General features: G+C 39.6%; 4 protein-coding genes and 3 long non-coding RNA genes across 23 annotated transcripts in view; 3 read left to right on the plus strand and 4 right to left on the minus strand.

Annotated features, from left to right (window-relative positions):
- Positions 1-15,027: 15,027 nt before the first annotated feature.
- LOC112173432 lies at positions 15,028-15,320 on the plus strand. Its single transcript, XR_002925565.2, has 2 exons — positions 15,028-15,086; positions 15,203-15,320. It is a non-coding gene; the product is annotated as an uncharacterized LOC112173432 (long non-coding RNA).
- A 1,593-nt stretch (positions 15,321-16,913) lies between these two features.
- LOC112173431 (squalene monooxygenase SE1) lies at positions 16,914-20,254 on the minus strand. The gene is made up of 8 exons (XM_024311051.2): positions 19,859-20,254; positions 19,177-19,288; positions 18,853-19,030; positions 18,548-18,716; positions 18,225-18,443; positions 17,842-18,117; positions 17,441-17,719; positions 16,914-17,331 (listed from the first exon to the last, which is right to left on the minus strand). Exons 1-8 carry the CDS (start codon positions 20,096-20,098, stop codon positions 17,227-17,229), a joined length of 1,578 nt encoding a protein of 525 aa, XP_024166819.1. The 5' UTR covers positions 20,099-20,254; the 3' UTR covers positions 16,914-17,226.
- Positions 20,255-21,394: 1,140 nt separating this feature from the next.
- On the plus strand, positions 21,395-41,714 carry LOC112172390 (squalene monooxygenase SE1). 3 transcript variants are annotated; one of them, XM_040508177.1, is made up of 4 exons: positions 21,395-21,849; positions 22,090-22,201; positions 22,341-22,824; positions 40,989-41,714. In XM_040508177.1, the coding sequence occupies exons 1-3, from the start codon at positions 21,610-21,612 to the stop codon at positions 22,499-22,501; spliced, it is 513 nt and encodes a 170-aa protein (XP_040364111.1). In that variant the 5' UTR covers positions 21,395-21,609; the 3' UTR covers positions 22,502-22,824; positions 40,989-41,714. The 3 variants fall into 3 exon arrangements, with proteins under 3 accessions (XP_040364111.1, XP_040364110.1, XP_024165483.1); XM_040508176.1 differs by lacking the exon at positions 40,989-41,714 and adding an exon at positions 33,310-33,434; XM_024309715.2 differs by lacking the exon at positions 40,989-41,714 and adding an exon at positions 33,021-33,228.
- LOC112172391 lies at positions 35,497-36,802 on the minus strand. The gene is made up of 3 exons (XR_002925279.2): positions 36,352-36,802; positions 36,151-36,265; positions 35,497-35,826 (listed from the first exon to the last, which is right to left on the minus strand). It is a non-coding gene; the product is annotated as an uncharacterized LOC112172391 (long non-coding RNA).
- Positions 41,715-47,225: 5,511 nt separating the features above from the next.
- LOC112172388 lies at positions 47,226-50,818 on the minus strand. 11 transcript variants are annotated; one of them, XR_002925274.2, is made up of 6 exons: positions 50,601-50,818; positions 49,983-50,047; positions 49,844-49,905; positions 49,056-49,729; positions 47,814-48,950; positions 47,226-47,737 (listed from the first exon to the last, which is right to left on the minus strand). XR_002925274.2 is itself a non-coding variant. In XM_024309713.2 (4 exons), the coding sequence occupies exons 1-4, from the start codon at positions 50,749-50,751 to the stop codon at positions 49,375-49,377; spliced, it is 633 nt and encodes a 210-aa protein (XP_024165481.2). In that variant the 5' UTR covers positions 50,752-50,818; the 3' UTR covers positions 47,762-49,374. The 11 variants fall into 11 exon arrangements, 1 of the variants encoding a protein (XP_024165481.2); XR_005801500.1 differs by having other exon boundaries at positions 47,226-47,560; positions 47,690-47,737; positions 48,140-49,729; XR_005801499.1 differs by having other exon boundaries at positions 47,814-47,928; positions 48,140-49,729.
- Positions 50,819-56,088: 5,270 nt separating this feature from the next.
- On the minus strand, positions 56,089-59,592 carry LOC112172392. 3 transcript variants are annotated; one of them, XR_005801502.1, is made up of 7 exons: positions 59,308-59,592; positions 58,700-58,744; positions 58,462-58,525; positions 57,479-58,295; positions 56,668-57,100; positions 56,376-56,416; positions 56,089-56,279 (listed from the first exon to the last, which is right to left on the minus strand). It is a non-coding gene; the product is annotated as an uncharacterized LOC112172392 (long non-coding RNA). The 3 variants fall into 3 exon arrangements; XR_002925281.2 differs by having other exon boundaries at positions 56,668-56,787; positions 57,040-58,295; XR_002925280.2 differs by having other exon boundaries at positions 56,668-58,295.
- Positions 59,593-68,570: 8,978 nt separating this feature from the next.
- Positions 68,571-71,037, plus strand: part of LOC112172386 (TMV resistance protein N) — a 7,858-nt gene continuing 5,391 nt past the window's right edge. Inside the window, exons 1-4 of one of the 3 annotated variants that reach the window (XM_024309709.2) lie at positions 68,571-68,760; positions 69,094-69,415; positions 69,731-70,229; positions 70,436-71,037. The exon at positions 70,436-71,037 is cut by the window's right edge and continues 488 nt beyond it. In XM_024309709.2, the coding sequence (XP_024165477.1) occupies positions 69,754-70,229; positions 70,436-71,037 (1,078 nt within the window). In that variant the 5' untranslated portion in view covers positions 68,571-68,760; positions 69,094-69,415; positions 69,731-69,753. The remainder of the gene's footprint in view (positions 68,761-69,093; positions 69,416-69,730; positions 70,230-70,435) is intronic. The other 2 variants (XM_024309708.2, XM_040508175.1) reach the window with 2 other exon arrangements.

The raw sequence follows: 71,037 nt of genomic DNA on the forward strand, positions 1-71,037 counted from the left end.
TGATTTGAGGAAGTAGCAACAAGGGTCTGTTTTGTAGACCTCCAAGATATCGCAGTGCTTCCCATGGTAAAGACATAACCTGTTTGGGAGCGACCTTTATGAGGGTTAGAGAGGTACCCTGCATCAGCAAAACCCATCAAAACATCATTGTCGTTTTGAAGGAGGGGGATAGGGTGAGGCCGGCCACCCTTGGTGGTGGTGGCGGCGTTGGCGGCAATATGGCCGGCCACTTTATCATGGTGAACGGTGGCTCTATGCTTAATGGGGTCCGATCCCATTCTTCCGTCATTACTCTTCTCTCTGTAGGGATAAAATAGGCCCATATCAATCGTACCTCTTAGGTATCGAAAGATTGTCTTTACACCAATCCAATGGCGTCGTGTTGGCGCAGAGCTATGTCTAGCTAACAAGTTCACTGCGAATGAGATATCCGGTCTTGTGCATTGAGCTAAGTACAATAATGCGCCTATTGCACTTAAATAGGGCACTTCGGCCTCTAACGATTCTTCGTCCTCATTCTTTGGACGAAACAGATCTTTTCCAGGCTCAAGACTACTACCAATCATGGGAGTACTCACAGGCTTTGCTTTATCTTCATTTAAGCGCCTTAGGATTTTCTGAGTGTATGCAGACTGATGGATCGAAATTCCATTACTACGGTGCTCGAGTTCTAAACCGAGACAAAACTATGTCTTCCCAAGATCTTTCATCTCAAATTCGGATTTCAAGTATTTAGTAGTTTCCTTTAACTAATCTAGAGTTCCAATTAGGTTCATGTCATCGACATAAATTGCTACGATTGCAAATCCGGAACTTGTTCTTTTAATGAACACGCATGGGCATATTTCATTATTAATATATCCCTTCCCAATCAAGTAGTCACTTAGACGGTTATACCACATCCGTCCGGATTGTTTTAATCCATATAGTGAGCGTTTTAATCTTATTGAAAACGCGCTCCGTGGTTTAGAGCCACTTGATTTGGGTAATTGAAGTCCATCTGGAACCTTCATATATATCTTTGAATCTAGATCCCCATAGAGATATGCTGTAACCACATCCATAAGCTGCATGTCAAGTTTTCAGAAACTACCAAACTGACAAGGTAGCGGAACGTTATAACGTCCATTACGGGAGAATATGTCTCCTCGTAGTCGATTCCAGGGCGTTGTGAAACCTTGCGCCACGAGGCGGGCTTTATATCTAACCACCTCATTTTTCTCATTACGCTTTCTAACAAAGACCCATTTATGGCCAACAGGTTTTACATCTGGGGGTGTCTGCGTTATAGGCCCAAATACCTGTCTCTTTGTTAGTGAATCCAATTCAGCCTGGATCGCATCTTTCCATTTAGGCCAATCCGCTCTTCGTTAACATTCTTCGACAGAGCGAGGTTCGATATCATCATATTCTATGATTCCTTTTGCAACATAATATGCAAATGCATCATCAATTGCCATAGAATTTCTATCCATCATCTCATGTACACTAGTGTAATTCATGGAGATCTCTCTATTCTCTGGAATTGGTTCTGACATTGGAGCATCCCCCAATGATGTCTCTTGGACATAACCATAATCCGGAATATTCTCATGAGATGGATTATTTACATCGATGATTAATGGATTATTTTGTGCCAAACTAGCTTTCTTTCTTGGGAGAGAATCCATCGAACCTATGGGCCTCCCGCGCTTCCTGGCAGGAGCCATGGGCCTAGCCACAACGCCACCAAGGGTAGGGACGTTGGCGCCATACTCATGTACTCTTGCGGTGGCGTCATGTCCTCTAATTCTAGGGACATCAATCCTTGCAGGAACATTTGCAGTAGGTATATGTGATCTTGTCACTTTAGCGATATCATAAAACGCATCAGGCATCGATTCTGCTAAGTTCTGAAGATCGAGAATTCTCCGCACTTCAATTTCAGACTATGCGGTTCGGGGATCAAGATGAGACAGAGTGGGGACAGACCACGACAATTCTTGTCGTTCCTGTTGAACATTGATGTTCTTATCTCCCTCTAACGACGGGAAGACTGTCTATCGAAGTGACAATCCGCAAATCTAGCGGTAAAGAGATCGCCTGTCAAGGGTTCTATATAGCGGATAATCGTTGGAGAATCATATCCAACATAAATGCCTAATCGTCGTTGAGGACCCATTTTGGTGCGCTGTGGCGGCGCAATAGGCACATAAACTGCACACCCAAATATGCGTAAGTGTGAGACATTAGGCTCATACCTAGTCACCATCTGAGACGCAGAGAAGGGTTCAGTGGCAGTGGATCTCAGACGAATAAGCACAGCTGCATGCAATATTGCATAGCCCCAAGCAAAAATAGGGAGATTGGTGTGCATTACCAATGCCCTAGCGACCATTTGTAGTCGTTTAATGGCTGCTTCTGCGAGACCATTTTGGGTGTGAACATGAGGAACTGGATGTTCAACTTCAATCCCAATGGACATGCAATAATCATCAAAAGTTTTTGATGTAAACTCGCCAGCATTGTCTAACCTTATAGACTTAATAGGATGATCAGGGTGGTGAGCCCTTAGCTTAATAATTTGGGCTAGGAGTTTAGCAAATGCAGCGTTCCTAGTGGACAATAGCATGACATGTGACCAGCGTGTCGATGCATCAACCAACACCATAAAATATCGAAATGGTCCGCATGGTGGTTGAATAGGTCCACAAATATCACCTTGGATTCGTTGCAAGAATGGTATATTTTCTTTAGTGTCCTTTGCATAGGATGGTCTCGATCCTAATTTTGCTAAAGATCAGGCTTTGCAGAACGAATGATGGGCTTTAGAAACAACCAATGAGGATTTTGGTTGAGCCACGAAGTCACAATTGACTTTAGAAGCAAAATTTGGAGTAGAAAGAGCATTGGTGGCGTCAATGCCACCCTGAGGCCGCAGGGGGACGGCGGCGCCGGCCAAGGATTTTGGGGGTGAATTGCTCCGTGAGGCGCAGGGGCTCTTTCTGTGTCCAAAAACAGATTTTTACTTCTTTTCGTCCTGAAAAATGGATGTCCGTGTGAAGTCTTTAATATACGGATCATCATATCACGACCTGAGTGTCCCAGATGGTCATGCCAAAGCCTATATGTGTCAGAATCCCATAAATCATCTCTCATGACATGATTGGATTCAATTACTTGAATAGTGGTTGCGTACAACCCACTAGATCGACACATAAGTTTCTCTAATACTCGTGTATGTCTGTAGTCATTAGAGGTGATGCAAAGGAACTCCTGTCCATTCTCACAATGTGTTTCCACATGAAAATCATTGGCTCTTATATCTTTGATGCTCAAAAGGGTTCTTTCAGCCCTAGGAGCGTAGAGAGCTTCAGTGACATTAATGATTGTGCCATGTGGCAACAAGAATTGAGCTGGTCCTCGACCATGAATCAATTTAGATGACCCTGCCATCGTAGTCACTGAAGATTGAGTAGGCGTCTTCTAAAGAAATAACTGCCTATTTCGAAGTATGGTGTGCGTCGTAGCACTATCCACGAGGCATTCTAGCTCTCTAGGAAACATACTTGAATGAATAAAGTTCGAATCAAAATCGACACTTTATTTCAATGAAAGACAATGACTACGTCAAAGTTTCTAAATTTAATCCAAAAAGGATAATCAAGCATAGACAAGTAGTAGTGACTCAATCTGTTTGGTAATTCCAATTTGGTTGTGACCAGGTAAGGTAAGGCGAGATTTTGGTGGAGCATTGCTCACTTTTGAACCGTTCTCTCAGTTCAAACCTTTCTTAGACATCACAATTACTCTTGAGTACGCCTAGTGAGAAAGAGTTATAACCACTGTCTTTGTTGATAGTTTCCAAATTTTTTGGATTTGGATTGAAACCAATGACGTTTATATGGTCAAATTTTTATGCTTACGAACGCTCTTAGTCCGTAGCCTACGAACGTTCTTAGTTAGTAAAAATCGATGCTCACGGACGCTTTTAGTCCGAAGATCACGAACGCTCTTAGTTCGTATATAGCGTGAATCCCCATGATTCTGCTTTTAGCAAATCGAACCCACGTTACAGAAAGGTGGGATGTAGAAGAAAGGATTTTGTAAGTCCCCGGAAAAATAAAATAAATTTAAATTTCAAAAATGGGAACAACTTACTAGTGAAAACTTACTCATGAATTTCAGAATTTGAAATTCTCATACACGCGCGTGTTGATGCAGGCGTGTAGGACTGCAGATGTGCTATCGATCCTGGGTCGGGATTGCATATGCTGCTTCAATCCTAAGCTAGGATTGAAGTGGATGTTCGATCTTAACCTGGGATTGTAACTTGTTTACAATCATGGTTGTGGCTAATTGACAGGACCCGCTCCGGATTTCACCCTGAAATCCAAGGTGGCCCTGTGGGGCCCACCTTAGAGATAACTCTACCGAGAATTGGCCGAGTCACCCCTAAAGTGGACTACCCAAAACATTAACTCACAACATATCAGAGCCAAACGAAGAAGTGCGGAAGCTATTCATCAGCTATGCCTCGAACCACGTACGCCCGACCTCAACTAATAACGCCTGCACACTGGGCATTAGAAACCGAAGGGCCCAGGGGAAAGTAGACGAAAAACGTTAGCGTGAGTGGACAAAAATAAACAATTTAAAGAACAAATGATTTCATACTTTCCCACATTTATTTCATTAAAAACTGATGCATGCAACAATTAGAAAACACATTTAGATTTAAATCCAAGAATTCTCAAACGATAAACCGACTAGCCTCGCTAGTCACAACATTCGAAAAATATATATAGATCGTAAAACCGAAATCTCTCAAAAAGATAAGACCAGCCCCGCTGGTTACAGTGGAAATCGGACTTAGCCCCGCTAGTCAAGCAATGATAAGATATGGGGAAGAGGTATCACCATACGAAAGAAGGGAGCCTCCCAGGCTCGGGTCGGAGTGTCCCACACTCTGGAGCATCCCATGCTCTGCTCTTACTCACCCACGAACACATAGTAAGCAGGGAGGAGTACTAATAGGCTAGCTAGCAATAAATATGACGACCCAGGTATGGTGGGTTAAAATCATACGAAAATCGAAAATCAGTAAGGCTTCCCCATAAGTCCCGCGAATAAAGAAAGCACGGGTACGATTCCCAACCGTACCCGGAAGTTCTCGTAAAACGTAACATAAATTAACAGCGTGTCCCACACGCTAAAAGAATGATTAGATCATCAACAATGCATTCCTAATGACAAAACTGAAAGTCGATAAATAAATAGGAAAATAACTTCATCGAAATCTCATTTCGAAAATCTTTCCAAAAAACTCAAACCCACGAACAGAAATATACTTAATTCCGGAAATCACCTCGGAAGAAATAAATAATTCGTCAAATAATATTATAAGTCACTAATTCATTTCCCAAGGCAAATCCAGCATAATTTCCCAAAAGTAAAATATAATAACATAAGTTAAATAAATAAATAATTAATTCGGGAAAAACATTTGCATGCATCCATATTTAAAAGCAAAGGTCCACTCACAGTACTATTGGGCGACCACGCACACGAGTTCCTTCATCTAGCCGTAGCTCGCAACATCGTCCTGTACACAAGTACATTTCCATAAACGAGAATTCGAATAAATAATTACTAACCTAAACAAAACCCGGAAATCCCCATCTCCATTACTTCTCGGATTCAACCCAAATCTCTCCCACAACACCAATTCCTCAATTTACATATTCCACAACGAAAACGAGGGAAATCCGACGGCCGGATTTCCCCACAATTCAATCACACAACTCCGAACTTCGGAAATTCACAAACAATTCCAAATTCCTCCAAACTTCACATACAAGCTCAACAACATTTATACAATTTAATGGGCTAAAAACTGGAATTAAAACACTGCCCTACACGCCTCCACGCGCACCAACAGTGGCAGCGCGTGGGCCCCACGCGCCGGCAGCCACCACCTCTGATGGCCACCCAATTTTGGCAGCACCACCTACTCAACAGACCCAACATTTTTCACAACTACAACAAGTTTCAATTTTACCTTGAAGGGCTCCAATTTGGCCGGTGAAATTTTTCCAGAAAAACCAAGAACCCTAGAAATTGCAAATCGTTAATTCGACCTCCACACTGCAAATTGAAATGAAAGACCTTAGGGGAAATGATCATTGACAAAAACCGAACCTTCGACGCCGGTTTGGTGGCCGGAGACGGCCGGAATCGCCGGAAATCAATGAAAACTCCAAACTGCTACAGTAACCTTCACAGCTCAAAATCGAGCTCTTCCGGCCAAATCGCTGCAAAACACCAACACAGACGTGACCAGGGTGAAGAGGCGAGCCAGTTGATGTCAGGATTCCATCGTGGGGTGGCCGGAGGAGGAAGAAATCGGAGGGAGAAGAAATCGGGCCGAAGAAGAGAAAGGGTCGGGGGAGAGGAGAGAGAAAAAGCCGGAAGGTTTCCAAAAATGGAAACTTACCACAGTAACTTGGCTATTTATAGAAACTTACCACATGAACAGTAACTTTAGTATTTCGCTTATAACTTTCGCATACGAACTCCAATTTTTATGTACCACATATCCACGCGCTCGGTCTAACGTCCTCTACAACTTTCATGAAGAACATTTTCTCAAATTTTGACCCGAACAAAAAGTCAACTTTTATGGCCACTAAAAGTGCTGAAATGACAATAAAAGTGAAAATAAAGATCGTTTACCGTCCAAATGACTAGTAAACCGGTAACTTCAGGTTCGGGACGTTACACTAATGGCTTGGTGGTGCTAGGCTTGTGCACTAATGGGATGAGGCCGAGAGTCTGGCCGGTAGGTTGCGTTGCTGGCCGACGGGGCTACAATCCGGAGTTAGGATTACAGTAGCAGTTCAATCCTAAGTTAGGATTGCAACCAGTTTGCAATCCTAATCATGGTAGATGGCTGGAAGAGGGCTGCAGGGGCAGTAGACTTATGGCAAAGTTGCATGAACGCTGTAGGGGCAGCGCGGAGTAGGCACACGGGCGCGGGGCTGCAGGGCAGCGGGCTGGGCGCGGGAGCGCGCTGGCAGGCGGGCGCGCATGCCAGGAGGTATGCTAGCCGAGAGAGCTGCAGGAGCAGGTGGGCTAGCAAGGGTCTAGGGGCTGCGGTGGTGAAAAAGGATTTCCGGGTTATTGGTTTTTGGCTATTGTGGTTAGAGTCGTGCTGATAATGTATTTAAGTAAAATAGATTCGAGAGAGAATTGATGAGAGAATTGTGTGTCATATTATTGAGAATAGGAGCCCTATATATAGGGATTACAAATACATATTCTAATGTTACAAGGAATACTAATCCATCTATGATTAGGAATTCTAGAACCTTCTCTCCTATTGCTACTCCTAGTTTGATATAGTTGATTTTCCTTCAACACTGAGTACGTTGTACATTTTTTGATGTCTTCCCATCTTGGGAATCAAATTATCTATCAGACTTGGAATTTAGCTAATTTTCTTCTGTACTTAATAACTTTTGGTGGAACATGCATGTCGTTAAGCTCCTATACCTTGTATGTGTTTCCATAAAGTCAATAATTATTCTGCCAGTCCAATTATTCCAGTTTTAGGAACCAAAGCCTTCATGGTCAAAAGCTTCTTCGTTACAACATCCTTCACATTTAGCTTGGCAGTCATAAATATTGACAGCAAATCACTTATCATGCAACTCAAAAAGCAACTATTCGATCCTTATGTAACATAATAAGTTAGATTATTTAATACAATAAAAAATATACACGGATCATGTACGCACCTAAAATCTAAAAGAAAGACCATCAACATGACCTCAAATCTTTACTCAATCTATAATTCAAAATCCCAACTAATATGCCCCCAATGCAATCTTCGCTAAATCTATCAACTAACAAGATTCTTGTCTTCAAAATCCCCTCTTGCGTAAAAGAAAATCAAACCACTAATTGAAAAACAAAACTGAACATAATGATGATGATGATGATGATTGTCTGTACTCGAGACCATAGTTACATAACACTCCCACAATCGCTGACGTCGATCGCCCTTCAAGTATCAACTGACCCTACTTTCGTCTTTCTATCCCATGACCCCCCATCCCACTCGACATAGGCTCAACCACATACTAACACAACCTATTTCACAACTATTTGAAGACTGTGGTGGCTCCTTACGTATGCATCTATAGTTTGCTTGGCTTGATTAGTCTACACTTAATAAACATCCGAACTGGACTAATATGATGACTACATTGTATTCCAGGTTCCCCCACAGCTCTACAATGCTTTTATGGTTGCAGTAGAGAAAGGAAACATTAGACCCATGCAAAACAAAAGCATGGCTGCTAATCCTGTTCCCACTCCTGGTGCAATTTTGTTGGGGGATTCATTCAACATGAGGCATCCTTTAACAGGAGGAGGAATGACTGTGGCTCTTTCAGACATAGTTCTTCTCCGCGATCTTCTTAGACCCCTACATGATCTTAATGATGCACCTGCTTTGTGCAATTACCATGAATCATTTTATACATTGCGTAAGGTAAAGCCCCTAGTCAGAAAACTCATTGCTTAAACTTTTTTCTTTTATCAAGAGAACTCCACCCAATGTGGCATTCTTAAAGGTTTTTGCTTTGCTTGTTTAAGTAAAATAGATTTTGAGAGAGATTGTAGAGAGAATTGTCCAACATATTATTGGGAATAGGAACCCTATATATAGGGATTACAAAGTACATATTCTAATGTTACAAGGAATACTAATCCATCTATGATTAGGAATTCTAGAACCTTCTCTCCTATTACTACTGCTAGTTTGATAAGGCACACTAAGTCAATTTTCCTTCAACACTCCCCCTTGTGCCGCTTCAAACTTGGTGGTGACGCTTCATTCGTTGCCTCGTTAAAAACCTTGCCAGGTAACAAAAACCCTGTGGGACAAAAATAACCCTGGTCGAAGGACAAAAAGAGCACAACACGTCCTTCACTCTTCGAGATCGAACATGTAGACATCATAACTCCCCCTGATGTCGATATCTCCCCCTGATTGCTACAATCGTGGGAGTTCGGATAACTTTCTCAATCCGATGCTCTTCACATGTTTCTCGAATGTGGATTTAGGTAACGACTTAGTGAATAAGTCCGCTACATTATCCTCTGATCGGATTTGATTCACTTCAATCTTTAGAAGTGTTTGTTGTTGCTGATTATAAAAGAACTTAGGCGATATGTGCTTGGTGTTGTCGCCCTTGATGAAACCTAACTTCATTTGCTCAATACAAGCTGCATTATCCTCATAAATACATGTTGGTTCATCAGTGGTAGACTTCAAACCACAACTTCCTTGAATATGTCTTATTATAGACCTTAGCCATATACATTCTCTTACGGCTTCATGTAGAGCAATAATCTCTGCATGATTTGAGGAAGTAGCAATAAGGGTCTGCTTTGTAGACCTCCAAGATATCGCAGTGCTTCCCATGGTAAAGACATAACCCGTTTGGGAGCGACCTTTGTGAGAGTCAGAGAGGTACCCTGCATCAGCAAAACCCATCAAAACATCATTGTCGTTTTGATTGAGGGCGATAGGGTGAGGCCGGCCACCCTTGATGGTGGTGGAGGCGTTGGCGGCAACATGGCCGGCCACTATGTTATGATGGACGGTGGCTCCATGCCTAATGGGGTCCGATCCCATTCTTCCATCATTCCTCTTCTCTCTGTAGGGATAAAATAGGCCCATATCAATCGTACCTCTTAGGTATCGAAAGATTGTCTTTACACCAATCCAATGGCGGCATGTTGGCGCAGAGCTATGTAGAGCTAACAAGTTCACTGCAAAAGAGATGTCTGGTCTTGTGCATTGAGCTAAGTACAATAATGCGCCTATTGCACTTAAATAGGGCACTTGGCCTCTAATGGTTCTTCGTCCTCATCCTTTGGACGAAAAAGATCTTTTCCTGGCTCAAGACTACGACCAATCATGGGAGTACTCACAGGCTTTGCTTTATCTTCATTAAAGCGCCTTAGGATTTTCTGAGTATATGCAGACTGATGGATCAAAATCCCATCACTACGGTGCTCGAGTTCTAAACCGAGACAAAATCGTGTTTTCCCAAGATCTTTCATCTCAAATTCGGATTTCAAATATTTAGCAGTTTCCTTCAACTCATCTAGAGTTCCAATTAGGTTCATGTCATCGACATAAACTGCTACGATTGCAAATCCGGAACTTGTTCTTTTAATGAACACGCATGGGCATATTTCATTATTAATATATCCCTTCCCAATCAGGTAGTCACTTAGACGGTTATACCACATCCGTCCTGATTGTTTTAATCCATATAGTGAGCGTTTTAATCTTATTGAAAACGCGCTCCGTGGTTTACAGCCACTTGATTTGGGTAATTGAAGTCCATCTAGAACCTTCATATATATCTCTGAATCTAGATCCCCATAGAGATATGCTGTAACCACATCCATAAGCTGCATGTCAAGTTTTTCGGAAACTACCAAACTGACATGGTAGCGGAACGTTATAACGTCCATTACGGGAGAATATGTCTCCTCGTAGTCGATTCCAGGGCGTTGTGAGAAACCTTGCGCCACGAGGCGGGCTTTATATCTAACCACCTCATTTTTCTCATTACGCTTTCTAACAAAGACCCATTTATGGCCAACAGGCTTTATATTTGGGGGTGTCTGCGTTACAGGCCCAAATACCTGTCTCTTTGTTAGTGAATCTAATTCAACCTGGATCGCATCTTTCCATTTAGGCCAATCCGCTCTTCGTTGACATTCTTCAACAGAGCAAGGTTCGATATCATCATATTCTATAATTCCTTTTGCAATATGATATGCAAATGCATCATTAATCGCCATAGAATTTCTATCCATCATCTCATGTACACTAGTGTAATTTATAGAGATCTCTCTATTCTCTGGAGTTGGTTCTGACATTGGAGCGTCCTCCAATGATGTCTCTTGGACATAAGCATAATCCGGAATATTCTCATGAGATGGATTATTCACATCGATGATTAATGGATTATTCTGTGCCAAACTTGCTTTCTTTCTTGGGCGAGAATCCATGGAACCTATGGGCCTCCCGCGCTTCCTGGCAGGAGCTGTAGGCCTAGCCACAACGTCACCAAGGGTGGGAACGTTGGCGCCATACTCATGTACTCTTGAGTTGGCGTCATGTCCTCTAGTTTTAGGGACATTAATCCTTGCAGGCACGTTTGCAGCAGGTATGTGTGATCACGTCACTTTAGCGATATCAGAAAACGCATCAGGCATCGATTCTGCTACGTTCTGAAGATCGAGTATTCTCCGCACTTCAATTTCGGACTGTGCGGTTCGGGGATCAAGATGAGACAGAGTGGGGACAGACCACGACAATTCCTGTCGTTCTTGTTGAACATTGATGTTCTTATCTCCCCCTAACGACGGGAAGACTGTCTCATTGAAGTGACAATCCGCAAATCTAGTTGTAAAGAGATTGCCTGTCAAGGGTTCTATGTAGCGGATAATCGTTGGAGAATCATATCCAACATAAAGGCCTAATCGTCTTTGAGGACCCATTTTGGTGCGCTGTGGCAGCGCAATAGGTACATATACTGCACACCCAAATATGCGTAAGTGTGAGACATTAGGCTCATACCCAGTCACCATCTGGGATGTAGAAAAGGGTTGAGTGGCAGTGGGCCTCTGACGAATAAGCACAGCTGCATGCAATATTGCATAGCCCCAAGCAGAAATAGGGAGATTGGTGCGCATTACCAATGCCCTAGCGACCATTTGTAGTCGTTTAATGGCGGCTTCTGCGAGACCATTTTGGGTGTGAACATGAGGAACTGGATGTTCAACTTCAATCCCAATGGACATGCAATAATCATCAAAAGTCTTTGATGTAAACTCCCCAGCATTGTCTAACCTTATAGACTTAATAGGATGATCAGGGTGGTGAGCCCTTAACTTAATAATTTGTGCTAGGAGTTTAGCAAATGCAGCGTTCCTAGTGGAAAATAGCATGACATGTGACCAGCATGTCGATGCATCAACCAACACCATAAAATATCGAAATGGTCCGCATGGTGGTTGAATAGGTCCACAAATATCACCTTGAATTCTTTGCAAGAATGGTATATTTTCTTTAGTGTCCTTTGCATAGGATGGTCTCGATCCTAATTTTGCTAAAGAGCAGGCTTTGCAGAACAAATGATGGGCTTTAGAGACAACCAATGAGGATTTTGGTTTAGCCATGAAGTCACAATTGACTTTAGAAGTAGAAGGAGGAGTCAAACAATGATCCATGGCATCAATGCCATACTGTTGCCGTAGGGGGTAGACGGTGCCGACCCTAAGTGGCCGGTCTTGCACAGTCTTGGCGCCGTGAGGCGCAGGTGCATCTCCTCGAAACAATTTTTGGTTTTTACTTCTCTTCGTTCTGAAGAATGGATGTTCGTGTGAAGTCTTTAATATACGGATCATCATATCACGACCTGGGTGTCCCAGACGGTCATGCCAAAGCCTATATGTGTCAGAATCCCATAAATCATCTCTCATAATATGATTGGATTCAATTATGCGAATAGTGGTTGCATACAACCCACTAGATCGACACATAAGTTTCTCTAAGACTCTTTTATGTCCGTAGTCATTAGAGGTGATGCAAAGGAACTCTTGTCCATTCTCACAATGCGTTTCCGCATGAAAACCATTGGCTCTTATATATTTGAAGTAATAAAGTTCAAAAAATATGTCCACGACATGAGATAAAATAAATCGATACTTTATTAATAATAGCCAATGATTACATCAAAGTTTCGTGACCATAATCTAATCCAAAGAAAAATCAAACATTAGACAAATTGTAGTCACTCAATTCGTTCGGTAATTCCAATTAAATATGACCAGGAAAGTAGAGAGAGATGTCGGTGGAGCAAAACTCTCTTAAGTACCACTAATCTCAATTACTTTCCTAGACATCATACTTAATTGAGTACGCCTAGAGGAAAAGAGATAATCCAATAAGTCATTTTATTGATTAAGGCATAATTGCCATTACATAATTCTTGGAAATTAAAAGACTATTATAAATAAAAATCTGCGGCATTCTATCTTCATCGCCAGATTTAAAGTCTTTTATAGCTCGATATATTACCATTGATCAGGTACTCCATAAAATATCATGAAGAGGATGCTCTCTTGATTGAGGTGTATTGACACAATACATATGGTCCCTAGAACCAATGGCGTTGGAATAGTGCAATCATGGCCAAAAATGGCGCCATGGTGTCCAACCCTGTACCCTCAACGTCATGACTCCTATGGTCATGTTAGGGTTTTCTCAATCAATTTGTTATTTTGTGTTTTTCCACAAGCATGCATAAATAATATGATGCAGAGAGCCTCCGAACAATATTTCATAACTCTTTCAAAGTTATAGTGAAGCAGATATTATTCCATCGTGCTTCTATGTTCGGAAAGTTGTGAATGTTACTAAAACGTTCACTAGGGGCAACCCAAAGGTTGTTAGCGTTATCCTCATTCATGTACTCAAACTGGAGGGCCATCTTCATGTGGCGCTTCATCAGGGTAAATGCCCTGGAATTTTCTATCTCAGTTTGTGAGTCTTGAGCGGTTCCTTTAGAACAGGGCTCTTGGATTGTAGGCAAATAAATATCCCGTGCCCGTAGAATCCAATGGAGTAAAATCGAGCTCGTTCAAGTCTTACATCCTGAAAGGAAAGCAAGAACGTATTAGTTTCGGAGTCAATGCTTCCACGAAAACTAATATAAGATTTCTGAGCCTTAATGCTACCAAGAAATCGATTTCCAAGAATATTTGGATTAGACCGAAACAATGATGTTTAAATGGTCAAATTCTATGCTCACGAACGCTCTTAGTCCGTAGCTTACGAACGCTCTTAGTTCTTCAAATCGATGCTTACGGACGCTCTTAGTCCGAAGTCTTACGAATGCTCTTAGTTCGTTAATTGCGTGAATCCCCACGATTCCACTTTCTCAAGAATCGAACCCACGTTATAAGAAAGGTGGGATGTAGAAGAAGGGAGGTTGCAAGTCCCCGAAGAAAAAGAAGGAGGAAATTAAATTTCAAAAGCGGCAACTTTAACTTAGAACTTACTTGATGAAATTCGGAACAGATTCTCTTCTGAACAGCTTTCACTTCGATTAGTGTACCGGTCTCAAAACAACTCCGATAAGGCTGAAATTCGGAGGTCAGATGGAAGAGACAGAGACGAACAACTTTGATGAAGAAAGGATTTTGATCTGATGTTCCGAACTAGATGTTTCGAGGCTTGCAAGAAGACGGATGTGCACAGGAACGGGAAAAAGATGCAGTGGGTGTGCGTTGGCTTGTTTGCGCAGCAGTGATGCTTCGATGGCAGCAGGCTGGAACGCAGGGCTGCAGGGAGGGGCCAGCAGGGGCTGCTGTGCAAGGTTGCAAGCGCACGGGCACGCGGGCTGCAGCGAAGGCTCGGCTAGCTCGGGCTAGGGGCTGCTTTGTGAATGAGTTTTGGTTTTCTGTTTTGTGGTTAGAGTCGTGCTGATAACGTGTTTAAGTAAAATAGATTTTGAGAGAGATTGTAGAGAGAATTGTCCAACATATTATTGAGAATAGGAGCCCTATATATAGGGATTACAAAGTACATATTCTAATGTTACAAGGAATACTAATCCATCTATGATTAGGAATTCTAGAACCTTCTCTCCTATTATTACTCCTAGTTTGATAAGGCACACTAAGTCAATTTTCCTTCAACATTCTGATGTTGTGCTCCATTTTCATTGCAGCCTGTGTCATCTACCATAAACACATTGGCAGGTGCTTTGTACAAGGTGTTTTGTGCGTCGCCTGATCCAGCAAGACAGGAAATGCGTGAAGCATGTTTTGGCTATTTGAGCCTTGGAGGAATCTGTTCATATGGACCAGTATCTCTGCTCTCTGGCCTTAACTCTCATCCGTTACACTTGTTCCTCCATTTATTTGCTGTTGCTATCTATGGTGTTGGGCGCTTAATGTTTCCATTCCCTTCACTTCAGCGCATCTGGCTTGGGTTTAGATTGATCTTGGTATGTTAACCAACAATCCACACTACTTTGTCATCAACATGCTCATCAATTACAAGTTCCCGTATACACCTAATTGTCTAGCTACTTATTAAATGTTTCTGGTTTTTATTTTTCAGAGTGCATCAGGCATCATATTCCCCATTATAAAGGGAGAAGGAGTTAGACAGATGTTCTTTCCAGCAACGGTGCCAGCATATTATAGATCACCACCTGTTCATTGAAGAAATGACACAAGAATATTTGGACACAGTCATTTGGTACCCAGATTTTTTATAGATGATAAACCAATTTGTATCAGTATCAGCAGTCCTAGTTCCCCTTACAGAAATTAGAGATCAAGATGGGGGAGAATGCTAAATTTAGGAGATAGCAAATCATGTTCTTAATTCTTTTAGAGTTGTTGTTCGGCAATAGGTACGAGCTACATTTACCATTTAATCAAACTTGTACAAAGCTATAGCAGTGATAAATATTCTGTCTTATGGTCATTGGCTTATCTATATCTCAAATGCCTACGAGTAAACTAACTTGACAATTCATTCTGTAATTGTTCACAGTTCCGAATACGCTTACGATGTTCAGTCCACAACACATTGTGACTACAAACTTACAAAGCACAGAAAATGAAAAGAATACCATTCTAGAACTGCAAAAAATGGTAAGCCAAAGCAGTGGTTGCCTTGAGGTGGATTCCATGTTCCAGTCCCTATATAAGTAAAACTAATTGATACGAACAATTTCATCATGTCACTCCCAAATACAAGGAACCAAACTTGGAAGAAAGCTAAGAACTAGATAGAGCATGGAATCCCCCTTAAGAAGACATGGTTCCATTCATGAAGCCAAATTAGATGTCATCCCCATAACTTAGCTAGGAATGTCTAAATTAACAAATTAAGAGAAAAATGCCCACCGCCAAAACCAAATGATCCCTGAAGAAATGGAAACAGCTAGCATGACCAGAAACCTTTCATGGTGTCATCTTTTATTTGTCTTAACATGCCAAAGGAGAATGCCATGAACCTTAACAATGCATTGGTTGATCGTTACTGACTCCAAGACTCTACAACCGGAACCAAGTTCTCAGAGAGTGCTCTGTTCTGACCATCCCAAAAGAGGTCAATGTATGACTGATCTTCTGTTGCTTCATCGCTACTATAAAGTAGGATATTGTAACAGTTGGGGTGAATGTTAGATTTCATACTAGTAGACAACCAAGTCCAGTGGATGGACCATTACATGTCTAACTTTCTATAGGGAAGAAAAGAAAAAAACATGGACCATTAAAAGTGCATGATTAAATATCCTACTCCTACATGTAATGAAACTTTCTTCATATATTCCTTAATTTTCCTCGTTATTATTATTATTTTTTATTAAAATGAATGTGGTCTTATTTTGATTTATACAAATATAGGAAATCGTATATATTAGAATTGTTCGGATAAATGATCTTACAAATGGCTTGGCTTTCCTATCTTTCTTTCATAATCTCTTCTGTTGATGATTGTCATTTTACAGGCCCTTCTGAGCACAAGGTCTGCAGAAGCATTCCCTGTTTTATCAAGTTTAGGAGACCTTGTGCTCCTTCAGACATTCCTGGCTCGGTTGTAGTTGAATGAATGGTGATGTCAAAGTCATCGAGCTTACTTGAGAAGCATGTCGCCTTTGAGGTGCATTCCCTCCTATAGTTCTTCACTTCATTTTCTCTTCGAGTTTGGTTAGTTGGTATTTGAGAGGGATATTGGGATTTTAAGTTGTAACAGATTCTTTGGCTAACTTTTTTCTTCTTTAATACTTTGGTAGTGTGAATAACGACTACCAGTATAAAATGTCAAATTAGTTTACTTGTTTGCACTTGAACCAACCAAATGACTGAAAAACAACGTGGATTGTTTACCACTGCTATAGCTTTGTACAAGTTTAGGTTCATTGTTCTAACTTGTTTCCATGGCCGAACAACTAATCTGAAAAGAATTAAGAACATAATTGGTTCTGTCCTACTTTTAGCACTGACCCCCGTCTGTACTTTTTGGGTGGAACAATTGCTGCTCCTTTGATACAAATTGGGTTATCATAACACAAAAACAAAATAATCTGGTTAACTATGTCCATCTCCAAATATGCTTGTCTCCATTTTTCAGTAAACAGGTGCAGATCTGTAATATGCTGGCACTGTTGCAGGAAAGAACATCTGTCTAACTCCTTCACCCTTTATAATCGGGAATATGATGCCTGATGCACTCTGAAAATATAAAACCAGAAAGATTTGTATAAGAACTCATGTGCAGATGCAGATTTGTAATTGACAAAAGTTTTCATACGACAGTTGTGGAAGAATCTTGTTAACATACCAAGATCAATCTAGCCCCAAGCCACATGCGTTTAGGTGAAGGGAATGGAAACATCAAGCGCCCTACGCCATAAATAGCAACAGCAAAGAAATGGAGAAACAAGTGCAGTGGACGTGGGTTAAGACCAGAGAGAAGAGATACTGGTCCATATGAACAGATACCTCCAAGGCTCAAATAGCCGAAACATGCTTCACGCATTTCCTGTCTTGCTGGATCACGTGATGCACAAAAAACCTTGTACAAAGCACCTGCCAAAGTGTTTATGGTAGATGACACAGGCTGCAATGAATACAAAGCACAATGTCAGCAAAACAAGAACCTCAAAAGAATAAGTCTCTAGGACATAAATCGGCATAAATAAAGAAGGTTTTAGTTAAGAGTTATCAAATTGCTGGCTTTACCTTCCGAAGTGTGTAGAATGATTCAAGGTAATTGCACAAGGCCGGTGCATCATTGAGATCACGCAGGGGTCTAAGAAGATCGCGGAGAAGAACAATGTCTGAAAGAGCCACGGTCATTCCTCCTCCTGTTAAAGGATGCCTCATGTTGAATGAATCCCCTAACAAAATTGCACCAGGAGTGGGAACAGGATTAGCAGCCATGCTTTTGTTTTGCATGGATCTAATGTTTCCTTTCTCTACTGCAACCATAAAAGCATTGTACAGCTGTGGGGGAACCTGAAAAACAAAGTAGTTCTCAGGTTAGTTCAATTCAATCATATCAGTATGTATATCAAGTGTAAACTAATCGAGTCAAAAAAATTATTCAAAGGAATGAAAGATACCTGAGGAGCCACCACAGTTTTCAAATAGCTAGCCATTTCACCACTAGCTACTGAAGGTACTTTTGTTCCAGGTACATCGACCAAACAGCGAATCTCGGTGCTACTGATAGGATAAAACAGGATGGGTGAAGGGTCTCCCAAAATGACATGTCCATGATTTGCGTGTGGAAGGTCACAGTCTTCCAAGATCAAACCAACAAAACAAGAGGGACTTTCAACCTGGAGCAATAAATAACACTATTGGTCTCACGAAAGAATAAAACTCCTGTAATAAAATCAAGTTCAAATTGTTGATTTTATCAAGTGTGGCACTTCATTATTACCTTTGGTGTACTGAGTGATTTGCGCAGATTTGAAAAGCAGCCATCACACACGATTGTTAGTGGAGCATATGTTCTCATCTCCTCTCCAGCCTTGTTTTTGTAAATCACCCCTTTGACAATACCTTTTTCCTCAATCAGTGTTGTCACTGATCCTTGTTCTAATTTCACACTGCAATGAAGTTCCAGGGAAAAGAACATGAGTAACAGATTGAAACTTGAAACAGATTCCACCAAAGTAATATATCACATATAAGAATCCGTAGAAGAAAAATTTTGTAATAGACTTAAAGGGATATGAAGATTACTTTGAAAGAGTTACAGCTTTTTCACGCATTCTTTGGATAAAACGCCCATTGTGGAAACTTCTCCCAGCCACATCTGAACTGTATTTTTCCAAGGGATAAGTCAGTTTTGTATCCTTTCCATCTTTGTAAAGAGCATATCCAAAGACCTTCTGAGCATCAATGGACTCATTTGCACATTCTGCAGCCACAAGTAGATATTAATGATTAAAAACTTTTAATCCATTGTCTGCCAACCTAGTACGAAACATTCAATAAGCACAGAAACCATGGCAAAATAATACAAGAACAACAAAAGATGTCTGTATTGGCTAGGAGATTGCTCACCCTCAAGACCCAACTCAATCAACTTGAGATAACCCCCAGGCTGCAATAGCTCACCAACAATTCTGTCTGGCTCCGTCAAGTCTCTTTCAATGACATGGACACGACGTCCTTCCTGTAACATGAAACAAACATATGCTTAACTCAAACCCCAAATTAATTAAATATGGAACCAAAAGCTCGGCCACTACAGCAAAATCTGAAATCTAAATGTGTCCACTTTTAGCCAATGCTTAAGTAATTCACATACTTTCCCCTTAAGCCTTCTCAAATATTATGTACAATATGGTAGCAATGTTAGCAAGAACTAAAATACTCTATTTCTGTCTTTCTACTGATTGTCAAGTATGAAACTTCAGATGAAAGTTCAAGTGAATGTTGGACCGTACTAATCAAATTATTACCCAACAGAAACAAATCGAAATAGCTAATAGAAATTAACTTTGATCAATATCATATCCTGCCCTCATCTGTGCCAAAAATATGTTGATTAATGCAAAAGTACTAGGAGTCAAATTAAGCCGGCTTGAAGTTTTGAGCACTGACGTGGGTTAAAAAAGCAAACACAAAAGCAGCACAACAACACTGACCAAGTCTTCCACTAATCAAACAATGAAACAAAATATCTTGCTTTCTTAGTTAACAGATTTCTTATCAAATGCTAAAAGAGATGAAAGAATCTGACCTTGGCAAGAGTGTAAGCAAGAGCTGCACCAGCAACTCCGGCACCGACAATGACGACGTCGGTACTTTTCTCCTCCTCCATTTCCGGCTGAAACGCACCGTTTCCAAACCCATTGCTCTTTGCTCCACTTAAAGGCCTGACCTTTTTGTTTCCACCAAGAGTAGTACTGATGATCATGAAAAAAACAGAGCCCAGCAATGAAGCTAAGAACCCACCCAGAATATACTCGTAAGAAACCATCTTTAATAAAACTGATTAGGAATGAAGAATGGGAATCTGGTTCGTGGGATTTGTTTGGGAAGTGAAGAACTTATGGTGATGGAGAGTTAGGGAACTTGAATGTGTTTATATAGAGAGAGCTGTGGGAACTTGGAACTTAGAAGCAGAGATGTGGTTTCTTCTTTAAAATAAAATATGAAGGCGCCTGCCAATGGGGTGTGTACGAGTCTAAAATGGAAGAGACAAATAAATATAGGGTCACATCACAATGGGGACGATTTGCCAATCAAGGACTTGCTATGGAGATTTGCCCATGACCGAAGAGAGAAGAGTCAGAAGAACTATGGTGGAATTAGTTTACCTTTTTATTTTTTAATCAAAGGAAACTCTGGGGGTTTAAGAACGTTTTTTAATTGATAGCTTGAATAATGTTTTGAACGTTTCATGAGGAAATTATTACCCAACATTCTTTTTTAATAATATATTTTTATATATGTATAATAGAGAACTCGATCGGAAGAGATTATTTGAAAAATAAATCGTTTGAAAAAAATAAATTGCACTTAGGTATTGTTTAATGAGATGCAATATTTCATTCATTATGTTATAAACTCATTTTAACCCTAATTTCATGAAGCGGATCGTTCCCAAAGTTCGTTTATTCAATATTCACCATCTTTGTTTTCGTTGGTCTCTAATTTCACTTTTCTTAACGAATAAGTCATATGTAGTTGAATAAATCTCATTGAATTGGTCGGACTTGATAATCCGATTTCATAATCTCTTATTTCACATAAGTAGAAGACAACATTCCTCTATAGGTAGATACAAAAGCGGTAGGTGGGTGTACAAATTGGGTGACCTACTGATGAATTTAGTAATAATGCTTCACTCGTCAAATTTATTTATAAAATTATGTGATGTTGTTTTTTGCCATCACATTGGCTAGTTTGTGACATTAACTTAATATTTATTTAAGAAAAAAAATTATAATAATTTGCCAAGTCTTGCAACTTTTGATGAGCGATGAAATCATAAAACACATGGGAAATTTCGTCAAGGAGTGGCACTGTCACCAGTGAGAAGTTAGCTAGAAAGAGCGAAAGACCTAGTTCAGCTCTCCAATTGAGACCAAATCTGGTCAAAGAAATCTTTGGTTCGTACGTGTGGCTTCCACTCCAAGCAAGCAACTTCATTTTATTTATATATTTTCGTCACCTTCTTGTTAAACAATTATACAAAAATGCAAATACGTGGTCAAATTAATCGTATTATAAGTTTGCTACTGGCATGCTTGGACTTGGGAGTGAACGAGACTGTGAACGCATCGTGGAAGTTGGGTCATTTTAATGTGATCATATTTTCGTCTGTAACATAAATGGCGCCAAATACAAGAAGAACCCTACACACCTGTATCTTATATAAACCCTACTCAACTTCCATTACTGTCCATAACCACAAGAACTAAATCACAGAGTCACATAGACGTACAAAACTAGATTCCCATTCTTGGATCACCAAAGTTGTTGAAGATGGTTTCGTACGAATATGTTTTGGCTGGGGTGTTGGTTTTTTTGCTGGGCTCTATTTTCTTCATGATCATCAGCTCTACTTTGGGGGGAAAGAAACAATTCAAGGTTTTAGAGTTAGTAAAGAGTGATGGGTTCGGAAACGCTAAGTCTCTGCCCGAAATGGAGGAGGAGAAAAGTACCGATGTCGTCATTGTCGGCGCCAGAGTTGCTGGTGCAGCTCTTGCATACACTCTTGCCAAGGTCAGATTATGATTTCTTTCTTAGTATTTGATGCAATTCTGTTCTATTTACTTAAAGTTCCATTCTTTACAATCAGTAGCAAGATAGAACCAGCAAAGAATGTTACATATAAGAAAACTTCAAGAGGAGAGTAGTCATAGGCATCACCTTAATTTTATTACATTCAGGTTTAGGAAGTCTTGCTCTAGTGCCCTCTAATTTGGGCTTCTGAGTTAAGCATCTGTTTGCTTCTTGTTACAGGAAGGACGACGTGTACATGTAATTGAAAGAGACTCGAGTGAGCCAGACAGAATTGTTGGGGAGCTGTTGCAGCCTGGGGGATATCTCAAATTGATTGAGTTGGGTCTTGAATGTAAGCAATCACCTAATCTGGAATTGTGTGCCTTTTAAAGTTGTCTACTTTAAATTCATACTTCTGCTGAAGTAAAATGATTATTACTAAAATGGCATCTAAATTTTGATGAACATTGAGCAATTATTCATGACCACAGATAGTGCAAATGAGTCGATTGATGCCCAGAAAGTGTTTGGTTATGCTCTTTACAAAGATGGGAAGGATATAACACTCTCTTATCCCTTGGAAAGTTACCGTTCAGATGTACGTGGTCGGGAGGAGTTTCCACAATGGGCGTTTCATTCAAAGAATGCGTGAAAAAGCTACCATGCACTCTTTCAAAGTAATGCACATTTCCCTTCCAGTATATTACAATATTTGTATTCTACGGATTCTTTATGTGATTACTGAGGTGGATTCTGTTTCAAGTTTGAATCTTTTACTCATGTCCCATGGAATTCCATTGCAATGTGAAAATGGAACAAGGATCGGTGACAACACTAATATTAGAGGAAAAGGGCATTGTCAAAGGGGTGATTTACAAGAACAAGGCTGGAGAGGAGATGAGAACATATGCTCCACTAACAATCGTGTGCGATGGCTGCTTTTCAAATTTGCGAAAATCTCTTAGTGCTCCAAAGGTAACAATGGGGTACCTAATGTTATTATTGACAGGAAAGTGGTATTTGTTCTTTCATGAGACCAACATAATTATTTGGGTCTTTTCCCGTATATCCGAAAAGCCTTGGTATTTTTCCCAACTGCCCAACATTTTAGTATTACACTGTTGTTGATAGAAAAAGACTAACAGGGATGGTTTAAACAAACAAATGCCTTTTGTATCCTATGTTGACCTTTGGACTCTTCTACAGTGCTATTCAACAAAAGAAATCAATAATTAAAACGTCAAAACAAAAACAAGACTAGCCTTCAACATACCACATTTCGCCTAACGACATCCTGTCTAATCGGCTACTCACAGGGCGGAATCATGCTGCTTGTCCTAATTTTTTCTGTTTTTAAAACTGACTCTCTCAGATGAACAGTAAAGTTTTAGAACCTTGAATTTCCATGGGATGCATGCATTTTAAATAGTAAACATGCATAGTAGACTATGAATGACAATTATCATGATAGATATGAACTTTGATAAAAACAAATGAAACTAATAAATACAATATTGGTTTAAAGAAGTGGGTGAACAACCATCTGAATTTATTCAAATATACATATAGTTAAAACATTAAGAGCCTCATTCTCAGGTAAACAGCAAAAGCTGTTTAGCTATCCATAAGAATGAGAATAGTTACTTACTTGCACTGAAAGCACACTACTTCACACCTAGACAGGAAAGGAAGTACACTGCTACTATGGCTTTCTTTGTTTGAGAGAATATTTTTCGTCTCAAGTTTCGAATCTAGAATTGATATCGAAAGTTTCGAATGCCTTCTAAGAGAAGCTAAAGCTCCTTATATAGGGAGCGGAACTCAAACTAGAATTCAAAATACAAAAATGTACAGAACAACTCCGTGACTCCTGCTTTTCTGAGTGCTCCTGCTAGTGGAGGTCGGTCAGGGAAAAGCAAAAGTGGTTAGGGTGAAATGTTTTTCACTTTTTCTTTTTGAAAAAGCAAAAGTATCTTTTGAAAAAGAAAACAGTTGCCTTTTGTCTTGATGCTTTCTTCTTTCACCCGTGAAGCTACATATTTTCATCTGTTTCAGACTGGTGGCCAAAGACAAAGGAGTTGTTGTCTGTCTGGGCCAGGCGAGTTGTTGTAGCATTGTCCTCGACGTCTGTATCGACATACATCTTGTGGTGGTTGTCATTTTCAAGCTTTTCCACCCAGCGCATGCACGCCATTGTTGAGTCTATCTCTTTTCTGGTTAGAGATAGGAATAAGTCACTGCTGACTACGTCAGGATGATCGTAAGCAGTGATGATTGTCTTTTCTCCTGCTGCCAGGAAGGTATTGTTGACATCTTCAGAGATGATCTTTTTGATGTAGTCAAGAGCCATGGCTTTCATCCACGGGATACTGGAATTTGGTTGGCCGTTGTATGCTACACAGGCTGGTTGAAGATATCTTCTTTGAATAATTCTCACATAATGATATGGAGGAATATATTCAACCTCACCGTTTGCCTTCTGGATCCATTCTGGGGGAGTGGATCTGAACTTCAGACGAAGCATACAGTCATTTTTCCTGATATTCTTGACTGTGTTGACAATGACTGGCGGCAAACCTTTCAGATCATCATTAGTTTTAGTCCACAGATTATGGACAAAACCATTTTCAACAAGCCAAAGCTTGTGTTCTTGGGGATGTTCACTCTGAACATTTACCAGGTATCTTCCAACATATGGTCCTGCGACAATAAAGAGAGTTGGAGGAACTAGGTTCTCTGGATTATGCCTTCCGATCAGACTATGGAATTCATGCCAGTCTGATTCATTTAGTGCCATGATAGGGACCTTAGCACTCTCTGGACTTTCAAGGAAGGAAAATTTTTCTTTTCTGACAGCACTCTGCTGCGTAGGAAGCTCTTCACCTTGTAGCCTACCATTTGCGTAAAGCTCTTCAGCTAATGCAAAGAGGGCTGGAAACATCAGACCACTACTTCTTTCTTGAAAGGCAAATAAGAGATTATCTAGCATTGCCTTCTGGTGATAAGCTAGTCTCCTGCCAGTTCTGAACACAGGAGTATCAAAAGTTCTTAATTCATAATTAAAAACATTTATAACTCCACTAGGAGTTGGTCTGCTTTTTGGCAAAGCAGCAGCCGTCAACGGTCTTGATGTGCCTTTACCGTCTGCCGTTTGAGACGGGCTAGCCAATCCTTTACCCTGAGATTGATCAGTTGAAGCCAAGCCTTTTGAGCTTAGTAGAAACCTTTTAAGGATTTTCTCCTTGGTTTCTTTTGGATCCTCTTCAGGTTCCTGTTCTTTCCCAGTCCTTCTGCTTCTGGGATTACGACTTTCGTCGTCTTCTCTTTGGCTGAACATTGCCAATTCTCTGGTCAATGCGTCTGGAAGATAGTTCTTGTTTCCTGCAATTAATTCAACAATATAATCATATTGGTTAAGAAACAATTGCCAGTTTGCTAATCTTCCTCTATCAGCAGCTTTGTCAAGTTTAAAATTTTTAAAATTCTTTACTCTGGCACAATCGGTGCGGACAGTAAAGGTTTTTCCAAGATATGCTGGAGAATTTAAAATGTTTTCTTGACAGCTAAAATTTCTTTTTCCCCTGTGGGATAAGTCAATTCTGCAGGGCTGAACTTGCCACTACAAAATTTGCAGATCTTTTCAATGTTAGTTCAAGGCGCTCTCGCCAGAACCATACCGGACCAGTAATTATCACTCGCATCTGTCTGGAGGATAATTTCATCATTCTCTTCTGGTTGTTGAAGAGGAGGGAGGTTTTTACAGAGATTTTTTATCTGTTTCACGATCTTTTCATCATCTTCTGTGAAGCTCCATTTTCTTTTGGAACTTGTCTTAGGAGATAACATTGCTGTTAACCCTGAGATTTTGGGGATGAAATCTCTCCCGTAATTTATGACACCAAGGAATCTCTCTAGACTCTTAGCATCAGGAATTCTGTCTAGGAACTTCCAGATCTTTTCAAGGATATGTGGTTGGAGCTTTATGACTCCATTCTTGATGTTTATCCCTAGGAAATCAACTTCATCAAGGATAAAGAAGATTTTCTTCTCACCTAGGATAATTCCATGCTGAACTATCAGCTTTACTACCTCATGGAGGTGTTTCATGAGTTCTTCTTTGTTTTTGGAGAAGACCAGGATGTCATCTATGTAGACGACGCAGAACTCTGCTACATGCTTGAAGATATTGTCCATCTTTCTTTGGAAGATTGAGGGAGCTTGCTTCAGACCAAAAGGCATTACCAGCCACTCGTAATGACCTTGAGGCGTTCCAAATGCAGTGAGAGGAACGCTCTCAGGATGCATCTTGACTTGCCAGAAACCCGACTTTACATCGAATTTCGAAAAGACTTTAGCTCCTCTGAGCTGGTTGATCAGCACCCTGACTTGAGCAATCTGATAACCGTCTTTGACAGTCTTCTTATTGACATCTCTATAGTCAATAACCATTCTAGCTTTTCCTCGTAGATTCTCTGCATGATTTCTCACGTAGAATGCTGGAGCATGATGAGGGCTAGTGGAGGGTTGAATTAATCTCTTCTTCAGGAGATCTTCAATATCACTTCTGAATTCTTTCTGATCTTCCTCTTTGTACTGAGGAATGGCTTTGACATGGCAGATAGCGTTCATGTCATGCAATCTCAATTCACAGACCACTGGGTCTTTTTCCCAAAACTTCTGAGGATTTGTATCCACATTCTGCTCGAGTAGTTTCTTGATTTTTTCAAGAGTGGGAATTTGCTGAGACTCAAGCTTGTTCTGATAGTGCTTGAGGTTGTGCTCATGGATGAAACTAGCTTCTTCATCTTCACTAGTTTCTTCTTCTTCTTCGTCAGAAGATCCTTCAACAGGCAATAATTCTTCTTGTTGCTTGATTTGGAGTATGGGTTGAAATTTGGGTTTGTAGGGGGTAAGATCACCACTATTCTGTTGCGATCTCTGATACTGAGTAGTAAAACCTAGACCTACCACACTTTTTGCTTGTGTGAGTCGGTCTGCCCAGAACACCCGTTCTCCTTTCTTGAAGCCTATCGCTTCTTCATCCTGAATGAATCTTTGTTGGAGAATAAAATCATTTCCCAACAAGAAATCAGATCCTTTGCCTTCAGATTGCCAAACATTCTGGATGATAAATGTTCCTCCACCAACGGTGATATGAACATTTGTTGCTACTTTCTTCATGGTGAGATGGCTTCCATCAAATGTAACTCCAGTAGCTGACTTCTTTTTATCTTCTTTCCAGAGTTCATCTGGAATTGCAAATCTCTTTGCAACAGTAAATCCCGATCCATTATCTACAAAGGCATGTAGATGATACTTCCTGTGATCTGGGAATTTTAGTCCAATCTCTATGTAGTTGTTGTATCTACTGGTAGAGATGACCTTCGATTGATGAAGCTCATTTTCTTGAGCTTGTTCCGTAGGAATGAATGGTTTACATTCTTCTGGAACATTTTCCTTAGTGGGTGATTTTGATTTGTCAAAATCATCATCCCAACCTGTAGGAATTATCTCTTTGACATCTGGATTACTGAACCCTGACGGAGGGTCATATTGACTTTATAGTCATACTTGCCGGATGGTTGGCCAAGTAGATCCCATGTTGCAGTATCCTCCTGTCGTTCTAAGAGATGAACAGTTTCTGGTGTTTTCACCAGTTCAACATTTTCTGGTATTTCAACCAGTTCAATATCTTCATCGACCTTTTCTTCATCGATGATTTCTTCCTTTTTCGAGGAAGAGGGTTCCATGGTTTCCTGGAACAGAGTTTCAACTTCTTTCGCTTTTTTCTCAGCGAAGTACTCTTCATATTCTTGCTCAACCAACTGGCTGACAACACCTTTCTTGGTTTTTCTTCTTGCTTCAGCTATGAAGCATTCCTTGTGATAAGTCTTCTTAGACTCTTCACAAAACATAGGGAGACCATTCTTTTCGTGACATAAGCAGTAGTCACAAACGAATGTACCAGGGTTCACCTGATAAGAAGACATGAAAGTTTCTGTCTTGCTTTCTTCCCAGTTATTGATTCTCAACACGTTCATCTGTCTAGACTCGAAGTACTCTACTTCAGAATCTGACTCTTCTTCTGATGAACTTTATTCTTCAGACCAGGCAGAGTAAATTGACCTGTCGTCTTCTTCATCATCTGAATAGACTATCTCATAGCCTTTCATGTTTGCTGATTCTACTATTTGCTCATATTCTTCAAACAGAGGTTTAGTAGATCTTTTACCCTTTTCCGGGCATTCATTGGCATAGTGCCCTTCAGATTTACACAACCAACATCTGCAAGCTTTCTTGCTCGGTTGTTGTTTATGCTGATGAGTATTCTTCTTTTTCTTGAAGAATTTCTTTTTAGGATCTTCATCCTGCTGTTTCTTGTAATTGGAACTTCTCTTGAATTTCCAATCCTTCTTCTGATTACTCTTTTTGAATTTTTTGGAGTAATATTTTTTTTTCTTTTTTCTGTGGAACTTGGATTCATGACATCCCCAGTTTGTGGGCATATCCAGTATTCCATAGCAGAAATTCTCAACTCCTTTGAGTTGCTTCTTGGCCATCTTAGCTCTAAGATTGGCTTTACATTGTTCCTTCAGTAATTGCCTGATTCTGTCGGCAATTCCTCTAACTGAAAATCTTTCAATTGGTTTCTCAGCTATGCTTTCTCTCACAGCTGTTCTCCATGGTTCAGGGAGCTTTCTGTGCAACAGATTAACTAGATCAGTATTCTCTAGTTCACCAATTGTACAATAATATTCCTGAAATTCATTCAGGTATTCTTCGAAGTATCTCATGTCGCAGATCTTTAGCGCATAGATATTCGACTTTGCTGTTTCTTTGGCTTTCTCACTCAGATTTGAGAGATCTCCACAGAATTGATCGTACAGGAGTACTGCAAAATCATACGGAGACTTTGAATTTTTGATCTCTTCAAGCCAGTCTCTTCCTCTGGCGGTTTCTTTGAAGGATAGGTAGTACTTTTTTGCCACTCTAGTAAGAGTAGTTTCATAGTACACCTGCAAATCTGGTGCTTCAAACTTGCCAAGGGTAAGTGCAGAGGCCATCATCAGGCTATCTACCCATTGGTCAATGGTTTTTCTTTTGTCTAGACTCTTGTCTAGATTTAACCAGATGCCATAGTTCGTGATAGGAACTCTAGGCAGATTGTCCTCTGGGACAAATCTTTGGGAATTTCTTTCCCCTTTTTTACCCGTGGGGGCTTTCTGGACTGGGAGTTTTGTTTCCCTTGTTTCTTTTTTTATGAAAGTTCTGGAGCTTTCTCCATCTTCCATTTCAATATCTTGATAAGGAAAGACTTTTCTCGTCTTTCTGAATTTGAATTCTTTCATCTCTTCGATTAGTTTTTCTAATCGTTCAGGACTTTCACAATTCTCAGCTTCTTCATAAAGATCATAGAGCTTCTCAGCTCTGAGCATATGGACTGGTCTGCTTAGATCAGCTTCCAGATCTTCTTCGGATATTGGCTCTTCAATAGTAGGTTTTGTACCACTGACACTAGCTTCTCTAGTGCTGTAGCTTCTTCTTAGAAGACTGCTGTTTATCCTGAAGTTCTCAGGACAGACATCACTTTTTTGTGATTGTCAAAGTTGAGGCTGATTTCTCCAGTTCTTCTACTCTCGTAGATCTTTGCTTTTGCTCTTTCCGGTTGCTTTTTTGGACCGGATAATTTCCATTCAAGAGGAAAAGTCACTTCATTCCAAGTAACTTTATGGATCTGCTGGGAATGGTTCTTCTGATTGGTGAGGAATCCAGTAGTAAGACCTGGATATTTGTTATCCTTGTCTTAGGGGCTACTGTAGTACTCATTAATTTATAGTATATTCTGTATACTATAGCAAGTTCTTGCATATCTTCTTTCATGGATATCCCATCTGTCTTGACTCTCAGTCGGAGACAGTGAGCTGCATCTTTCAGGCTGGTGGTGAAGTTGGGGAAGCAGTTAAAATATGCTATTTGATCGCACAAGGATGCTTCAAGTGTCCCAAACAGACTAGCTTGGAAGTCTGTTAACCTGTTGTCCTGTAGAACACATAAGACTGAACAGTTTATACCTTCACGAGCAAGCAGATTTATGCCTACTTGGACTGCTCCAATATGCATAAATTGGTACTTCTTTGCTTGTGCTCTGGCAACTTCTGCTGGAGTGATCAGTAGAAGATCGGTCTCTCCACCTGCTGTTGCTGGGGTTGTAATCTCCAGTAGTTTAAAATGATGGCTATCCATCAAGTCAAACTTTCCTTTTCTGTAGATTTGTTTAAAATCTAATTTTGGAATGGAGGCGTTTTTTGCCTCTTGTTCGATTTCACTGAATTCGAACTCTTCAGCATTTAGGAGTTGTACTCCTTTCTTTTTTTCAAAGATGCTTAACATCTTCATTTCTCTTTTTTCCGGATTTTCATACCGGATACTAGTCTGACTAGTAGATGGTTCCAGAAAAATCATGTTTGGAACACGATTTGAGTCTGGTTTCTCTAATGGTTTGAACCCATTAGTCTTCTTTTTTACTGTAGACACTTTCTTGTCCTTCAGTATCTTTTCCAGCGTTTTTTGCTGTTCATTGATTTTTCTACTGACACTCGTCGGTTTTTCTTCTTCCGTTTTTGGAAGTTCCTTGATATAATCCAGTTTGTTTTCCAATCTTTCCAATTGGTGGATTATAGCAGCTAGTTTTTCTAGAGTCGACTGACATGTAGATACTTCTAGTAATAGCTTTTGATATTTCTCATCAGAAGATTTCAGTAGAGAATTTATTTTCTCTAATAACAATTCGGACATAGTCCCCATTAAGGAGGGGTTCTCCTTGAGCTATTTTACAAGCTCTGATACCAGTGATGTGCGGATCTAACCAATGCTCAAATAATCAAGAGGTTTTTGTTCCTCTTCCAGAACATATAGGAGATTATCTATCTCTTCTTCGATTCTATAGATTCTAGTCTGAAGTCTATAAATAATATCCCAATAATTGGGAGATTCTCTGTCGAGACTATCTCGATAGGATTTTAGTTTTCTCAATTTTTCTCTCTCTTTATGCAATTCTTTGCTAGTGTTTTTGCAGATTGCAATTAACTCAAGTCTGTCTACAATCAAAATTATGAATAGTAGTACGCACTATTTACCTTTGAATTTAGAGGATGACTGTCAACTTCATATATATATTCAAATAAAACTCTGATTGGCCCACCACGTTTCTAAAAACCTTTATATAAGCAATAATAGATAGTAAAATTATATGAAAGAGACATATGCATATGCAGACTCTAACAAATAAAGATAGCAAAGAAACTTGCTAGAGGAATAAAGGGTACTAATGGTAGGGATTTTGAAAAGATGGGTAGGTAGGAAAGAATATGAGAAAAGGTTGTGTAAGAGGGAACAAAAATAATACACTGGGGTGTATGAGAAGTATTTTCCCGGATTTGGGGTGTATGAGCATTAACCCTAATTATTTTTTAGGATTAATTTCGGTTTGAGGGTGTCATCATCAATTCCCCCCCGCCCCCGAGACTCTCGATCAATTTCACTTTTTTACCCCTAAGCTTTCCAATTTTTGTCTTCCGTGCCCAATCTCTGATGCTCCGTCCAAATTGGATGTTAAACCCAACCATTGAGGGCTAAAATAGTCATTTCAAGACAAAAACCAAAAAAAAAAACTCCCTCTCTCTCTCTTCTCTTCTGCAACTCCCTCTCTCTCTTCTACTGTTCTACATACCTCCTCGGCCAACTCCACCAGCTTGTCCTTGATCTGCAAAATCATAAATCGTTGTTATCTATGTCAAATTATTCTTCTAACTAAATCCCAATTATGTGGGAATCTGGACACCAAACACCAAACACCATTCAGCAACCGATTCAACCCATTCCCAATTATCAACAATTCAAGTATTCAACATCAACCCATTCCCAATTATCGATATCAACCCATTACCCATTCCCAATTATCAACATCAAGTCATCATTCATCAACCCATTCAGCCATTCCCAATTCTCAATTACGACCTCACCCTAAACACCAAACATCACGAAATCACGATTCAAACATCATCAGCAAGACATCAATTCAGCATGGGTATTGGGTATACCGTGTTTACCTGAGAATCTGAGATTCAGGGATTGAAGATTTGAAGCCTTCAAGAGTTCAAGGAGCAAGGTGGCTCGGTGGCTGGAGCCTGGAACTCTGGAAGGTGGAATCAAAATCGATCTGAACTCGGGGAGAATTCCAAAATGGCCAGAATAACCCAGAAACGAAAATCAACAAAAATCAATCAATTCCAAAAACTAATTACACAGGAAAGTAGAGCACGACGAGAGGATCAAATTCGGTACCTCATACAACCCCGACGATCACCGGAAACTACAGAAGCTTCGCCGGAAAATCCTAAGCTTTCGGGCTTCGATTCTTTTTCCACGATCAACAATCGGCCAAACCAGTACCATAGGGACGTCGGGGACGACGAGACGGAGAATTCCGACTGCCGGAAGTGGAGCACAAAGATCCGGCGAAGTTTAAATTGCAGATCTGGATATATAGAGGGTTAAGCCTTCGATCTATAGATCGTGAGCTTTATAAGCCTCATATGTAGGAAAAAAATGAAGAAAATGAGTCATGCAGAATGATTAGGAGGAGAATGATTGAAGGAAAGATGAAGTAGAAGTGAGAGAGAAACGAAGAAGATGGGAAAACAGTAGAAGTAGTTTCTCCGGTTAACATTACTAATGGAGAAAGTCATTGACTTCTTTTTAACTTGTATTGTATAGAAGACAATAAATTTAACTTTTGTATATAGTATGACAAGGAGAGCTTGTGGCCTAGTGGTTTGAGGTCTGACTCTCCACCTAGAGGTGAGAGCTTCGAGTCTCGCCTCTTGCACAACTTAAATCATTTTGCATAATGGTTTAGTGGGATATACGTAGTGTGTATAGTAGCCGAGCCGAAATACCAGCTTGAAATGACCATTTTAGCCCTCAATGGTCGAATTTAACGTCCAATTTAGACGGAGCATCAGAGATTGGGCATGGGCCGGAAGACAAAAATTGGAAAGCTTAGGGGGTAAAAAAGTGAAATTGAGAGTTGGGGGGGGGGGTGTGAAATGATGACACTCCCAAACTTCAGGGGGGTTAACTGAAATTAATCCTATTTTTTATTAATGCAGGTTGAAAGTCCCTGTTTTGTTGCTTTGATCTTGGAGGACTGTGAGCTTCCACACGCAAATCATGGGCATGTCATTTTGGGAGACCCTTCACCAATCCAGCTTTATTGTTTTATCCCATCAGTTCCACCGAGGTTCGCTGTTTGGTTGATGTGCCTCGAACAAAAGTACCTTCAGTAGCTAGTGGTGCAACACGTGCACTTTTTTTAAGGTTTTATTTATTTATTTATTTTATTATTATTTTTTTTTTAACTTAAGCATCTGATAAAGGTACTCTTCTTCTCCCTATCAGTTCCACTTCTACGATGCAGTTCCACAATCCAATTTAGGCCTGGGCATTTTAGCCCGAAAACCCAGATCGGACCGATCCGGACTGTTGGGTCCGGGCTGGGCTTTGAAATAAAAATTGCACAAAAATACTAGATCCGGACCGTTTAGAAATTTATGGGCCGGTCCCGGACCCTGTAATTTACATATTTTAAAGCCCGAAAAGCCCGATCTATGACTATTTGTCTATTTCCATGATTCATTTATTCCCCATTTCCCCGATCCCTTTCAGTTTTTTCAATTTTTTTTCCCTGAGCCTTTTCTCTTAGTCTCCAGCCTCTGTTCTTAGAATAAGAACCCAATTCCTTAATTCCGAATTTCCCAATTCAAAGAGAAAGAAGAACCCAGCCTTCTAAATTCCCAATTCTAAACCCCTTCATCCTAAACCCAAGCTGAAAACTCATAATCCAAAATGGAAACTGAAGCTCCATCATTTTGAGAAGTTTGATTGTCCAATTACAGAAGTTGTAGATGGGAAGGAGGTTGAAGTCGGCCACACCAGAGGTTGAAGGAGGTTAAGTTAATTAACACATGATCGACCTTTTCTCCTTTTCTATTTTCTACCCACCCGATTCTTCCTTTCTCTGTGTTCTTCGAAGAGGAAGAACCCTAGAACCGATTTCCATATTTCATTATTTGAATCCCCTTCACCATTTCTGCCCTCAATCCCCTTCTTTACTAACTTGAAACCCAACAACGATTTCTCTATTCTCTCTCACTCTCTTCGAACAAGAACCGGGTTCATCAGTTGAGATTCCATATTTCCAGATTTCATATTTGGGATTCCCAACCTCTATTCCTAAAGCAAGCCTTCATCAGTTCTTCAAAACCCATTTTGAAACCCCAATCCTAATTCCTAGTTCATCAATTTGGCAAACAATGGAACCCGAAGCTCCAGTTTGAGTCAGAGGTGCAGTTTACAGAGAGGAAGAGGTGTCAAGGAGGATAGGATTTTGGGTTGGATATTAAAATTGTTTGTGTTTGGGACAGGATAGTCTTTGATTGATGTTTTGGGACAATGGGTCTGGAATGAGGGATTGATTTTCACTTTTTTAGATGGCTAAGCTCCGTTGCTTGGTTTATTTCTTATCTTCTTACTAGGCTTATTTCTCATATCCTTCTTCTTCATTTAGTAGTCAAGTTTGCAGAATGCAGGGATTTGCATATATAGCACTGATCTTCTCAGATTTGTCAAAATATCCCAAAAATGGTGATGGGCCCAAAAAACCCGAGGACCGACCCTTTTTTTTTTCGGTCCGAGCCTTCCCTGTCCCTAAAACTTGAAAAAGAAATTTGAGCCCACCCGAACAATTTGGGCCCAGTCCCGGGCCTCGCAAATTACCTACCGGGCTGGGACCGTGCCCAGGCCTAATCCAATTAAACTATCAATTGAAGAACGGATCAATTAAAGCAAAGCAAACCAAAAAATGCTCTAGGCCTTCGTATCTCTCAAGCAACACTGAAGCTGCCTTCATCGGTGAGGGTGTAGAAAGATAGGTATCTGCCTTCTTTGGCGACGAGGAGGAGCTCTCCGCCTTCACCAGTAGTGAGTCATCAGGGAGGTCCACATATATTGAAGGATCGACGGAAAAGAGGCATGGCTTCTAAGAGCATCTCCAATGGAGTATTCAAATGAAGTGTAAATGTCAAAATTGAATTTGAAGGATGACTTCACTACGCCAATAGTAGCTTCAGACGACAGTTTTGGACTGTCATCTGGTGACCTTGTCTGCTGTTGTGAAAGTCTATGCCGTCTGGTAGGAGAATCAGACAATAGCAGAAAACTGTCGTTTGATTTGCTTTCAAACGAGAGCAGGCATGTACAAGTCTATTGTCTGAACACCAGAAAAAACAACAGAATTAGATGCCAAGTCTGTTGTCAACAACAAAGTAAGTCGACAGTAGCCTAACAGAAAACAACTTGTGAAAATAAGTCAGACAACAGAAAATTGAGAAAACCATTGTCTGTTTATATTTAATACAACAGAAGATGTTACTTTGTTGTTGTGTGTTTTCTAATTAGGCAATTAAATACATTTGAAAGATATTGTAAGTAGGTGGTTCATACAACAGTTTTTTGCATTCCACTTCTTAACGTTCAATTGTTAGACAATAGGTTTTAGTTGGAATTGAATTGTCTGAGAGAGAATCATAACACATCCAAATTAAAACACATCCATTGATTCCAAAAAAAAATTATTCCATCAATAGTATGTTCATCCCACATTAACACATACTAATTAACCCTGCCTATATATGCCTAAACATAAAGGCCAAAATTAAAGTACAAAAATCATCTAAGCATAGCAGCATTAGTATCTTTAGAACCCTCATGTTGTAGCTTGGTCTCCTCATGCTCTACATAGAGGAGCATACACTAGTTTTGAGCAGCACTGCCAATACTTCCCAGTAGTTGCAATCATAAAGTCGTGAAGTACCACTGCATTTCAAAGTGAAGCCCAGATAACCAAGCTAGTAAGACCTGCAAATTCATGCATATTAGTTTCAATTAAAGAAGTAATTTCTTCATGCATAATACTAAAAGTAATCACTTTAACTTGTAACTACTATACATTTCATACACTCATCACAGTAAGGATTGATGATGACCAGACATCGGATGAAGCCAGAAGCAAAACTTCATATTTTTGTCTCTGTTTTTTTTTTTTTTTGTCGGTAGCATCATATACTAGAAGAACTATATGAGTGTACTATCGATTTAAAATATTGAACCCATAACTAATTCCAATTAGCTTTACACAAATCAGTTCAATAATATCACTTGCAGATTGATTACAGATCAAACCTCCTCTTTCTTAGAGTGAAAATTCATGGTTTCCTCAGCTTCCTTCAATATGGGATTAATGACCAAGCTGCATTCATTTTTCCCAAGTAGAAGAATTTCAATCCATGTGCATTTTCTGAACACAAAATTAAACCAAATGGATAAGAAGAACTCTTGATAAGAATGAAATAATACAGCCATTGCTGGCAGCAGACCTCTTACCCGCTGTGGTTGCCAGCTTTCTACTCTTCAAGATTCACTGAAAAATCGATTACCCTTCTCCAGATCTACCTCACAGCCCCTTGCAAAACACAATTGGATCATATACCACTCACCAACCAATCAAAAATTTACAAAAACTCAAGCATTGACCAAACAAAGCTACTCAACCACAATCCAATTCTCTTCATTCAACCTAATTCGCACAACACTCATTACTTCCTCACTGTCATTCCATTTGGGTACACATATCAACCACAATTCCCTCAATTCATACCAAGATCGAATCAAAGTCCCAAGCTTTTTCACTGGGTAGTCAAATTTTCACCAAAACCCAACAAAAATGTTGACCCCAGTGTCACACCCCGAATTTTGAAATAAGGATTCAAATCCGGAACATGACTAATAACAATACAAATAACGTTCTGAATTTTTCTCTCAGAAACAACCACTAGTTACACCTCTTGATATTACATAAACCAAATCCTCAAGTTACTTATTACAGCACACTCTCACCAAATCAAATTATAAAGCTCAAATGAGTATAATTCTCCTCACAAAACAAATGCTGTAAATCTAATACTAGTACTCTAAACCGCACGATCACTGCCCTGATTCTCCTGACCTGTGAGATTACCCGCTACACAATTTGAATAGTGTACCGGGATTGCAACAACACAAAACCCGGTAAGCTTTTTGCAAAGCTCGTGAGGTTTACTCGGTTCGTAAATTTATTCGGTTTAATTAAATTTATTCGGTTCGTAATATGAACCATGTGAGGTTTACTCACCTCTAATCCAGCTGCGTCTTCTAAAAAGTCGAATATATCAATATTCCGAACGCTCGTAAACTCAAACCGTCAAGTACCTAATCAAGTATGGTCTTTGCTTAGTAAACGAAACACGAAATAACCTTAAACGACGATCCAACGGTCGGATTCTAAAATAAAGATGATCCAACGGTCGGATTCGAAAATAAAGACGATCCAACGGTCGGATCGAAATTATATGATGATCCAACGGTCAGATCCTCACGGATCGCCTTTAGGATCACCCTCCGAAAATCAATACGAAGATCCAACGGTCAGATCTTCCTGAATCTTCCTTATAAACATCTCCACAAAGTTTCATGAAAATCCGACGGTCGGATTCTCAAGAATCGCACTCCGAATCACTATTTAGCAATTATACGAAGATCCAACGGTCGGATCTTCACCCATGACCACACATGGTCACTGGGATAGTCATACGATCAACATATCAAAACTACAACTCCATTGGACGGTTCGATCTTCAAAAATCATTATTTAAAACCAACACCACTCACTAATAATTTCCTCACAACATCAATTTCCACCCTTCTATAATTGTCAAATTCGTCAAAACCAATTATTCAACCTAAAACATCAATTCTATAAATGTTAGTCACTACTTAACTCTTCTTAAATCATTTCCGCAATGGTAACCAAATTGGTCCTTACTAACTTTACATAAACATAACACCATCGAAAATATTTGAAATCGTTACCTGCACAGCTTTGATAACCTTCTATCCACCATTTGGCTTCATGGATTTTGACGTTTCAATAAGAACACTGGGTGGAAGAGCATAATTAATAGTTGAGTCGGTACTCAGCATCCTGCAATTCTCAGGATGGATTCTCGCTATCTGACAGGCTTTCTGCAAGGCTGAATGTGTTTGATCAGATGCATAAACTAGAACAGCTTCACTAGCAGTGCTTGTATCACCCCACCATCTGGATTCCATGATGCTCCCTTTACAAAGCCACTACCCACTAGTGGACGACATGATTCAAAGGCCCATGTGTTTGTCTCCCAAAGATAAAAGTTCTAACAATGTTTGCGGAGGAAAAGTGGTTGTCAGTTAGTGACCACTTCTTTTTTTTTTTTTTTTATAAGCAAGCTGGTCCGCGTCGAAAAGGTGTCCCCATCCCTTGATCAACCTCCCATGGTGAAGGATGACCGTCACCGAAGCAACACTGACGGAAAAGGAGCGGCCCGAGTGCAGAGCCCAGGACTAAATGCCACAGAAAGTGTCCTCCTACCATTCGGCCTCCATTCAAGTACTTGATGTCCTTCTGCACTTCATTCACCAAAATGCACGATACCTCCTCTGAATCCTTGAAATTTCGAACTAGAACTTGATTTGGACCAGGATAGAATTGATATAATAGGTCCAGTTCAATCCCTGAAGATGTAGGCATAACTGGAGCTTGAAGATGCACGTTTAAACCGGCACAGAGACAGCTAACTGTCACCACTCCTGGAGCATGCCCCGTCTTATTGGTGTCACGGTCTTGGACGGCGAAGCGAGCAAGGTTGTCAGCTTCGAGTCTGTTCTCGGAACCTTGAGGTTCATGGACTCCTCCGACGACAGCGGCCATCTCCGGTGAGAGAAAAGAAGAGCGCTGACGAAGCTGAGTTGGAAGAGATCCGAAGGACAGCTGAACAGATGAACTGAAATTACTTGGCTTTACGGTTTGGGTTTTTGATTGGAAAAATTGGTTCTAGTTTGTTTGATGGTGGGCTGTAGTGCAATTGTTGGCTGGAGATCAAGTTCTCCACTGGTCGGAGTGCATGCAGAGAGAGATTGCAGAAAGGAATGAGAAAGAGAGAGGAAGAGAGATTGCAAAGTGAGCAGAGACCGAGAGAATATTAGCTTTAGGAAAAGTAAATCCATTGTTGGCCTAGTGGCCTTTGATTTATTGACCGGCCACTTCCCACGACACAAACAAACAAGAGAGAAAAAACAAGAAAAAGGGTCAAAAGGAAAAAGCAGAAGAAAGAAGGAAAAAGAAAAGATCCTTAAATAAAAAAGAAATTCCGAATTTCTAAAATTCATAACTTAATCGTACGAACTCCGAAAATTGTATTCCACATATGCACGCGATCGTATCGACGAGCTCTACAACTTTCGTGAAGGAAGTTTTCCCAAATTCTGTACGTATAAAAAGTCGATTTTTGAGACGCCCCTAAATACGTACGATTTCGAAAATAAAATCGTTCGAACTACTTCCACATCTTCTCCAAGCTTCGTACTCTCTCCTAATACCGCGAAATCAATTCTAAAAATCCACGGAATTTAATTTAGATTTTTCGGGGTATTACACCCAGATTTTTGGCACAACTCACACAATCAAATCAAATCCGAATTGGGTATCTGAATTTTCACCAATGCACATGAAAACAGAGATAGAGATAGAGAGAAGGGTGTGCAAACCTTGAGAAAGTGAGAGAGATGTGGAAGGTGTTTAGTGCATCATAAATGGTTTCGTAAACCAAAAGTGAGAATCAAAGAGAGAGAGAGAGCCCACTGTGACAGCAGTAAACAACTATAATGAAGAAGCTAATGAGAAAAAGCACCACTGTCTGAGATAGTTGATGGGATCGAAATCGAGGAACACAGGCCATGGTGTCGCTGCTTTCTCAGCGTGTGCTGGGTGAAAAGCTGTTGTTCGGCGACGGTGGGCTGGGGTTTGTTCTTCAACCCCTGCGGTATGATTTGGTGGTGGTGGTGGTGATGAACCCCAACGACCAGAGGCTGGCGTTGGAGTTGCAGCGATGGAGGGGGGATGTGAAGTGAGGCTCGAGCTGAGGAAGAGTGAGAGAGGGAGAAAAAAATTAGGAAGGCTGTGAGGGTTTTTCCCTTTAAATTGGGCAACTCATTAATTCAACTAGAGTAGCAGTAGTCGAAATGGAGAGAATCTAAAAATTGAATTTTGGCCGAGTGCGGGAAGTCAATTAGGGCAGCAGCATTTATCAAGTCATCAAACTTAGACAACAGAAACACACAGCCATTGTTTGAAGAAGAGTTGCACAACGGACATAGAAAAGTTGTTGTCTGAATATATAGTTAGACAATATCAAATACTAACATTATATGAATAATAATCGCACAACAGAGTGACAGACACACAAAAACTATTGTCTGAAGATATAGTTAGACAACATCAAATACTAACATTATCTGAATAATAATCACACAACTGACACAGAAAAACTATTGTCTGAATTAAGTTACTCAGACAACATCAAAATGCCACCATTGTCTGAATAATAATTGCACAACAGAGAAGTAATAACTATTGTGTGATTAAAACAATCAGACAACATCTTTTCTCAGCCATTGTGTTAATTAGCCTTTTACAACATCAATGTAATAACTGTTGTCTGAATTGATTGATTCAGACAACATAAAAAAAATAATCATGGTCTGATTTATAATTGCACAACAGCAATGTAACAACTGTTGTCTGATTCAAAAATTGGGACGACAGAATAATTCTTGCTGTTGTCCCAAAGTATCAGACGACAGTTAAAATTTTTGCAGTTGTCTGAAACATGTTGTTGATGCCATTATTGACGTAGTGCTTGGGAATGTTATTTTTGTTCAACTTCTTCTCCAATAGATGTGTCAAATAATATTAATATTTTATTTCTTTTAAAAATTATTTTATCTACATATAATTGACTTTTTAATCTCTTTCTTCTCTCCGACTTCTTCTCGACTTCTTCTCTTTCTGGTTCTTCATCTCCTTCACCACTTCTCCTTCTTATTCCTTATTTATCCTCTTCTTCTGGGTTTTGTTTTTTGTTTTTTTTTTTGACGAGAAACATCAGATGCCCAGAAAGATCAGTGCTTTTGGGTCTTGGCCGGCTGTGATCGGTGAATTTATGAGCGGTGATCAGTGGGTCTTGGCCGGCGGTGAAACATGCCCATTGGACGGTGGTGAGGGCTGGAGTCGATTGGGGAGATGACGGTGGAGAAAAGGTGCAGCGGTGAGGTCATAGATGAAGAAGAAGGAGCTGTAAGAGAAGAGATGGGAAAGAGAGAGAAGAGATCTGGGTAGGAATCTGAAAGTTTCAGTGTGGGTAGGAAGAGAGAGACAGAGAAAGAGAAGAGAAGGAAAGAGGGAGAAGGAGAGAGAAATAATAAAATAATAAAAGACAGATGAGTTTGGTGCTGTCAAATTTGACAACCCAAGTGAAGAGGTCATTTCCACATCATCTTTGGCTTATGGGTTGGAGTGATTTCATATGTCTTTTATTACCATTAAAAACCTCCAAGTGGATTTGACTACTCCATTGGAGATAGTCTAAGAAATTGAAGAATTGGAAGTGGCGACAGGGAAGAAAGGAACACAATCAGATGTTTAGAAAAGAGAAGGAAAAAAAATAGACACATGTTGAACGGTTGGAAAGACATGATAGGGTTGGTTAGGAATTGCTGACCATATATGGTTAGTTAAGTACTATCCCTCCAAGAAAATGAGGGCCAAACAAATTTCTAATACATTTTACATTTTCCGACGTCTTCCAATCCTGGAAATCAAATTTTCCACCTGGCTTGGAATTTGATCAGTTTATGTGATAAGCAATGAATATGATTCACCTTGATTTCTTTTACTGTATTGATTGTACATTGCTTGATCTTAGGATGTTTGATTATATTGATTGTACATTGCTTGATCTTAGGATGTTAAGGTTTAATTGCAAATCTCTCGGATCTAAACTGATCAGCAATCCTTTATTGTATTTATTGTAATAGCTGATCTCCAAGATCGAAACTGATCAGTAATCTTGTATATAAGATTGAAATACATCAATGAGAAAGTGTGAAAAACACTTTACTCAAATATGCTTTATGGTATCAGAGGGCGCTCTGTCTAAATGAAAACCTCTTTCCTTATCTCTTTCTTGTTTCTTCCCCTCCCATGGCTACCTTGACCCCACCAACACCACCACCATCACCACATCAAACTTTCTCACCATCAAACTAGTCTGAAACAACTATTCCTTATGGTTTGCGCAAATAACTCCTCTGCTAAAAAGCCGAAATCTCATGGGTTTTGTTGACGGCACAAAGCCTTGTCCTCCGCGCTTTCTTGGAATTAGGCTAGTGAGCTAACTGACACCGTGAACCCAACATATGAGGAATGGATAGCTACTGATCAAATGATCCTAGGATGGATCAACGGGGCTCCCTCACACCTTCTGTCCTGGCCACCGTTTCTCGGTCCATTGATTCACACACCACCTGGACCTCTCTTGCATGGCGATATGCTTCCCAGAATCACAACTGTATTCTCCAGCTTTGTGGCAACCTCCTCCATACTACTAGAGGTGATCTTTCCATCTCTAATTGCTTGGATAAAGTTAATTACCAGATTGCTGGCACACTTGCTTTATTTGGGCACTCGGTTGATGACTTCGACTTGATTTCTATCATTATGAACAATGTTGGCGCTCTCTATGAGAACACTATTAGCTCTGCCCAAGCTTGTGACATACCAATTACTTATGATGCTCTTGAAGCATTGCTTTTGGGAGCTGAAAGTCGCCTAAAAAATTAGGCTCTTGTTGGTCTGGAGTCAAATCTCATTGCACTTCTAACTCACAAACATCAGATTGGTGGCTCTCGTGGATGTGGCACATGCTTTGGATCTCAAAGAGGCTGCCGAAACACCTATGGTCGTGGATACTTTTCTGGTCCCTCCTGTGATAACCTGTATTTTAATTATCATTTTAGTGATTACTCATTAGTCATTTCCTAAGTTAGGGTGTGACACCTCCACCTATAGCCGTGGTTCCAGCTCTCGGTTTCCATATCGTGGTAGTTCTATTCTTAGTTAGGCTCTATCTACTCGACCTCCTTCTACCTATGACTCTCGTGGCCCATGCCAAATCTGCAAACGCAATGGTCATACGACAAGTGATTGCTTCCATAGATTCAACATGGCTTATAAAGGTCGAACACCAAGCACCCATTTGTCTGCCATGGCTGCTGCCACAACTTCTTGCCATGATCCCTCTGCTTGGCTTCTTGACACCGGCTCCAACACCCACATCGCCAATGATCCTCATACATTAACTGATCCTAGAGAATACCATGGTTTCAACATAATTGGCGGCGTTGTCTCAGGTCAAGGTTTGCATATTTCAAAAATTGGAAATACATCCTTACCTCTTCCCACTCTCCTTTCACTCTTTATGATGTTCTTTATTGCCCACATGCTTCTGCCAATATCTTATCTGCTCATAAATTACTTTTTGATAACTCCTACTATATTCTAATGTTTCCCAATGCCTTTTATGTCAAGGTTCTGAGCTTAGGGGGGACGCTTTTGGAGGGTCGGAGTAATAACGGATTTTATCCCGTCAATAATGGTCCATCATCATCCAATAAATCGAGTCTTTTTCATACTCTTTCAGCAGATAAAGTTGATGCGGATGTGTGGCACTCTCGCTTAGGGCATCCATCGACACAAATTATTTGTCGTCTTGCATCTAGGATTTCTTTGTTAGACACTCATCATTCATGACAATGTCATTCGTGTCCATTAGACAAGTCCACTAAATTGCCCTTTAATTTGTCTGAGTCTGTTACTATATTTCCTTTTGAATTCATAGTGATGTATGTACTTCTCCTACTCTATCAATTCAAGGTTTTCAAATATTATGGTGTTTGTAGATGATTTTACACGATATGCGTGGTTGTTTCCCATGAAAACCAAATCTGAAGTACTTACCACCTTTGGTGCATTTTTCACCTACATTGAAAATCAATTCTCCACAAAAATAAAAACTATCCAAATAGACGCTGGAGGTGAATACACTAGTAGTAGAATTTATCTTTCACGTCATGTTCTTTTTGATGAATCCATTGCTGCTCCCCCTGCAGAGGCTAGTCAGCTACTCCCCAACATAATTCAATCACCAATACTAATTCCAATCCACCAGCCCAAGACCCAATCTCATCTCCTTCACCACTTCAAAACACGCAGCCGATCTCTCAGCCAAACCCAAATCCTCTTTCACCGGATCTCACCTACGGCCATTTCGTCATCTTCACAACCCTTGCTGCCGTCGGGTCCCTCCCCAAATGGCCCCCCTCCAGCCCGCCAACTCCCAACCCCATTCTTCCTTGACTCACCAAATTGAACCTAGTTGTTACAGTCAGGCAGTCAAGCAAAAGCAATGGCGCTTAGCAATGAGCGTTGAATTTAATGCTCTCATTCAACCTGGTACTTGGCAGCTAGTTCCCTATTCACCTTCAATGAATGTTCTTCCCAACAAATGGGTTTATCGCATTAAGAGGAAGCCTGATGGTTCGGTGGAGCGGTACAAAGCTCGCCCAGTTGCCAAATTCTCTATCAAGAGTCGAGTCTCTCACCGCTATACTTTTATTCATTCTTGATCTTTTTTGTTACTGGCACGAATGACATGAACATCCATTGATCAAAAACTGCTATATTTGAAGTCGATCCGATCCCAACTTCAAATTCCCACGAAACCCAGGTTAAGCTCCAGCTGATTTCTATCTCATTTTTGTTCTTGTTTTTACAATTTTAATTTGCTTACCTATGTTGCTCTGTTTCTATTCTCTGTTTTTCTTTTTTTTTTTTTGTCTTTTTTTTAGGTTAGTATTTTTGCAGCTCTGCGTATGATTTATTCTAAAAGAGGCATCACTTCCTAATTGATCATGGATTTATATGCCGAATTTTTTATGAAAGTATGGAACATACAGTATACTTGGCACTCATTAGTTTTAATCATAACATTTGGTCAAATAGGATGTATGGAGATCTGTTATGGAAGAGCATATGCATTTGCTGCTGCTGCTAATGTTTAACTGTCTATTGCTCTGTCGAGGGGTTTCAGCAAAGCAGAATTTGTTTAACTGTCTTTCAATGAATCATTCTGACACCAATCGTTTTCTCAATTATATTTCTTTCTAGTTTACAAGGAGCTAGTGTTTTGTGTCTCTGTATTTAGATACCTGAGCAACAGAAAGCAAAGGAATAAAAATCGACCACAGAAACCAAACCAGCCAATTTTTTGTTGCTTCATAGTCAATTGCACAACTCCTGTTAGAATGAATATTTATTTATAGTCGATTGACTAGGAAATTATTAATCTTTTCTACGTTTATGCAGTAGGGAAGAGAAACCAGAAAACACAAATGCATGTTTTCCATGATAGTTTATTCCAAGCCTTGAAATAGCAAGTGTTGAAAGCTTCTTGGGTTACTCATATCTGTAGCCCTTGGACACTTACTCTTCTACAAGTAGAAAAGTAGGTTTCATTGGAAATGAGCATACAGAGAATCTCTACATCTATCCCCCCTTTAACTCCTCAGTGGAAATATGATGTTTTTCTGAGCTTTAGAGGCGATGACACTCGCAAGGCTTTTACAGACCACTTATACACTGCATTGGAACATCAAGGAATCATAACTTTCAGGGATGATCCTGAACTTCAGAAAGGGAAAGCTATTTCTCCAGAACTTTTTGCTGCAATTGAAGAATCAAGATTTGCTCTCATTGTTCTCTCACAAAATTATGCATCGTCAACATGGTGCTTGGATGACCTTGTAAAAATCCTTGAATGAATGGAAGCAAAAGGAACTGTGCTGCCAATTTTCTATGATGTTGATCCCTCTGATGTACGGAAGCAAACAGGGAGTTTTAAAAGAGCCTTTGCAAATCATGAAGAAAGATTTAAGGATGACAAGAGAAAGTGCGGAGGTGGAGATCTGCATTAACTGAAGTGGCAAGTTTCTCTGGGTGGAATTCAAAGCAATGGTACACATATACTCTTTTTTTTCCTCTTTCCATTGCTTTACAACAGTTAATTTTGCTCAGCTCTTCATTATGTTATTCTTAAATAATATAGGCAGCTAATAAATTGAGCGTCTGATGCTTTTTAAATGACATTACAAGAATATAAAAGAAATCGAGTGCAATGCAGAGACATTTTCATAAACTAAATCTTCACGTCAATAACCTGATGAGTTTAATCTATTATGTGTTGTAGGTATGAATCAAACCTCATTAGAGATATTGTTGAAGTTATATGGAGAAGATTGCAACCTACTATCATTCAGTTATGCAGAAAGTCTAGTTGGAATTTACTCAAGATTGCAGCCAGTTAATTTGCTTTTATGACGTCCGCTTCATTGGGATATGGGGAATGGGGCGGGATTGGTAGGACAACTATGGTAAGAGCAGTGTATGAGAGAATCTCTCGTGAATTTGAATTTAGTTTCCTTCTTTCTGATGTTAGAAACTCCTGCCTTTGGTTCGGTGGTCCATTAATTGTGAATTTAGGGCCAATGGAAAAACCTTGCATTCCTTAATATAGATTTTGGGGAAAGATGGGGTCAACCTGTGTTGGATCACATTTGGTTCGTCTATTTCCCTGTGATATGTTCTCTCGACATGAGTGGCAGGATATCTACTATCAGCTTGTATTCTCATTTAAACACGACTTGGAATTGGAGGGAGGAATCGATGAGGAAAATGTGCAAGTGAAGAAGTGTGGGGTCCGTATGGTATATGAGGAAGATGCGGAGGAGCTTTGGCAAACATTATTGAAGCATAGGAGCAATATTGGCATTAATACCAAGCGAGGCCTTCAACACCATGATGATGATGATGATGCGGCATCTGGTAGTGCAAGTCAGGCTCATCCAAAAAGAATTAAACAAGCTCCACCTTGACAGTGCAGTACCCAGTGGAAGCCCTTATACTCATGACCAGAAACATGGTTAATGCATTTTTTTCTTGTTTTTTTTTTGTGAAAAAAGAAAGAAAAAAAGAATTCTTGTCTTCGAACGAACACATGTATCTTCTGTCCTGGTAGTTAATTATGCCTACTGGTGGCTCGATGCTGCAGCAATATTTATTTTGTTATGCCTACTGGTGGCACAGAATTGGTGACTACAATAAATGAAAAATCCAATCATCTTGCTTTTCAAGAAAATGAGGGCTGATCAAATTTCTGAGTACATTGTAAAAGTTGAATTGATTTGTTCTGTGAAAAATGGGATTCGTAGATAAAATTAAGAGAAGCTTGAATGGCCAATCTCCAATTTTTCGATATACTTCTAGGTGTGTTTCAGTTATTTGGTTCGATCCAATATTCATTTCAGATAAATCCTTTGTGTTCCTGCCTTTGCCTTCCGAGATGCACTCGTAAGTCATAACTGAAAGCATCAAATGAGAGTCTATATATAATTGTATATAGAAACACATTGCTTCTCCCATGCTTACCAGCGTCATATATATAAGTAATGATACAAGTTTCCTGTCAAGAAAAGCTCATAATAAGTATCAATATTTGTGGCAGAAATGTTATTCACTCGAGTTCTTCCAGGGACACGATCGATGAGCAAGCTCCCCCAAGGAAATCTGGAAGTTTACCGTTCAGACATTAGGTTGCAATATTATGTTTTTAACATGATTAACAAAAAATCAAAATATCATATTATCTATTCAAATTGAACTATTCTAACAGGTGGTAAGATTTTCTTGATCGACCTTAAGTACAACTTCCAACTTGTTTCGATTATCTGTTGCCTATAACACCTGTAGAACCAACACAGAAGTTAGCAATTATGAGCAGCTCATAATGAAAAAAAAGAACAAGCTCTTATTCTCATACATGTATCTTTCCAGTAGTTCTAGGGTCAAGAAATCTACTTGCTGAGTTCCAAAGCAGCTTGAACTCATTACCGGCATTTACCACAAACATCTGATGTAATGTAAATGAAGAATGGCTGAAAGAGTATAACTGTATAACATCAAATTTGGAACACAGCAGATATGCTGCATATGAACGAGTATAAGTTCTGCAACCTAGGAATATAGCAAATGAGTATAACAGAAAATTTGGAAAACAGCAACCTTGCCATTGGCACCAAAGCTCATTTTCCATAGCTAACTCCCCAAGTTCATATGCCAACAGACCAGTATGTCCATCATACTTACCCAGCTCATAATCATTAGCTGATTTCAAGTGAAGAGTCTCAACCCCATCTCACAAATCATCGCCATGGCTCCTAGGACTCCCGCTCAACCATCAGTAGAACCAATATCTTGCTTACTCCCCACTCCCATCATCCTATGCAAGCCTCACCTATCAAAAATAAGAAAACCCTCCGGCCTCAAGTTGCGCACTGACTCTGCATTGTTTGCCTCATTCGGATGAGGAGCATCTGACTAGGAGATCCACTTGATTATTGTGATACTTTCACATCTGTAACATTAACAGTATCAAGGTTGGATTACTTGGAGCCTCTATGTAGTCCACAACATCATTTCCTTGATTTTCAAAACAGCCACATGCCCACATCTATATCAGCTCCATGTCTATTTCTGCGGTTATAAATCCCCATGATGCTGACCTTAACAGAAGTTGAAACTGATATAGGATCCACATCACTTTCTATAAATGTCCTTCTGGATCCAGATGGAGCAATGGTTTCGTCTTGGCCTTATTTTTATTTTCAGTTATATACTTACATTTGGTCGATCTTCACAAGATTCAACACCGCCAGTGATTGAACATGCGAAAATCCTGGAGTGGGAAAGAACAGAAGATGACTGTCCCCCAGTACTCAAGCAGCAATGGTTTCGTCTTGGCCTTATTTTTATTTTCAGTTATATACTTACATTTGGTCGATCTTCACAAGATTCAACACCGCCAGTGATTGAACATGCCAAAATCCTGGAGTGGGAAAGAACAGAAGATGACTGTCCCCCAGTACTCAAGCAAGTCTCTTTCAACCCGAAGGAATCTCTGCATACATCATTTCTGAGTTGCTCAGGCTCCTTACTTATCGTGACTATTGAGACAAAGTCAGAGAAAGGGGCATACAATTTGTTGAAAGTAGAAGCACTTAACTTGTAAGTTTGTTCCAGTAGATTACAGCACTTATGGTTCGGACCTCTAATCACTGCTGGAATGTTCTTCAGGCCAGAAGTTGAGTGCAGTTTCATTCCCTGGACCTGAAAGAGAGCAAGATGAAGCATATTCCCTTGTGATTTGTCTATTTAAGGCTTCACTTGGTTTCTTTTCACCCTCTCCAATTCAACCCTTGCTTACTTCAACTCAGATCTTAGGTCAGCTATGATTTCCACCAGGAATTGAAGCTATTGATTTAAAAGCTATTCCATCTTTATTCCTTGTTTCAAGGATGTCAACTGTGCCGCACATGTCTGTATCAATTGAAATCTCCATCAGTTACATGTAAATATAAAAATTTACATGTAAAGACCAAAGCTTTGGCCACGACCCTATTCTTTGGCACCACAACATTTTTGGCTTTGGAGTTCCTAACACTTCGAAATGTATCTGGATTTGAGATGGGTTTTCTATTCCTTGGAGTAGTGAGAGCTTTGGCTACAGAAGATGGTTGCTTTGCCTTAACATTTGGGGTTGTTGCAGTGATCTTAGTATGGAGAGGTCTGGCCTTATCTTTGGCATCAACTATCTTATGAGAGATTGAAGAAATCAGGGCCAACCTTGAAACTCTAGGCTTAGAAGATTTTGCAGGAGCCGTAAGTGGGCATTTCAAACTAGTAAATAACAAAAAAGAGTTTAAATGATATTGGTAATTTCATTGATCAGAGCCAAATTATAACAGTAGAAAAGGACTTGGAATTAGATTATTGAAGGCTCGGCATATATACCTTGGTGACTTTCTGTTTAGTGCTTTTCGAAGTTTAACATTCGGACTTCTTGCTGCCATAACCTGTAAAACCCAATGTTAGTTATCATATCAAATTAAAGTGATTTATGTGATCCCAATTGAAATGTGCTAAAACTCACCCTAAGAACAAAGTTTTTGTATATTGCTTCAGAGTCTAATTCTTCTTCATGCTTCTGATCACACCCTGTAAACCACCACCAACATAACATTCATCATCAGACACAAAGATGGTTCAAAATGGGTCAAAATTCAATGGCTAAGAAAATCCATTCTATTTGCACAATTAGGCCTCAGTATTTTCACCGTGATTCTGAATTGCACACACAATGTCAACTGGGTCAGTATTCAACTCAAATTAGTTAATTTCTTCATTTCCGAAAAATCATTTCTCTACTTAACCAACCAAGAGCTCAAAAATCAGGCTATCATCTAAATTGGATGATATAATCACTGTGACTCTGAATTGCATATACCATGTCAACTGGGTCAACCATTAAATATTGACCTCAAATAACTGATCTTTTAGTAACTTCTTTCATTTCCTAAACAGTCATTACTCAATTTCCCTCAGAACCCAAAATCACAACAGATCAAATGCAAAATCGATCGAATGCAAAACAGATCATATAAAGAAGAAAAGGCTAATTCAGTGACACGAGGTTCAATTCAAAGCAAGAGGTTCTGATAAGTAAATTAAGGGAACATAAAAGTTGTGGGGTTTAGAGCGAAACACGAACCGACGCGCATGCAGAACCAATAACGGTCGTCGGGACAGAAGTGATCTGGTGTGGTGAAGTCTACGAACTTGGGCGCCTCGATCTCCTCGTAGAACTCGTCCCCGCCTCCTCCCTGGCCGTTGGTCTGAACGGGCTGAGGTTCTTCTTCCATACCCACAAAACAGAGAGAGAGAGAGAGAGAGAGAGAGAGAGGTTGGTGTGACTGGAAATTATGGAGGTGAGTTCTGAGGAGAAGAGTTAAGTTAAAATTTGGAGGATTCTGAAAGTAGCCGTTGGGAAAGGTTCTCATTTGCGGACAAGGAGGTCACCGTAACGGCTTCTCAGGGACTTTTCAGTAATTTGGGCGCAGAAGTCTTTTCCATTGGCCACCTGTCACATCTTCAAATGCAAAACCCAAACACCCAATTTTTTTTTTTTTTTTTGCGTCCGTCCTAATTTCTTCGTCTCACTATAGGGGATTAGGGGGAGTCCGGCTTTCACTCTTTCTCTTTGTTTTTCAGTTCTGTTCTCTTCGTCTCTCCCACATTTGTTCTCAATTTATCTTCTTCAAAATCTCTTAATTAAGCTTATTGCATGCCCTCAGCGAACTTCATCGTCTCCCTCATCAAATCGACACCACTTTTCATTTGTAGAAATACACTCGAGAGCCTATGGCGCACAAAAAAAAAAAAAAAAAAACAAGTTTTTCCTTTCGGTGCTTGGACCTCGTGTATAAAGGGGGCACAATGGAAATATAAGCTTTAACCTAAATTCATAAAGGCAGTTCTTGCAGAAAACAAAGATAGCTTATTTGCAAATAAGGATAAGCAAGACACCATAGAAGCTTGAGATTCAATGAAGGAGAAATCAATATCATAGAATTATGCAAAAGTGGGTCATGTTGAATAAATTGGTATCGAAACCCACCAGAAGAATCATGCAGAGGTGGATCGTGTTGAAGTTATATTTTTGGGCTCAAACAGAAGTAATTGGTGTTGAAGACCCTATATGAGAATCATGGGAACCCGAATAGCCCGAAGACAAGTGATGTAAAATCTCACACAATACCTGGGGGAAACACGAATAATGTTGGCGAATGTCGATAATAGGTACAATAAATTTTTCATTCCCTCATTCTGAGTTCTTGAGAAAGAGAAAAAAAAGGACATTGTGGGGGTGTAAAATATTGGAATGGATTCCTAAGCAATAGATGGACCAGAAGAGAAGCAGCCCGAATTATTCAAGAAATTCTCTCGAGGATGAATCCACTCAAAGTCAATCTTGGTAAGAAAGAATTGGTCAGCTCGATTCATCCGTAACAAGTGGGAGGACTTTCCCCATGTCATTTTAAGAGTGGCGTTATGAACCCACTAACAGGTGACTCACAAAAATTATACATCACTACCCACAATAACCAAGATATCCGCTTAGGCTCACCTTTAAATACTTTGTATGGTGAACAATTAAGAGAAGCAATTGATTTCTATTTCACTCATTACAACTTAAACACTCACTAACCTATACATTAGAGAGTCTTTTGCAGGTACCCCCTTTTCAAAACTCGACTTACTAATCCCAATCAAATCCAGAAAATATCTTCAAAAACAACTTCTTGACTAAGAAGTCTTCACTCTTACTACAGTCAGCAAAGTAGGTGTGGAGATATTCTATCGAATTTTTCCACGCTAACATAAAGTAAATAAACAATAATTATTCAAAATACCATTCAATTAGTTTTTTATGTTTACTTCCATCCATTATATCAGGATCTCTTGGCATGACACTACTTTACTAATTTTCTTTTATTAATTAATTTATTCATAGTAAATGTGAAAAATAGAAACCTAATGTGAGCGGTTGACATGTGTTCGAGCCTCCTTGCAACAACAAAACAAATGCGTGGGCCCCATCTGACTTGGATCGCATTGACTGACTGGTAAAGTCTGAAGACCGGAGTCTCCTCCTAGAGAAATTCTTAGGTAGGGCACCCCCACCACGTCACATTTATGACCATCCATTTGTAGCCTGACACGTGTGATTTTTTTTCCACTCCATATTGCTGCAAAAAAGGGTCCAAACTTCCTATTAAATTTCAATGTCCCGCCAAGAGTTTTGCCTAAATTAGAATTCCTCGACTATATCGAATCTGGGAACAACAAACACCGTCCATTTTCTTGTTCTGCTTGCTGCCGCATCCAATTGACTCTATCAACTTCTTCTTTTGCCGTCACACTCTCCATCAGATCGAGATCTCCGAACAAAAGAGATCGCATGGAATCACCTGGTAATCTTCAATCCTCAATCTATCGCTTTTAGTTGGTCATTCTTGTATTTCATTCGTTTCAATCTCAACATCTCGATTTTATATACGTGTTCGTAGAGGTTCTACAAGATCATACACTTCCTGCTTATATATTGTTGTTTATGAGCTTATATATTTCTTGAATCAAAAGCTGCTTCAATCTCACATGCAATTGTTCTAGCATTTGGTTGAGCTTTTTTATCTAGTTGAGATTGGTTGGGAGTTCAAGGATCCATCTTTTAAGTAATAGTAACTGTTTGTTTATTGGGTTGATCCTAGGATTTGCGAACGAGATGAAGACTGGTAGAAGAGTAGGGGCATTCAAGCAATACATTGTTGGGAGAAGCAGTGAAGTGACTTTTGCCGATGCATTTGAGAAGCAGGAATCGATAATACGATATCTTGGAGGATTTGATTCTACTGGAGAGGTTGGTTTTTCCATTTTTAATGAGTTGATGGTTTCTTCTTTATCAACTTTTTGTGCCAGAGAAATTACACCTCTGGTAGCATCTGTCTAATATGTGCTATTGTTTTAAAAGTTCAAGTCTCATAGGCTAGTAAAATATTTGATCAAGTCTTAGACTCATTCCGATTAGTTAAGTTCTTCTCAATATTCTTATGAAAAAAAAAGCCATTTGACACCAACTCTTCGTTTCCTATTACTTTGCTCTGGTTTATTTGGGAATCGGGATATTTCTCCTGAAAACTATTGAATTGTAAATGATTTTTTGATGCCAGTATTTGTGACAAATGACATTGCACACCACACCAGAATGTTTTTCCTGTCTTATCAATACAATCCTTTTCCATATTCTTTGTCAATCTCTCACTCTAATTGACCAATTCAAAGCTGAGGTCTCTTTGTTCCTCTTAAAAATGCCAATATTGTCACTCCAGGAGCTTTGTTATTCTTAGAATATACCCCAAAGTATTTGTTTATTGACACACCTCAGTATTAGGTTATGTTTTTCATTAGTATCTTGTTAAGTTTCTTGATTATGGCTTTAGCTCTTCTATAATGTAGAATCTCCAAATCACGCAAAAACAAGAAGCAGCAAAGCATTGTAAATGCTAAATAGTTGATGTTGAGAATGCACTTGCAAAGTTCACCTAGGCTAGGGAAGCACACAACAAGGTGGAAAAGTTAAAGGCAAAAGGGAAACCAATTCCAACAAACATTGGCGAGGTATTATATCTTAAATTTTCCTTTCCTTCATACATCCCAGGTTATTGAAAATCACCACACAGGGATGAACCTTACTAAGTTAGTATCTCTAAATTGGTGGAATTATGAGTAGACAACTTCAGAATGTCTTATACCTTGCCTTTGCTGTTTTGTCATCTCTAGGGAGACTTTATGATACAGTAGGATCTATTTGTGGTTAATTTTTGGTCGAGATCTGGTTTCTATATCTCTCTGCAATACCTTTTACTTGCTTGTTCTGGCAGCTGAGTTTAAATGTGTGCTTGTTCAGAAACCCGGAATTGCTTGCTCAATTTTGGCCTGAATATATGGTTTATATAAACTTTAGCTCCTGATGGTTGTAGGTGGAACATTATCCGTTTATTCATTACCCTGTTGATGCAAACATAAAGGCTATTTCTAACTCCAGCCATATCAGGTATGCATATCTATGATTGATAATGCTTATTTGTGAGATTTTAATAGAAGCATTTAACATATGCAGACTATGAGGGTGATATTTGGTAGCAGAATGATGCATTGCAGTTATCGTGCTTTTGTAGCATATTCTAGACAAATAGCAACATCTGTCTATGCTTTGGTAGCATATTCTAGGCATTGCTATATATGAGTGGGATAAAGGCAAATAGCAAGTAGTGTACTATGAAAGCCATGCCAATTTTTTCATTTTACTAATAAAGCTTGTTTGTGTCAAGAACATGAGATTGAAGCTGTCAGGCCATGAAATGAAAAATGCAGTGGCACCTCCAAGATGTATAGAGGATCGGTGAAGAGGGAGTTACAAGAAGAGACGCAACTGGCAGAGCAGAGTCTGGAGGGTTGACACAGAATAGTCTCAAAGTTGCAACATAGCTATATAAACGTTTGCTTAGAAGAAAATTGAACATTTTCTACTATAATTGTTTGTTGTCAAAAGGTGGCAGACTTTGAACAGTTTGTCACTTCCAATTTGTATGTTTTGAGCAGTTCAATGGTTGTATTTTTAAACGTTTATAAACTAGCAATACATGTGAGAGGTAAAAGATTAATTAGATCTTATTCTAGTAAATTCTAGCAATATCTATTGAATTTGACAACAAGTGGTGTGTGTGGGAACCATTATACATTGGCCAAAGCCAAGTATACAGTGGGATGAAATAGCTGTTAAAAACAAAAGCCATTGCAGCCAATGGAAAGTAGAATTGTAATTGCAGCCCAGACATACTGTTAAGTAAAACGCAACAGTTGATCAAAATAATCATATCAGTGGAGGGTGTTCCCTCAGTTGAAGCTGCACATATATAAATCCCAACAAATACTTGCATCATGAAATAAGAAGTTAAAACTAGTTGACTTATATCATTAGTATCATTCAAGGGGGAATTGATAAATTGAAAGTTACATGGAACCAAACTACACAATCTTGCAGCACATGTTTTTGTAAAAGAACATTACAAAATGAAATGTCGATAGTAACCAGCAAGACCCAAGAAACTACGAATTTCCGTTACATTGGTAGGTCTTTCCCAATTCAACACTGCTTCTACTTTTTGGGGATCAACACTAACACCAGCAGCTGTAATGACGTGACCCAAGAATGTCACTTGGTCAAGCCAAAACTCACACTTACTGAATTTACACTACAAGAAAAATGACCTTTTGCAAGGAATTTTTTCCTTGTAAAAAGCTGGAAATTCCTTGCATTAACCCAAATGCAAGGAATATTCCTTGCATTTGAGTCCTTGCAAAGAGGCCCTTGCAAAAGAGCAAATACAACAACTTGAAAATTCCTTGCATTTGAGTTCAAAAATATAAGGAATTGTTCATCTCAAATGCAAGGAATTCTGAACCTGAGATTAACTTTGGTTAACTAATATACAAGGACAATTCCTTGCATATTATTCCTTGCATTTAGTATATGGAAGGTCGTTTTTAGCCATTTACATGCTATTTAAAGTTTAATTACATTTAATTTATTATTAATTTCTACCCAATCTAATAAAATCTGTTCCAACTTCTGAGACTTTGAATAAATGAATTACTTTTATTTATAAATAAAGTAATAATTACATATGGAAAATTCCACAAGGATTAATAACTCAAATGTTCACAAAGACCTACGTCAAAGACTTTGAGATAATCTCAAAGCTTCCTATTTACAAGTTTACAACTACAATACGCTTCTAGCTGGAGCAGCTCCACTCTTGCTGGTTACCTGTAAGGATGAGAATTTTGGTCACTTAAAATGAATTACTAGATTACTGGTATTGCCTTACAATTAATCCAACAAGCACATAATATATAGCATCACCTGAGGTAAGGTAACTTGTCCATCATGCAAAGGGTTGAGCACTGAAAATGACAAGCAGGAAGATATTCAAAGCTGATAATGAAGGTAACAAGCTCAAAGCCAATTTGGACCAAGAGTTTAGTGAATGTACTAATAGATGATGTAAACTTTTATCTGTATGTTTATCTAATGTGTCCTTGACCAAACTTGAAGTGTGATCATTTAAGTGTTTAGTACAACTCATTTATAAAAGCACTCTTAGTGTGTCATTGACAGTAAAGAAAATTACCAGCAAAAGAAGAAACAAATTTACCTGTAAGCCCAAAGCCAACTGAGGAAAAAAAAAACCTTCAAAAGCAGTACTGTAACTTCTAGGTAATATGCCTTGGAACAATTCCTAGTTTCCATATTCCGTTCATTTTCCAAATGACCCCTCCAATGAAATCAAATTTCAGTCAAACATGTTAGACTGTGAACTAAGATCAACAAAATAAGATAATAGAGATGCGATGGTTTGGCAAAGAACATAACTCATCAGTCCAGGTGTATGCAAATATGAATAAATCTATATATCGGCTTTGGGTTTTCTATAATTCTTGAAAGGTTCGGTCATCAAATCTTGCATGAAACCACGAATAGTTGCGCCAAATTATTGTAGTCTTTATGCAAAAAGAAAATCATATACCAGTCAATCAAATGTACTTGTCAGGTTCCATATCCTCTGCCTCAATTTCTTAGTCACTGTCCTGCAGCAAGAAATTGTTCAAAGATTATAGTGAAAGATTAAAGTGAATCAAGTAATTCAATCAAGAAAGATATCCAAGACCCATATATGCGGTCATAAATACACAAGCTGAGCCTAACACTAGAAGTTAGTGAACTTCAATACTTGAAACCAATGCTAAAGTGCTGTAAAAAATTTACAGTGCACTTAATCATCAAAATTCTTGTATGCTTCACCCTGGACTTAAAATTCTTATATGCATTTTATAAGCTTGATTTTCTTGGATATGCTCTAACCTCATGCTAAAGAAAGCAAGAAATAAAAATCAAACCAATACATATATATTAACTGTCAGAGAAGTTTTCAATTTAATAGTTACCAATATTTTAAAAATATTCACCTTACTTTGTCTATGTTCTAAAGGATCTTAATGTTAGTCATTTCAGTTCTACATTCCTTAACTTTTTTCATAAGGATCTCTACCTGGAACAGAAACAAACATATAAAGCAAAAACATTAATAGATATGATACAACCAATTATAGCTTTAAGTGAAAGAAGAGCATTCTTAATACCATTGAAAATGTAGTACTAGATGAATCAACACTTTAAATAACAACTGGACAGAGGTTTCTTATGTGGCAGATTTCAAAGATTGCCTAAACAATTTTCAAACCAAGTATGTGCGCACTTAGGCTAAAGCATATATCCTCTGTCTTGCCACAAGAACTAAGCGAAACATGCACTTTAAGTTACACTAGCTTATAAGATTATCAGGGGTTTCTTAAATGAAGAGATCTCACACATTACTAAACTATTCTTAACTTTGTCACCACTGAATTCAAAATTTTATATAACCAAACTTTATAATCGAATTGACAATTTCTAGCAAACAGAAATTAGAAGAAACAAATATACCTTTTAAGACCCAAACATACTAGTATGCTACAGATCAAAACATACTACTGTTTGTGAAAGAAAATCACATGATCCCACATATATACTGCTAAACTAGTATTAAGTAAACTGGTAGAAGTAATCTAGCAGTTAGGTACAAAGAACAACAATGTCATGAACATTATAATGTCCAACTGTTCCATATGATAAATTTCAAAAGAAGCTCTTATCTGATACTCTCATGTGGCTTCAAGTATATTCCTTGAATATATACAAACTTATACAATGTCTAGTAAAACTTTCTGCATTCCTCAACATTCCCTGCACATTATTAAAACAGAGGAAAAGAAAATTGACATGTCATTTAGATCTGAAAAATTAAAAGACTTATTGAATAATTTGTTGTCATAAGTTATTGAAGATTAAACAAAATGATGAAAACCAACTACTCTTGAGTTGAAAGCTGATAAGGAGAACGTAAGTTTACCTTGATTGACTAGTTGATAAAGGGTAACAGCATCTGCACCAGAACATAAGGCTCTCCCATTACCCTTTAAAAACAAAAAATCAAGATGGCAAAATGAGACAAGGTGTATGCAATTTTCAGAAATTGTTACAACCTCAACCATAGTAAAACTGAAATATGTGTTGCAAAGTATATAAAGAAACTACTAATGCAAACATGAAAAGAAGTGGATTTATAGATGCATCCAATTACTGCCTACCAGGCCACAACGACTTGTTAAAGTAAGTCTTTCTACTAGCCTTATCTGCAATCCAAATCAAAAAGAAAATAAAGGGGGTCAAGCAAGTGCAAAGTACAACTCGATAATGTTTCAAAAGATCCAAAAGATGATGACATAAGATCATGTTTCCCAGGCAAGGCCTTTCTTGCAACTAAGCAGCTGCTTTGTCCACTTCTATGTAGTAATAATATCAGCAAATTTAAACAGAAAAGAAACATTCAACAAGTTAAATCAAAGATATTGTGCTGAATCCTTTACAAAACATTGTTCCAAATTATATTTAGTCGATTAGTCCTCTAGGATAGTGCCCAAGTAAAAACCCCCAATCTTGAAACTCAAATGTAATCATATAAACCCTATTCAAATTGAATTCAAAACAAACCAAATAATATCCAGAAATCAAAGGAATACAAAACTAGATCTATTCACAAGTAAACAGGGGAATCTAAATGCAATCATATAAGAGGAAGAAAGAAAACCAGGTGTATTACTGAACAATATATGTACTGAATATCAGACCCAAACGAAAAATAGGCCAGAGAAATCGAGATACATATGCGTTCGTGCGAGAGAACAGATCTAGATACCTGCGATGACGACTGAGTGGTTAGCTTTCGGGGTGGGGTTTGCAAGAGAGCCTGCTATCGGACTCGGAGCCTTCATTCATGGGTTCTGCATCTACAAGTCACAGCAGGATTAGGGGGTTGTGGTTTGGAATGTTGGCACTCGGTTCTTCAACCATAGAGATTTCTCTTTCTTTTGATATTTTTTTTTTCTCTAACTGGAGCCAGGTGATAAAGGCTCCGACTCCCAAAGTATTCCAAATATATAAACAAGGAATTAAGTAGATCCTTGCAATTGTAAATTTCCTATAGCGCTCAAATATCCCGCCCAACTATATATGCAAGGACTTTCAATTTATATGCAAGGAGTTATCACTTTTTTAGAATTTGGAACACCAAATACAAGGAATTGTTGTATTCCTTGTAAACTCAAATACACAAATGCAAGGATATACAAAATTCTTTGTAAACCCAACCAATTGCAAGGAATTTATTAACCCTTGCATATCAATTCGTTGTATTAGCCTGAATTTGTTGTAGTGTTAGCATACAATTGGTGCAGCCGTAGAGTCTCCAACACAATATTCAAGTGCTCAGCATGTAACTCCTCACTTTTAGAATAAACCAGTATGTCATCAATGAACACAATCACAAAGCAGTCAAGATACGGGCGAAACACCCTGTTCATGAGATCCATGAAAGCAGCGGGTGCATTAGTCAACCCAAAAGGCATAACAAGGAACTCGTAATGACCATATAACGTGATCGAAAAGCAGTTTTGGCTACATCCTCCTCTTTAATCCGTAACTGATGATAACCAGACCTCAAATCAATCTTTGAGAAAACTTTAGCACCCCTCAACTGGTCAAACAAATCATCAATGCGGGGTAAGGGATATTTATTCCTTATAGTCACCCTGTTTAGTTTCCGGTAATCAATACAAAGCCTCAAAGTACCATTTTTCTTCTTCACAAACAACACAGGTGCACCCCAGGGAGATACACTAGGTTGTATAAACCCTTTATCTGTTAACTCCTGCAACTGTATATACAACTCCTTCAGTTCCGCCGGTGCCATTCTATAAGGTGCTTGAGAGATGGGTGTTGTACCTGGAAGTAAATCAATGGTAAAGTCTATCTCTCGCACCTGAGGCAATCCAGGCAATTCTTCTGGAAATACATCTGGATAGTCACCAATAATAGGAATTTGGCTAAGATCCATAACTTCGGCATTTGAATTCACCACATGTGCCAAATAAGCTTGGCAACCCTTACTCAACATCTTCTTAGCAGTTAAAGCTGAGATTATGCAAGATGGGAGAACCTCCCGTTCACCATAAAAGGTGACAACTGGCTTACCCGGACTTCGAAATAATACAGTACTACAAAAGCAATCCACTAAGGCATGATGCATCCGAAGGAAATCCATCCCTAGGATTACATCAAACTCCACTAACTCAAATGGAATCAAGTCCGCCTCTAAGCAAACTCCTTCTACAAACACTCCACAAAAACGATGTACCCATTCAATTCTATGTCTTTCCCTCGATGGTAGAACAACATGCCACTCTCCTACTCGGAGAGATGGGGGCACATTAGCAAAGAAAGAAAACCTCTTAGACATAAAGGAGTGAGAGGCTCCAGGATCAATCAAAATGAAAGCTGGCGACCAAAAACAATTAACATACCCATAATGACGTTCGGTGCAGTGCGACCCTCCTGCTGGGTCATAGCATGAAGACGGGCCTGGGTCACTGGACGCCCTCTCTGTCCACGACCCGGCTGAGTGCTGCTCCTGCCTGACAAACTGCCATGAGAGCCTGAACTAGCAGCACCCACAGAGGTCTGACCCATACTCTGACTAGTAGTAGTGAAGACTCCCTGAGTCAACTGAGGGCATTCGCTCCTGTAGTGACCCCACTGGCCACACTGGTAACAAGTCCCCACACCTGCCTGACACGGGCCCACATGGTGCCTACCACAAGTAGCACACTGGGGATAGTCCCTCGGAATCGCCTGTCTACCAAAGCCTCCACTGGAACTAGCAGTGCCACCCCTGAACTGTCTCCTACCTGTCTGCCCAGGCCTCCTGAAGCGTCCCCTGAAGCGCTGACAAGAGCTAGAATCTGAACTGCTCGGTCTACTGCCTAATGACGATGCAGAACCCGAACTGGAGGGAATTCTCTTAGATGGCCCCTGACTGGGACCGCCAATCTCCAAAGGTCAGGAACCGTCCAGATATCTAGCCTCATACCTCATAGCAGCCTCCACAGCTAACTTAAAAGTCGGATAATCGTGAGGCGCCAACCAATCTCGATATATAGGTAGGAGGCCATTGATAAACTAACCAACCTTCAACTTTTCTGTCGCCACCAACTCAGGGGAAAACCGAGACAAAGCAATGAAACGCTCCTCATACTGTAACACAGTCATCTCTTCAGTCTGCTTCAACTGCATGAACTTAAATCGGAGACGGTGCTGGGATGCTTGATTATAGTACCTATTTGAGAACTCCGTTTTGAACTCTTCCCAAGTCATGGTAGTTGGGTCAAAACCCATATTCCTGGTACCCTGCCACCAAAGCCATGCATCCCCGTCTAGGAGGTCAATAGCCAAAGGAACCCTCCTAGCAGCTGGACAACCCAAGGATTCAAATACTCTCTCCATGCGGGTAATCCAGTCTCCTGCTACGGACTCCGTAGGAGCACTAGAGAAAGTATACGCCCCATGGCGTCTGGCACGCTCCACAATATAGTCAATCCTAGGATTGGGGAGTGCCGCTGCAAAACGCTCAAACAACCGCTCCACGGTCCGTAACAACCCACGAGGGACCTGCTCATCATCACCCTCACCAGCGGGTGAATGGTTCCTGCCAGCACGAGATCTGCGTCCGGGTCTCATTCCACCTGAAATTCCCATAACTGAGTTACACCAAGTTATTTATACCAACAACAACTATCTTACATACTTGATTGGTACGTCAGCACCGAAGAGTATATGATGGGGAACAGCTGCAGTCGGGCCATCACTCGGGAGGTACTGAATACAACTATAAGAAGATATCGGCCACAGAATCTAATAACCTAGTGCTCTGATACCAACTGACAGGACCCGACCCAGGAATCACCCCAATTACCGGGATACGAGCCTGCGGGGCCCACGTTAAGCGAAATCCTACCGAAAATTTGGCAGAACCTCCCCTAAATATGGGCTACCCAAAATTTCACAAACCTGGACATGATTACAACTTTAACTTCTACTCAACCTACAATATCATATTTACAATCCAAGCACATATATTACATCCGGAAAGTTCAAATCCCAACATAACCTCCGTAAGCAACCACAATCCGAACAACAACATCCATCAAAAACTCAATATCCAACAATATCAAGTGTAACACAAAACTCAAAGTTTAAAACCGATACCAAACAACCTATCTATTCCAAAATCAACTCCATAACCCACACAACCATCTCTATACCTGCAACAGCCACCAAAAACAAGCAGAAAAAGTCGAAATTCACACCCAAAGAAAATCAAGAACTCTGTGGCAGTGTTCACGTCTCCAAACACCCTCAAATCTTCCTCCACCGGCCAATACAAGCTGCAATAGTTAGATAAGATCATCAACAACAACCCAGCGACCCAAAACTCCAAAGAAATCCGGCGGAAATCGCCGGAAAAACCGAATCGGAGCCAAACCCCGATTTTTCCCCTTTTTGCAATTCTCTTCAAATCTCTAAAACCGAAGCTACCCAAGGTGAAAGACTTACATGGATAGAAGGAGAAGGAAGAGAGGATCACGCCGTGCCCAACGATTCGTCCTGGGGTGGCCGGACGGCGACAAATTCGCCGGAGGAAGTGCGGCGGCGAAAAAGAAAGGGGGGGGGGGGGAGATGGCTTGGGTTCGTCCCGTTCTCTCTCCTTCTTTTTTTTTTTTTTTTTTTTTCGATTCTTTTACTTTCTCTCTCTCTTCCCATCTGATTTTAACCCCTCCTTACCACAAATAGAAGCTCACAAAAAAGAAAACCATGCCAAAAATAGAAATTTCTATTTTTGGTCATAACTTTTCCAATATAAATCCAATTTAAACAAACTACGTGTCCACGAACTCGATTTTTCGTATTCTACGACAATCTCAAAGAAATTTCCTAATTTACCAGACTAAAGAAAAAGTCACTCCTCGGTCAACCACGGTAAAAAGTAACTAGTAGGTACGGGGCATTACACTCTTGCTGGATGTAAAGCAGAGTCACTAAAATCATGGAATATGATGTTCAGCCCTTTTTAGTTATTGCCAAAAGAAGTCACATTCTGGCAGGATTGTCATTGTCTTGTCTGTCGGGTTTGCATTCATTAACCTACCTGGATCTAAGTGACTGCAATCTTTCTAAAGAAGTCATGCCTGGTATTTTGGATGCTTGTCTTCATTAAGAAAATTAGATCTTAGTAGAAATCAATTCGTTAGACTACCCGAGAGCATCGGCCAACTCTCTAGACTTGAACTTTTTTACTTGGATCAGTGCTGCAAGCTTCTGAAATTACCAGAGCTTCGATCTTATGTGCGAGTACACGCTGACGACTGCATTTCATTAGATACATTGGCCAATCAAATTGGACAATGCAATTAGCTTCTAGGAGGAAGATTTATTAACTGTTTCAAAATGGTGGAGAATGAAAGCTGTAACAGTATAGCACTTTCATCGCTAACATGCTACCTTAAGAAAAAAGCATTTTCTGACTCTTTTTTTGACTTTGTTACTCCCGGAAACGAAATTCCAGAGTGGTACAATCACCAAAGTGAGGGGTCTTTGATGACCGTAGAGCTGCATCCAAGTTGGTTGAGTAACAAGTGGATGGGATTTGCATCTTGTATCGTTTTTAGACTCCTCAAACCACTCCCGCCTTTGGTTAAGATGTCCATTGTATGCTCATTCACAGCCAATGTACGAATCCCTGATACTCGCTTTCGAGTGTAGTTTGGGGAAAAATGGGGTCAACCTATGTTGGATCACGTTTGGTTCGTTTATATGCACCGTGATATGTACTCTGGATCACATGAGTGGCAGGATATTTACCATCAGCTTGTATTCTCATTTAAACCACACTTCTACCCGAAAGGAGGAAATCAGGATATTCACATGAGTGGCAGGATATTTACCATCATCGGCATGATGATGATGATGCAGCATCTAGTAGTGCAAATCAGGCTCATCCAAAAAGAATTAAACATCACCACCTTGACGGCGCAAGACCCAGTGGAACTCCTTATATTCATGACCAGAAACATGGTTAATGCTTTTTTTTCCTTCTTTTTTTTTTTGTGAAAAAAAAAAGTAATTCTTGTATTCGAATGAACACATACATCTTCTTTCCTGGTAGTTAATTATGCCTACTGGTGGCTCAATGAAGCAGTTATGTTTAGCTAGTTCAAAATTTTGAATGTCCGTTTTATTTTATTTGCCATATATCTTGAAAAACAAATTGACACAAAATTGGTAATTACATTAAATAAAAGAGTGGTTCTATTCAGAACTTCAAATTTACTCTTTGAACCTCCTTTAATATTTTTGTACATTAAATTTTCAATTTTACCCTTACCCGTATTTTGTTTTCACTTCCCACCTCCTCCACATATCTCTGCAACCTAACATCTGTGATGGCCACCCCAGACTAAGGCACCTCTCTCTCTCTCTCCCCATCCATCATGAACTAACTTTAAGAGACCAACAGTCCTAATTATGAATTTGTGGTTTAGCAACCTCCACCATAAAATCAAATTGAAATAATTGCAAAAGCCAAACGAAGGGCTACTACCTACAAGTATTCTAATCAACTTGGCAGCATTTTATGAGTAGCACGTTACATACAAAGATGAGGAGAGAAAGTAAGAGAATCAGGGTATGCGACGGGAAACCGGGAAAGCAATGAGGCGAGGAAATTGCAATTGATTTTTTTTTTCTTTTTCAATTTCACTTAGGGGTACAATTGACATTAAATTTTTTTTAAAAAAAATGAGAGGTCTATATAGCAAATTTGAAGGTCTGATTAGAACCACCCTAAACAAAAAATCAAGAAAAATGAGGGCCGATCAAATTTCTGAGTACATTTCACATTTTTTTTTACGTCTTCCTATCTTGGGAATCAAATTATCTACCCAGCTTGGAATTTGGCCGATTTTTGTTTTGTGCTTGTTAATGTTTGGTGGAAACATTTAAAATGGCGTTATGCTCCTTCGCCTCATTTGTATTCCATTAAGTCAATAATTATTCTGGCAGTCCAATTCTTCCAATTTCATGAACCAAAATCCCTTGCACAGTGTTAGTCCCATTCCAATTCTAGCTATTTACATATGTAAGTTGTCACAAGCAAGCAATCAACTGAGGTCTTGCATTCCCAACTCAATATTGCTATCATGGTGCTTTTCCTTTTAATTTAAAACAAGCTTGTAGAAGAATATATATATATTTTAGATTTTAAATATAGTACAATTTTGTGGCGGGTGTTCTTCCGAATTTAGGTCATACCTTAAATATAGCTAGCTGGAATGAAAAGCCGCCTCTAGGCACAAAATGCTTTTTACTTTGATTTTCAGCGGCTCAACAATTCTTTGTTGGATTCTCAAGTAGTCACACTCGGTCCTTAACTACAACTTATAGTTCGGGTCATTCTCCAATTAGTCAAAGCTCATTTTACAAACAGCATTAAGGTTTGAACCTTATTGTCACTTTGTTTATCACTTGCCCTTTAATTGAAGTCATGTCCGAAATTCTTTTAACAATTTGCTCGTAAAATTAAGCATCCTCCCACTTTGATTTAATTCCGGTCTCGCAATAAAACTATCTACACCATTTCCAATTATCCAATCCATTAGTTCCAACAAACAAACACTTATCCTTCTGATGGTAAGTTCACACACCCAACTTGCATTCATTCAATAACAAATCACTAGAATTTACAATCACCACATCAAAGCCGGTGGCTTGGTAGAGATCCACATACCTCTGTCCAAATTAGAAACCAATATGTCCTAATTGCATTCCGCTACCATCCACCATTCGAAACCCTAGAATCATAACACGACTAACAATCAACCCTAACCAATTTGTATCGAATACAAATTTCTGTACATCATCCTTAGGGCATCTTCAATAGACTACTTATTTCAAAATAAATTTAATGTTTAGCTAATTTTAGGCTAAAATTCTACTCCTGCAGAATACCTAAACAAAAGTTAAATTTAACTTTTGCTAAATTCTCTAGCTATATTTAGCTAGGATGAGAGAAAATTTAACTATAACCTAAATTTAACTTGAGATTTAGGTATTCTGCTGGAGTATAACTCAATAGCTAACTAGTTATATTTCATTTTTAGCTACTTTTAGCTATGAATATAAGTATCATTGTTGGAGATGCTCTTACCTTAGTCGATTTCAATCGAAACTGACCAAATAGCTTCCCCTTCTCCAAATCTCCAAACAAGCAGAAGATCACCAATCCTCTCATTCCAAATTAAACACAACAGATTAGGTTTTCAATCCACATCAACTAGAAGCCCCAACAGAAGATAAAGGACGATAAGTTACCAAATAAAGGTTGCCTGGAAATCTGGTAGCGGAGCCATGGTGGTCCACTTTCCAGCGATTGCTCGTGAAGCAAGTGCGACGGTTCTTGCTGAATTGGAGGTCGGAACCAGAGGGTTCTGGTGAAAAGGGAGATGCTGATCCCATTAATGGTGGTTGTTTATCTCAGATGTCGCAGGAGACGACGAATTGATCCTTCGAATCCCAGATTCCGGCAACGGCGTGTACGGCCTCATCTGGCATCAGTGGGTGACGGAACCTCTGGGTTTTGCTCCTCCTTGTCTGTTGAGTTGAGCCAAGGTGGCGGTGTGTGAAAAAGAAGACCGGAAGCCAACTAAGATTGAAGAACAAGGCGGCGGAAACTGTGATGCTTGCGTCCGGTGGTTACAGGCGGTGCCCGACGGCAGTGAGGCTCGGGTTTTGGTCGGATTTGTGTTGTGGTTCGATTGGTGGTGGCGGTGTCAATAAATGGTGGCCAGACGGATTTGTGTTGTGGTTTGATTGCCCCCCAATAATCATATTATTGCATTCCAATAAACATATTATTGCTCCCAATAACAAGTTTATTGGGGATCAATGATTAGTGAAAAATGAAGATGTTTTGAATTTTGAAAGCTTTCAGAGGTTTATCCAAATAAATAATGTTATTATTGCCTCCCAATAATCTTATTATTTCCCCAATAAACATTTTATTGCTCTTCAGTAATCTTATTATTAACTTCCAATAATCTTATTATTGCTCTCCAATAATCATATTATTGCCCTCAATTGAATTGCATAAACTCCCAAAACTAAAATGAATACACTATAGACACAATTGATCAACTTATATGTTCAATTGTACACGTTCACTTTTTTTTTCCCTTCCCCATTCCGGAAGCTCAAAGTATACCCCAAAAAAAAAAAGTGTTATGGGCACCAAGAAATTGCTCTGGGCACCCTATGGAGTGTGAGGCCGATGTAGGAGTGGTCGGGGCGTGGTTTGTAAGGGGAGCAGAGTCCAGATGCAGTGCTTCGATCTTGGGGCTGGCTTGGGGGACCATGACTGTTGATCGTCTATGATGGCAGACATCCAAGTTGAGAGTATCGACGTTGAAGCCGACGTCGAACTAGTGATCGAAGACTTGGCTGGGGGCGTCGACATGGGTTCCGGTGTGGGTGGGGAGCTTCATCTCGGAGTTGTAAGCAATGGGTCAGTTTTTCATGCTGTTGGGGAGCCAGAGGAACTGGCCGACGCCATCGACGGAGTCAAACGTCAGCATGTCGGGGTTGTAGTGGTGGCTGATGTCGAAGATTCGGCTGTTTCTGTGGACTTCGCGGCGAGGGGGGATCAGGTTGGTGGCGGTGGCTCCGGTGGAGACGACGACGGGGGTGGTGCTCGGAATGGAAGGGTAGGCTGTGCTGGCGTGGGAGAGGGTGGCCTGAAGGGAGAAAAGGAGAAGAAGAAGGATTTGATTCATGGTGAGAGTGCTGAGGGGAGTCGAAAGAGAGAGTATGAGAGCAATACTGTCAGTATATGTTAGATCAGGTAAATGGGGTTAAAAAATTCTTAGTGAAACAAATGGGTAATTTTTAGATTAAAATTAGGTAAGTGGTCACGGGTCCAATATAATAATGAAGATTTCAAAAAACCTAATGTGAAAGATTGACATGGTTGCGTCCTTGCAACCACAAATGCGTGGGCCCCATCCGATATTTTCTTGCCTCCTCCTGCTGAAGTCCTCACGATCTATATCCATTTCTCTCTAGAGTCCAGTCCCTCACCACGTTGCTCCTATTCCTTCTTGATCTTTTATTTGAAGTCGATCTTGATCCCAACTTCTGTTATCGGTTTCTGTTATCTGTTTCAAGATCAACTTTCTTCTTCTTTTTTTTGTTGTCTTTTTCTCTGGTTAGTATTTCTGCAGCTCTGCTCATGATTTTTATAAGAGGCACCAGTTCCTAATTGATCGGGATTTATATTCAGAAGTTCTTATGTAGTTTTGGAACATATATACTTGCATAACTGTTGGTCAAACATTTGCTGCTGCTGCTAGTGTTCCACTGTTTTGTGTCTGTTTATTTAGATACCTGAACAAGAGAAAGCAGAGGAATAAACAACCACTTAAACCAAACCAGCAAACGTTTGCTGCTTCCCTAGTTAATTATACAACTCTTTTTAGAATAAATATTTATTTATAGTGGATTGACAAGGAAATTATTCATTTTTCTATGTTTTATGCAGTAGGGAAGGGAAACCAGGAAACACAATTGCATGTTTTCCATGATATTTACTTCCAAGCCTTGAAATTGTGTTGAAAGCTTCTCGGGTTACTCCTATAAAAGTCCTTGGACACGTACTCTTCCACAAGTAAGAAAGTAGGTCTTATCGGAAATGAGCGCAGAAAGAACCTCTGCATCTTTCCCGATCCCAGTCTACACTTGTCGATCTCAGTCTCGCCCTTGCTTGCTTCTCGATCTTGTTATATTTTATGTTCAAGTACTGCTGCTACGTGATTCCCACATTTGAACACTGAACCGCAACTTCAAATTGACACCAAACTCAGGTTAAAGCTCCATTAATTTCTCCTTATTTACGTTGTTTTCCTTTATATCTACTATTCGTTTCAGTATAATATTTGGCGTTTATTTGTATTTTCCTAGTATTTCTGCAGCTCTGCCTGATGATTTGTTGTAAAAGAGGCTTTAATGCCAACTGTTTATGAATTTCTATTCAAAATTACTTGTGATCAAATTAGTTTCCCACCAAAAAGCAAAGCAACTAATGTTTATCGCTTCATACTCGATTCGTTTATTAGAATGAACGTTCATATATAGTGGATTTACAAAGAAATCCATCATTATTTCTATTTTCTATGCAGCAGGACAGTAGGTTCAATTGGAAATGAGCACAGAGAGCTCTTCACCTCCTCGGTGGAAATATGATGTCTTTTTGAGTTTTAGAGGCGAGGATACTCGAAAGGGTTTTACAGACCATCTATACACTGCATTGGATGATAAAGGAATCACAACTTTCAGGGATGATCCTGAACTTCGCAAAGGGGAAGCTATTTCTCCAGCACTTTTTGCTGCAATTGAAGAATCAAGATTTGCCCTCATTGTTCTCTCACAAAATTATGCATCGTCAACATGGTGCTTGAATGAACTTGTAAAAATTCTTGAATGCATGAAAGCAAGAGGAACTGTGCTGCCAATTTTTTATGATGTTGATCCCTCTGTTGTACGAAAGAAAACAGGGAGTTTTGGTGAAGCCTTTGCTAATCATGAAGAAAGGTTTAGCGATGACAAGGAGAAAGTGTGGAGGTGGAGATCTGCATTAACTGAAGTGGCAAGTTTCTCAGGGTGGAATTCAAAGGAATGGTATGCATATACTTTTTTTGTCTAATTTACACATAGTTATGTTTTGCGCTCTTCATTATGTTATTCACAAATAAGATAGGCTGATAATCATTGAGCTTATGAGGCTTTTTAAATGCCATTACAAGAATATAAAAGAAATCAAATCCAGTGCAGAGACATTTTCATAAACTAAATTCCTGATAAGTTTAGTCTATTCTATGCTGCAGGTATGAATCAAAGCTCATAAGAGATATTGTTGAAGTTATATGGACAAAATTGCAACCTACGTCATTCAGTTATGCAGAAAATCTAGTTGGAATTTTCTCAAGATTGCAGCCAGTCAATTTCCTTTTAGATGTAGGGGTGGATGACGTCCGCTTCATTGGTATATGGGGAATGGGCGGGATTGGTAAGACTACCATGGTAAGAGCGGTGTATGAGAGAATCTCTCGTGAATTTGAATTTAGTTTCCTTCTTACCGATGTTAGAAACTCTGTTGAAAAAAGTGGTCTACTTAATTTACAAAAGCAACTTCTCTCTGGGATCTGGACAAAGAAGGCCAACATATCAGACTGCCATGAAGGAGCCACGATTATAAGGAGGTTGTTAGGTCACAAAAAAGTTCTTCTCATTCTTGATGATGTGAACCATTCAAGTCATTTAGAATATTTGGCAGGAAACCCAGAGTGGTTTGGTTCAGGGAGTAGAGTTCTTATCACAACTAGAAATGAGCATTTATTGATTAGACATGGAGTGGGGAGAAGATTGAAGGTCGAAGAATTAAATGATGTTGATTCTCTTCAGCTTTTTAGCTGGAAAGCATTCAAAA

This window comes from Rosa chinensis, chromosome 6 (genome assembly GCF_002994745.2).
Source record: "Rosa chinensis cultivar Old Blush chromosome 6, RchiOBHm-V2, whole genome shotgun sequence".
Taxonomy (NCBI): domain Eukaryota; kingdom Viridiplantae; phylum Streptophyta; class Magnoliopsida; order Rosales; family Rosaceae; genus Rosa; species Rosa chinensis.

Excerpts from the sequence above, each read along its gene's own strand:
- LOC112172390 (XM_040508177.1), top strand. The coding sequence starts at position 21,610 with ATGGTTTCGTACGAATATGTTTTGGCTGGGGTGTTGGTTTTTTTGCTG. Across the intron at positions 21,850-22,089 it reads TTGCATACACTCTTGCCAAG|GAAGGACGACGTGTACATGT; the intron begins GTCAGATTATGA and ends TTCTTGTTACAG. Across the intron at positions 22,202-22,340 it reads GATTGAGTTGGGTCTTGAAT|ATAGTGCAAATGAGTCGATT; the intron begins GTAAGCAATCAC and ends TCATGACCACAG.
- LOC112172388 (XM_024309713.2), bottom strand. The coding sequence starts at position 50,751 with ATGGAAGAAGAACCTCAGCCCGTTCAGACCAACGGCCAGGGAGGAGGC. Across the intron at positions 50,048-50,600 it reads TTGGTTCTGCATGCGCGTCG|GGTGTGATCAGAAGCATGAA; the intron begins GTTCGTGTTTCG and ends GGTGGTTTACAG. Across the intron at positions 49,730-49,843 it reads CTAAACAGAAAGTCACCAAG|TTTGAAATGCCCACTTACGG; the intron begins GTATATATGCCG and ends GTTATTTACTAG.
- LOC112173431 (XM_024311051.2), bottom strand. The coding sequence starts at position 20,098 with ATGGTTTCTTACGAGTATATTCTGGGTGGGTTCTTAGCTTCATTGCTG. Across the intron at positions 19,289-19,858 it reads TTGCTTACACTCTTGCCAAG|GAAGGACGTCGTGTCCATGT; the intron begins GTCAGATTCTTT and ends TTCATGTTACAG. Across the intron at positions 17,720-17,841 it reads CATTCTACACACTTCGGAAG|CCTGTGTCATCTACCATAAA; the intron begins GTAAAGCCAGCA and ends TATTCATTGCAG.